This window comes from Ochlerotatus camptorhynchus, unplaced genomic scaffold (assembly GCF_037179485.1).
Source record: "Ochlerotatus camptorhynchus isolate MF236.1 unplaced genomic scaffold, CSIRO-AGI_Acam_v1.1 ptg000120l, whole genome shotgun sequence".
In the NCBI taxonomy this organism is placed as follows: Eukaryota; Metazoa; Arthropoda; class Insecta; order Diptera; family Culicidae; genus Ochlerotatus; species Ochlerotatus camptorhynchus.
In genome coordinates, this window is record NW_027040610.1 from 613434 (window position 1) to 685522 (window position 72089).

The 72089-nt window shown below is 39.0% G+C and overlaps 1 pseudogene; it reads right to left on the bottom strand.

Moving 5' to 3' along the window:
• Nucleotides 1–39040: 39040 nt before the first annotated feature.
• On the bottom strand, nucleotides 39041–40613 carry LOC135699859 (nucleolar protein 58-like; annotated as a pseudogene).
• Nucleotides 40614–72089: the final 31476 nt, after the last annotated feature.

Genomic DNA, 72089 nt, shown 5'->3' on the forward strand with positions numbered 1-72089 from the left:
GAAATGTGTAGCGGCAAACTTGTAATGTTTGAAAAATCATAGCTCAGCTATTTATTGACGAATTTCAAATCTATGGGCGCTACTTGAAATTTAAGACTTTAAAAATTTATTCAGAATGAATAGGTTTAAAATCTATTGATAAAATGCTGAGTAATGATTTTTCATACATTACCAATGGCGAATTGGAACCGGTTGCATCGTGTTCGGAGTGTTAAGAAGCATCCTAGGGAATATATTTTAGAAGCTTCTTTTAGATGCTTATTCTAAATGCTCGCCCATCGCTCCGCTCTTCTGACAGAAATAACACGGGTAGAATAGTAAAGCAGAGTAGCTACGCAGTAATGGGGCAATTTTCCAAGGTTAATGGAACAAGTTTAAAAAAATAGTGTACAAAACAAGAACAATATATGTCCAATTTATGGATCGTGCCGCAAGCTTGATTTTCTATGGATCACTTTCATTAGTTTAAGGATCATTGCTGAATGTTTTATGATCATGTGCAATATGTTTATGGGTAATTTGTGCAATTTCAATGCTCATTCTTTATAAATTTAGCGGTACATTTTTCCTATTGTGCTGCTAAATTTTACATAAATTATGGATCACATTGATATTTTTTAAGGATCATTCACACTTTTTAAGAGATTTCCTGCGGTGTTTTATGGATCATTTGGATGTTTTTTAAAGAACGTTTTTCAATATTTTATGGATCGTTTTATCAATTCTAAAGGTGCATACTTAGGGCTGCCGAAAATTGCAGAGCAAATTGTAAACAACAGCCCGAACCATGAATTTGACACGTTAGAACACCTATATGTACTCACCTTGATCCTGCCTGCCTACCATCAGCACCGTCTCATCTCAACAGACTCACGTTGAACGTCAATTGCTAGCTATTCCGATGTCTTCAACAGTGATGGAAAAATGAATGGGATAGCTTCATGTCGCTTTGTAAAGGATTGACAACGTACACAGTATATAGCACAAAGAAGAACGCTGACTTAAAAAAATGCAATAAAATGGAAAACAATAAATTACGGAATGATCTTTTACATACCACTCGTCGATGTGTTCGTCCTTCTGGACGTCGTCGTTGTCGTCGTCACCGTCCGGTCCCACGAGAAGATAGAGAGCCTGGTTTTGCAGTTGCGGAATGTTCCGAGGTTCCCTCCGTGCCCAAGAATGCGGTGCTCTATTGCTTGCCAGCAGCGCTCCGTGGCAGGAGTCCCATTAGCGTCGTCGTCGTCGTTGTCGTTCCCAGTTCTACATAAATACGGAGCACTCAATCCAGGCTGTCCCTACGTGACGGATAAACGAATGCATGCTGTCGACACTAACCAGTTTTCCCTCGGTGCTCCGGAGCTGTTCGGTATGGCGGTTCGTTGTTATGGATGCAAGGAAATGGAGGACCAACACCGTATGGCATACGGGCGGAACCGGATTTCGATTGCCGTGTCATTTGTTTGTTCCTTGGCTTTATGTTCGTCGGATACCGGGCGACGTTTACAAATTTATTACGCTAATGGAAGGTTGTGATTGCAAGTTTTATTGCAATTTGTTTTCGCGCGTAGTTTGTTTTACATTGCAAGGAAAGCTGAGAAAATCCGGTTCCAGTGTGTTGGGTAGATTTAGAATGTGTGAGGTATGTTTATGTCAATTTAAATGTCCCAGCCAATAAGCAATGTCAAATATGCATGTTTGTTTGGCAATTAATTATCACGTGAATAGTTACAAACGAAGATTTATTCGTATACATGAAATAGGGGATATCACATTTATTAGCAATTTGTTTGACGGTTTGATTTTCTACGGTTTGGTAGATGTATTCTGCCGGTAATCCCAAGTCAGTCCCATCTGCATTTTTATAAATTTTGAGTAAGCATCATTATTCAGTTTATCTTTCTGTTTTTTTTTTGAGACGTGCTATTGAAAAAAGGTAATTTGTTCAAGAAAAATTAAAAACAATACCAAGTCAAATTGTCCCACACCGAAAAGTAACCGCAAGTCAGTCTCATTAGAAAAAATACATTAGAAATGTTAGACAACACATTGCATCATGAAATTTGTCTGTCTTTCACTTTCCCTAGGGTATCAGGAACATGTCCGGATGTGGCCAATATAGTTCTTAAGATACTTAGTTTGACCGCCAATGGATATGGTTTTGAATTATCATGTGATTTGATGTATCGCTTGATGGATTTTGATTTAAAAAGGATTTACCACTTCCCCGGGGATACCCGGAACATGTCCGGGTGTGTCCAACATGGTGCTGGTCGCTCATCATGACTCTTATTGATCTTATTTTTGAATTCTCATGTAATTTGTTTTATCGCATGGTGGGTGTGGCACGTTTATGAAAAGCTCTGGTCTGATGAAGACCCATACTCACCGGAATATGTTCCGGCCATTGCTCTGGAACCAGCGGAACAAATCCAGAAACATTCAATAACGTTCTATGGGACCATGGTATCTTTCTACTGTTCAATACTGTGCTAAACTAATGCAGCATCGTCATGGAATTGTGACTGACTTGCGGTTATTTTTCTCATGGACGTTAAATGTAATCGCAAGTCAGTCCCATTCAGATTTTGGCCATAAAATAAAAATTTCACGATATCTTTTCAATATTTTATGGTAAACGTTCTATCACATTGTACGTTTATTTTAAAATTTATAACTCAAAAATAAGTGTCAAATCAGAAAACTTGTAAAATCTTTGAACGCCGTTTTCTCAGTTACAGTTTTTTACAGATGGGACTGACTTGCGATTATGGGCAGTATTGTTATGGATGTCATGATCCAACTGGAATTTCATGCTTGGCCTGATCTTCCTTTCTTTGAGACCTTCAACAATTGTTAAATAAACTCAACGGTCCGGGAAATGAACAGCTCTCATGAATTTGATTTGTAAGACCATATATTTCGTCATCTTCTTCTTCTTATTCCTTCGCATTTCAAGCTTATTGCATATCGTATATGGGTCATTCTAGCTCAAATGGGTACACCACCTGTGGTCGATGTCACCGATTTTAGCCAAACTTGACCAAAACGCTTATTGTGGCATTCTGAACAAACGCCTTTTTGATTTTGCTCTAAAGTGCCTAGATCCTTCTGGGCTACAACCCTGTATTTTAGAGATTTTTCAAAATTTAAACTTTCAGAAGAGATTACTCCACAACCAAATAAGCTATTCGTGATCTTAGAACGTCAATTTGAAGGTTTTTTAATGTTTTTTTCTTATAGGTGTACCCAAATTTTGTATTTGTTATAGTAACTACAGTAAATAGGCTGATCACCAGCAGGTATTAAAATTGTCAAAAAATGACCTTTTTTCACCATGGGCGGGATTTTTTGTTTCTTAATATTTTGGGCTCAAATTATAATAGCGAATAGCTTATTTGGTTGTGGAGTAATCTCTTCTGAAAGTTTAAATTTTGATTAATCTCGAAAATACAGGGTTGTAGAGCAGAAGGATCTAGGCACTTTAGAGCAAAATAAAAAAAGGCGTTTGTTCAGAATGCCACAATAAGCGTTTTGGCCAAGTCTGGCTCAAATCGGTGATATAGACCACAACTTTTTAAAATTCTGTACCCACTTGAGCTGGAATGACCCATATTAGCTTATTGCGTGCTCTCAACTTAGTGTTATAGATGCACTTCCACAGTTATTAATTGAGAGTTTTCGATGCCTGTACCATTCTTGCATTGGTATAATTGTGTGGCAAGTCTAATGATAGTCTATGCCCAGGGAAGCCGAGAAATTTTCCAACCCGAAAAATTCCTAGACCGGACCGGGAATTGAACCCAGCCACCTCCAGCATGGCTTGCTTTGAAAAAAATAAAATAAATTGTTTTATAAATCAGAAGAGAATCAAATAAAGCTGGGGGTGGGGGAAAATTTTCCACCGGGGTAAAATTGATTGGTGATAGATGATATCAAGAGAAATATACAAAGTATTTCATTATTATACTCCAATGGTAGTTTTGTCTAGTTTCTCTTTATAAAAAATTAGATTCTTCTGCACAATTTTCAATTTTATTTAATTAACGTTCAATAGCATTCAATATCAGTTTACAAACATACTAATCATAAAAACGAGTGTTATCCTTAACTTGTAAGTTAAAAATATCAATTGAGCTATTTAAGTGTCAATCAACCTATTTTTTTAAAATGGTTAAATGTTTCCCATGTTAGAAAACAATGATTACCAGCGATTAAAAAATGCCAACATTTAGGCACAACTGCATTTAAAAAAATATTTTCCGTGATACCTGCTGAAAACACAGTTTGAACAAGGATTTAGTAAACAAGTTTCATAGAAAGTCACTCGCAAGCCATTTGAGAGGTTTATCAATTTCACCCAATATCTATTATTTCAAATTTTAGGAGATCGAAGTAGGCCGCGCTGCGAATATGACGTGTTTTGCTGCGTTTTTTTCGTTCTTATAAAATGACAAACTTTTAAAATTTCGGTTTAAAAAAGTGGTGTTCAAAAGTAAAATAAGTGTCAATTATCAATTTATTTCCATTTCCGCTGCATTAGGTGTCGTTTGTTCCAAAAACGCGTGGCAACGCTCAGTTAAATTCATTTGCCTTTTCGTTGTACTATTGGACGTAATGACTTTTCATTACGATGACTACCAGTTTGTGCTGCAGCAGTAAATTTGCAGCAGAAGTAGGAAAATAGTGCACCGTTGAAGAACCGAGTGGAAGTTAGTGTAATTTTGCGATATTTGGCTGAAAAACCGATCACGAAAAAGTGCCACAGACAAATGTGATGAGAATTTCATTGTGTTTTGGTGCTCCACATCGGGGCTGGTGACTCTTATTTAGAAGCATCTAGTGGGGGAAATTTGTGGGGTTAGGAAGTTGGATATATTGTGGTGGCGAAACGACTTTTTTCTGAAGTGACTTGTCGGTTGTGTAGTGGGGATATTTACTCAGAAGACTGCAATAGTAGCTAGTTTGTGGTTGGGACTAGGTGTACCCACAGTTAGTGCTGGTACGCTTACGATTGAGGAAGAGGTGTTTTTGTTTTGTTTTGTTTCTGTTTCTCTTTGTTTTCGCAGTAGTAGTTTCTAATGAAAGAAATGATCTCCATCACATCACTAAACATAACCACGAGAAATGACTAGGAACTGCATCCCAAACCCCATGATAAACAAGGAGCGGATGCATCCAACGAAACATTTAAGCGCAAAAAAATCATTACCAACATAGGACAAAAATCGGTAAGATCCTTCCATTGCATTATTTTATGATTCTTCAATATTGTACAAATATTTACACATTACACACAACTACACATAGTAACTCGGAGCGTTCGGTACGGTATGTCCACGCATCCTTCCACCCCTGTAGATTCAAGAAATGTTCCCATTAATTTCCAATAATCATCTTTGCGGCAAATACAACGCAGTAAGCCTGGCCGTATTGATGTTTATATCATATCTCAGATATGCTGTAAACATCAATTAGACAAGAAAAATTATTAGACCTCATCTAACCTAATCATTTTCCAGGATGCTTTCTTGTACTGGCTGCGTTTATATCAGATTAGATAAGATAAGATTAGATTAGATATATATAATTTCCAATTTTAGATTTCAAAAATGTGATTTGTTAAATTCTTGGACATTTTACATATAAATAATGATAATAATATTATCGTGGAACGATAGCATCATCATATGTTATTGATTTTCATACTTTAAGTTTGAATTAATGTAAGAATTAATTCCCATCATTACATTTTATGTGATCAATTTACCACGATTTATGGTATTTAATTTAGAGTTGCGTTAATTCTCTTAGTTTCAATGGTACATAAAAACAATACAAATCAGTAAACATAATTGAAAACATTCATGAAGCATTTATGCCTACATTTAATAAAAAGAACTCATTCATCAGTTAGCAATGTCCTTCATTACTTTAATGTGCAATTAATCAAAGCTAATTAACTGAACGATCTTTTACTTCAACTCCACAATTGATGACCAACAAGCTCAGATATATTGGACGACAAACGTATAAAATTAAATCTGAAGTTGAGAGTTAAACTTTGTGATTGAAAGTAAAATGGAAATGATGTGCTCTAGAAGAAAAAAAAAAATGATACAGGGGCTACCATTACCGGGTGGCCCCGGATAATCTCCCCCTTTGCCCCCTCCTCTTAAATGCGGCTGTGATTTTTCCTAACTTGGCTGAGGCCTCCCTTTTAGCTTACCATTTCTTCTTCTTCTTCGTGGATTTTCAATATTTGTGCAAATGGTATGGACTTGAAGAGTACCTTATTTCTAACTTTAAAACGCAGAATCCATTGCTATCAAGAACAAGATATCATTCCTAGTTGAACACTCAGTCGGTTAACAACGTCCCGGTCTCAGTCGCGCGGCATCTAATTTTTTTCGGTGTTTTTTCCGCCCGAGCGGTTTTTTCACCCCCCCATTGGGTGCCCCAAGTGACCAGTGTCCAACAGAGGAAGTGGAATTCCATGGGCCGAGCCCCTTGGAGTTGCCATCCAGCTTTAATCCACCCCGGTAATCCATCCGGTCGTCAAGCCATTTTTTCATCATCGTGCCGACCCACCAACACCAATCATCACCACCAGCAGCAGCAAACGGACCATCTAGCTGCAACGGCTGATAGGTTGTTTACAACCGGCATAAGTATTAGACAATACATTTTGCAAGTCCATTGCCTCCCTATTGTAGTTTAATTTTGCCTCGTGGCGCGTGACTCTGTCTCTCACCCCTGGTAGGGGAGTATGGGTCATAGTGAGACAACTTTTTGCAAGTAGATATAAGTTTTTTTTTTGTTTCGATTTTTTTTTTTTTCTTTTTGATTTGTTCGTACGTCGGGCAAAAAATTTAATTAGTAGTAATTAAAATTAATTAATTATTGAAGGTTTTATTTTTTTTCCTTCTTAAGTGGTTGCGCACCGCCTTTGCGCAACACTTATGGCATCTTCCGATGCCTACGTTACGCGAACCAGATACTATGAACCGTCTTCGAAAGGACCATGGGTTGTCTTTTTTCGGCCCAAAAATAAACCTTTGAAAACTCTCGACATAACGAGAGATTTGCTGCGTAAGTATCCGGGAATCTTGGTACACAAAGAAAGATTCAACAAACTGCGTGTAGAAGCACCGACTTATGATGTGGCAAATAAAATTGCTGATCACGAGTTGTTTAGTGTTGAGTACAACATCTACATCCCTTCTCGAGATGTGGAGATAGAAGGCGTGGTCTCCGACGCGAGTCTGACTGTCGAGGACTTGAAACATGCCTCGGGAACTTTTAAAAACTCGACATTCGCTACCGCACTAGTGAAGATACTGGATGTAAGGCAACTGCATTCAGCATCTTTGCTAGACGGTAAAAAAGTTTATAAACATTCAGACTCGTTCCGGGTGACTTTCGCAGGTTCAGTTCTCCCAAACTTTGTTAAAATTGATGGTGCTTTTTTTCCGGTGCGGTTGTTTGTACAGAGGGTATATAATTGTACCAACTGTAAAAGGCTGGGACACTCGGCCAGCCATTGCGGCAACAAAACTCGTTGTGGCAAATGTGGTGAAAACCACAAAGAGGATTCTTGCCACAAAGAATCAGTAAAATGCGCTTACTGTGGCGAGAATCCTCACCCCTTGCAGGAGTGCCCGATGTACAAACAGCACTCCGATAAAGTGCAGCGTTCAATCTCTGGACGCTCCAAGCAGACATATGCTCAAATGTTGAAGGCTGCATCAGCCGTCCAAGATGCAAACCAATTTTCGGTTTTGTCAGTTGAAGAATCGGACTCTGACTCATCCGATGAAGGTGATTCTACGGTGGTACACGCACCTTCAAAAATAGACGGTTCCTCAAAAAGAAAATGCCCCTCCCCGAAAGTGCGCCGTAAGAAAACTAAAGTCACCTCCAGACGATTGCCAAATTCCCAGGGTAATGGGGATGAAAAAACAAAACCGAAGGCTCCTGTTGATCCAATCCCTGGATGCAGCAAGAATTTTCCGCCATTGCCCAACAAAGATAAAAAAAATAAAAAAGCTGCTCCTCAAACTTCTCAAAAGAAATCCAAGTCCGAACGAGGTTTGCTAGCTTTTTCGGACATTGTGGAATTCATATTAAACATGTTCAACATACAAGACCCTCTAAGAAGCTTAGTTTCTGCCTTGCTTCCAACGTTAGAATCATATCTTAAGCAATTGACTGTTTCATGGCCCCTCCTTGCATCAATCATATCTTTCGATGGATAATTCGTCGAACGAGGTTGAAGATATGATCACTGTGCTACAGTGGAACTGCCGTAGTCTAGTGCCTAAACTAGACTCGTTCAAATTTTTACTTCACAATTCTGATTGTGATATATTTGCTCTCTGTGAAACATGGCTTTCTTCCGATAAAGAACTCAACTTCCACGATTTTAACATTATACGCCTGGATAGAGACGATTCTTATGGAGGAGTACTTTTAGGGATCAAAAAGTGCTACCCTTTCTACAAAATTTCCCTTCCTGCTCTATCCGGCGTTGAAATCGTTGCTTGCCAAATAAATGTGAAGAACAAAGATCTTTGCATAGCTTCAGTATACGTTCCACCAAGAACCTCCATTAGCCGTAGTCAACTCTGGAATCTAGTTTCGATTCTTCCATCCCCAGTATTAATTCTGGGTGATATGAACTCCCATGGTACTGGGTGGGGCGATCTATATGACGACAATAGAGCGGCTATTTTTTACGATTTATGTGACGATTTCAATTTGACTATTTTGAACACTGGTGAAGCGACACGTATAGCAAAACCTCCGGCTCGAGAAAGCCGACTCGACCTATCTTTGTGTTCAAGATCGCTATCATTGGATTGTCAGTGGAAGGTTATCAATGATCCCCATGGTAGCGATCATTTGCCAATCATCATTTCAATAAAGTGTGGCCCTCACTCTGCAGAACCATCTCGGGTTCCATTTGATCTTACAAGGAACATCGACTGGCAGAAATATGCAACGGCGGTGACAATCGGTGTCGAATCAATAGATGCGCTTCCACCATTGGAAGAATATCGATTCCTAGCCGATTTGATTTACAAAAGCTCACTGGAAGCACAAAAAAGAAAAGTTCCGAGTGCACCCTTTAAAAGGAGACCAGCCACACCTGGTTGGGACGAAGAATGCACAAAATTGTATGTAGAAAAATCTGATGCTTTCAAAGCTTTTCGTAGACACAAAACCTCCACTTACTTCGAGGAATATTCAAAGCTTGAGACAAAGCTGAAACAATTAATCAAAGCAAAAAAACGCGGTTATTGGCGCAATTTCGTCGAGGGACTCTCACGAGAAACCTCAATGAACACCTTGTGGAGGGTGGCTCGCAACATGCGTAACCGCTCATCTTTCAATGAGAGTGAAGAATACTCCAACCGATGGATATTCGATTTCGCTAAAAAGGTCTGTCCGGACTCAGTTCCAGCACAAAATATTCTTCGAGAAGCGTCTCCTAGCGGCGGCTCTCTGGATAGACCATTCACAATGCTGGATTTCTCTATGGCTCTTCTTTCATCAAATAACTCCTCACCGGGAAGCGATATGATTAAATTCAATCTTCTGAAAAATCTCCCAGATATCGCTAAAAGACGCTTGCTAGATTTATTCAATTCCTTGCTAGAAAACAACATTGTACCGCCTGAATGGAGACAGGTCAAAGTAATAGCCATTAAAAAACCTGGCAAATCAGCGTCTGACCATAACTCATACCGTCCGATTGCTATGCTTTCGTGCATTAGGAAATTGTTGGAGAAAATGATCCTTCGGAGACTCGATCACTGGGTCGAATCAAATAACTTGCTATCAAATACACAATTTGGGTTCCGCAAGAGCAAAGGAACAAACGATTGTCTAGCGCTGCTTTCCACAGATATTCAACTGGCCTTTGCACACAAGGAGCAATTGGCTTCAGTATTCTTGGACATTAAGGGGGCTTTTGATTCAGTTTCCATTGAAATTCTGTCAGACAATCTGCACAGATGTGGACTTTCTGGAATTTTAAATAATTTCTTGTACAATTTGTTGTCAGAAAAGCAAATGAACTTTTCTCTTGGAAAACTGACAACTTCCAGAATTAGTTACATGGGCCTGCCCCAAGGCTCATGTCTCAGCCCTCTTCTTTATAACTTTTATGTCAAAGATATCGACAACTGTTTGGCAGAACAATGCACGCTAAGACAACTTGCAGATGACGGTGTGGTTTCCGTAAGAGGTCCACATGCCGTGGACTTGCAAGGACCATTGCAAAATTCCTTAGATAACTTGTCTTCTTGGGCTATGAATCTAGGGATCGAATTCTCGCCGCAGAAAACTGAACTGGTAGTGTTTACTCGAAAGCGGTACCCAGCCCAAATGCATCTTAATCTTTTGGGCAGAAACATTACTCAATCATTGTCTTTCAAGTACCTTGGGGTCTGGTTTGATTCAAAGTGCACTTGGAATGCCCATATTACGTATTTGAAGCAAAAATGTCAGCAGAGGATCAACTTTCTCCGTTCAATTTGCGGCACATGGTGGGGTGCTCATCCGGGAGACCTCATAACGCTTTATAAAACAACTATTCTCTCTGTTCTAGAGTACGGCTCTTTCTGCTTTCTCTCGGCAAGAAAAAGTCACCTAATAAAATTGGAACGAATTCAATATCGTTGTCTGCGTATTGCTCTAGGCTGTATGCACTCAACGCATAACATGAGTCTCGAGGTTCTGGCAGGAGTAACACCCCTCCAGAACCGTTTCTGGGAGCTCTCTCTCAGAATACTAATCAAATGCGGAGTGACGAACACACTTATAATTGCTAATTTTGAAGAAATTCTTGGGCTGAACACACAATCTCGATTTATGAGAATCTACCACCACTACATATCATCAGATATGTGTCTTCCTTGTTATACTCCAGACCGTGTTCACTTCACCAATCGCAGTTCCTCAATTGAATATGATCTGACCATGAAACAAGCAACTCATGGGATTCCCGATCAACTTCGACCTATTATTATCCCACGTATTTTTACTGAAAAGTACCAACAAGTCAATTGCATGAAAAGATATTTTACAGACGGGTCCCGTCTCAATGGATCCACTGGCTTCGGTGTCTTCAATGAAAACTCTAGCGCCTTCCGCAAACTTCAGGAACCTTGTTCCGTTTTTGTTGCTGAGCTGGCAGCAATCAACTTCGCATTGGGGATGATTTCCAACATGCCCGCAGACCATTACTTCATCTTCTCGGATAGTCTCAGTTCCATTGAGGCTATTCGGTCGATGAAACCAAGTAGGCACTCATCTTATTTCCTTTCAAAGGTAAGGGAGCAGATGTGTGTGCTGGTCGAAAGATCATATATGATTACCTTTGTATGGGTCCCCTCACATTGCTCAATCCCAGGCAATGAGAAGGCGGACTCTCTCGCAAAGGTGGGCGCGCAGGAAGGCGAATTGTATGACAGGCAAATTTCACACGATGAATTTTACCATTTAGTGCGTCAGAGTACCTTTTCGAGTTGGCAAACCGATTGGGACACTGGAAATCTTGGACGGTGGTTACATTCAATTATTCCTAATGTTTCTTCGAGAGCGTGGTTTAAAGGCTTGGGCTTAAGTCGTGACTTCATTCGCGTGATGAGTAGACTTATGTCCAACCACTACTCGCTAGATGCTCATCTCAATAGAATAAACCTCGTGGACAGCAACATCTGTCGGTGTGGAAACGGTTACGATGACATCGAACACGCAGTTTGGCAATGTACGGATAATGACGCCGCCAGAGAGCGACTTTTGAATACCCTCGAGGCCCAAGGAAGACAACCCTATGTTCCTATCAGAGACGTGTTGGCAACCCGTGATCTCTGCTATATGCAGTCCGTTTATGTTTTTCTTCAAATGTCTAGTATAAGAATTTAATTCCTTTTGTCTTTTGTCTCTCTTTATTAGTTTTTGTTTGTCTTGTCCCCCCGTCTCGATGAGTCTCATCGTCGCCCACTGGTCACCCACCATAGCCGGTCGAACTCCGGACGAAGCTAGAACAGCACTACCGTTCATACTGGCGACAACGCTCTGATGAGACAACGAAACCCTACCCCAAGCTCCTCCCCTGATCCTATCCTTCGAAAATGTACCCTTCTAACCTCGAGTAAGCCGCGAGTAATCGGCCCAACTCCTACTAGACATAGAATTAAGTGAATTTTGTTACACACAGTGAACAATGAATTATCGGCTCCGTAAAGCTAACGCGATTGAGCCTCCCAAATAAACGAACTAGATAAAAAAAAAGAACAAGATAGGGAAAGAATAACTGCTAACTTAATTTGACACTAAAAACATTGAACTTTGGTGACTCTCTCATTACATTGCAAACTGTTCGTGTCCATTAATAATTCGATTCCGCATCCTGAACTTCATCCAGTACAAACTCAAACAACGTAACAAACGTTTATATAAAAAAAAATCAATTTATCGAAATTAAAGCGCAAGATTATTGAATCCAAAGCAAACAATCATCCAACAAATAGAAGCTAGTTTGCCTTCATTTTATGGATCTGTTGCTCATCAGATCGGAGGAAGAAAGGGAAAAAAATCCAATCCACCAGATTTCCTCATCAACCGAATGAGAAGACGTTCCGAGAAAACTACCTTTTTACATTGCAAAAGCAAAAGCATCGTTCGTTCTCCATTCAATCAAACCGTTCCATCAGCGCCGCCGTGTTCGTATTCAGCTTGAAGCATGACTTGTTCCTGTGTAGCTGATTCGTTTTCCCGATTTTTACTACCCGGCTCTGCTCTTGGTTCTACATGGAAAACCAAGCTCCTCCCCGATGCGGCACGTATTCTGCCCTACCTTCTTCTTCCCATGTTTTTTTTTCGGTGCACAAAAGTTAAATTGAATTCTCCCATAAGAAGTTTTAACATAATTTTGCAAATTCAATCTCGAGGCTAAGCGCAGGAAAATTGCAGATGAAGCTTAACCGCATTTATTCTCCGGGACATCGGATTCGACTCGACTTTGTGACTGTGTGTGGCGGGGGGCAAAGGGGGAGCAGGGGTGCAAATCTCCATCGGGAAATGCGAAAATAAGATGGAATTTGGAATGGATAAAAGGGTTGTGTGTTACATTTTATCGTTTCGTTTGCGCTCGCTGCTTTGTGCCGGCAGCGTGCAGTTCTGGAGCAAATGGTGGGGTGTGGAATTCCCAAAAAAAAAAAAAGTTTCTGCCCAACCGATAACAGCATTATCATTGAATTTATGTCTGGCGTTTACCTCGAAAAAGATAACTAGCATTTCGGGACTTGTATGAATTCCGTTGGTGAAAGTTGTACCAAGCGGCGCAAAGATCGCCTTAAATGCAGTCAATTAGGCCGAGATAAGCTGCGACAAAAGTTTCACATAAAGTACATTAATGTTCGCGCGAGAATTAGCAGCGCGGCAGAAAGTTCTTAAAACCAAAAGTAATATCATACCGCCCAGGGTGTTTATGTTTCCATGTGCTTGCTTCTCTCATGTAACCTCTACCACTTGAACCGGGCGCGAAACTTTCACGAAAGTGCATTTCATATTCCCCTAACAATAATGCAAAGTTTTACGTCAGCTCGATGCGGGTCACTGACGGTGTAGTTTTCTCCACAGCATTGTTGGATCTTGGTGGGAAACTAGTATTATGCAGAGACCGGCTGAAACAGCAGATGCATTATACATTTTAAAGGACTAGATTACTCTAAGAATTTCCCGTATGTGCTTCATTTAGTATTGTTTGCATATTTTGATGATTTCAATATTTGATACCGTCTTATTGATACGTAGGAGACGCTAATGGTCACGAGTTCAAGTCACGAATGACTTAAATGTGTTAAAGTGACTATAACAATTTATTTATTCGCCATCAATCAAATGTAGACCAGTTTAAGTTACAAAAAACGCTTAACATCTATTTTAATTTTAATGAATATTAATTAATTAATCTCTGACTAACCTCAAAAAGAAACGTATTTTAAGAGCATTTTTGTTCATTGTCAAATCAGTAAAACATATTTCTGTTTCTTAAGGAACGAGTGGGAGCATACACATTTAGATGGAATTCACTCCTTGTGATACAACATTGTTTATAAAAGCTTTCATTGCAAACTGCCTTCACTTTTCAAGTACATCCAAATTGATCAACATACATCGAGACTCATAAGATGATAAGGGTAAACTCGTCCAGCCTAACTTTCTTAGAGCAAATAATAGAAACTGTTTTTGAACTGATTCCATGCGGTTTATTTATTTATTTATTTATTTATTTATTTATTTAATAAGTCATCTGACAAAGTTGCCTTAATGAATAAACTATTCGTCTTAAATAATGTTCAGTCTTCTTACTCAATTCACATATTGAGATGTGGACATACCAAAATCAAGCGCGGACTTGACGGATACAAACATACGAACCATTGCACAAATAGGCTGGTTGTAGCCATAGAGAGTACGATGAAAGCTCGGTTGCATCAGGGATTGCTTACGTAACATCCTACCTGAAGCACGGAAATCAAGCAGTGACAGAAGATAAGAGCAATCGACGTCACCGTTGAGTAATTTAGTTATAAACGTAGCCTGTTGTAGCTTACGTCTTCGATCAAACATTTCGAGGTCAAGCAGACGGCATCTATCGGGAAATGCTGGAAGGTTCAAAGGATCACGCCACGGTAGGTTTCTGAGCGCATGTTGTATGAATCTTTTTTGCACAAGCTCGATTCTAAGATTCCATGATACGTCGTTTGGAGCCCATACAACTGAAGCATTTTCTAGGATCGGCCTTACGAGTAAACAATACAATGCTTTTATACAGTGTGGATCCGTGAAATCCTTGGCAATGCTAGAGATGAAGCCAAGGTGACGATTAGGCTTGGAAATAATCGATGCATAATGGGAATGAAAGGAAATCTTTAAGCCCAATACGACACCAAGATCCGTCACTTGATCCACTGTGCTAAGAACAGTATCATCGATGTGGTATTGATAAATTAACGGATCTTTGGACCGACAGAAGGTATAGAATGAACATGTTGAGCAACATTTGCAGGTGAAAACAGTCCTCGATGCAGCGTACCACCACATATATTTTCAGATCACCAGCATATACGAGCCTGCACTTGTGGCCAAGTGTAGATGCAGCGTCATTGTAGAATAGCACAAAAAATAACGCTCCCAAATTACTTCCTTGCGGGACACCGGACGTTCTAGCAAATGGCGATGAAACATATGATCTGTGTTTAACGTACAGCGTTCTGCCAGTCAAGTACGATGACAACCACGAAACCAATCGATTGCTCCCAATTGCGATAGCTTGCAGAGCAACACTTTATGATCAATTTTGTCAAAAGCCGCCTTTAGGTCCGTATAGATTACGTTAACCTGCGCTTTATCTTCCATAGCCGAAAAACAGGTAGTAGTTAGTGGGGGAGAGGTAGCTCATCGATTCTTCCGGTTCGCCTCCTAGCATCGTGCTATAAGGTACCAGGCGATAACCAGGGTAGTTGATCGATAGCTCGATGACGTCATTTCGTTGGCGTCTGCAATGGGAAATTCTCATAGCAGGCGTTGACGATGGGACGTTGTCGAGCTGTTGAATAGCAACTATCGTGGTAACTCACCGATTACCTGTTGATCTGCCACATTTGGAAAGACGTCTGCATTGAATTGTCTCATATAATAATATTCCGCCCACTATATCACAAGAAATTGCGAGTAGCTGAGTGGAATGGAGATAAGTTAAGCATTGGGTACAGGACCAAGTCTCCCCTGGGTGGTGCCAAAAGATGAGCGCAATAGAATCATCAAGTTGCCATAAGGCACGGAATGAGACTATTGCATGGCTGGGTAGTCAAAGTCTTCCATTCGTTAGTCATTTCAGGTGGATTAGAACAGGTTTAGGTTTAGGGTGGGCGTTGGCCAGATTTGGATTTTCAGAAGTAATCCTGGATAGGACCCTGCCATTGAACGTCGCGTGAAAGTGGAACTTAATGAAGGCCTAAGTACTTTTTCGTAGTTTTTAGTTTTCGGATTTGAAAGATCGTCGGTTACAGTGGCCTGCTTACTGAGCAGAAAAACGCGGTCCCAGGTCCTTACATACCAAAGAGATTTATGGTAAAATCGCTTGTGTATCGTGTATTTTGCGAAACTCGTTGTTGTCGTTGGTTCCGAGTTTGAATGGTTACACAAATTTGAGCAACGGTATTATGTGATAGGAGGGGCTCGGTGGCCTTAGAGCAACCGTTTTTGCTTACTGAGCAGAACATCATGCGTCTAATCTCAGGCCCAGCCACATTCAAGATTCGTCAATCATTTTATTTGTTAATATGACTACATGGTAATAACAGCAACTCGATGATTAAAAAGGTGCTCGTCTGCCTAGTGGCAAACGTTTTTGCTTACTGAGCAGAAGACCGTGGGTTTAGTCCCAAGCTCCTTCACGTTTTATGATCGTTAGGACATCAATTCAGCTTATCGTTTACCAAAACGAACCCTGCTGCAAACCCAACCCGCTTATCCAACATCCCAGTGATTCCTCGTGGAAGTGCAGAGGTGTTCTCGGCTTCCATCAAAGCGAGTGTCATGTCAGCACAATCCTTCCCATTCCTTTCTTGACCTGTGTTCGGGCGCGGCTGGCGCTGGTATTGCCTAATTTAAGATCACCAGTTTTTACACATTGAGGATGATCGCTAGTCCCAAGCATCGTCTATTGGTTCTCTGTGTAATTACAGCTGATCTGGCAGTAACAGAGTAGCAACCGTGGGCGGTCAATCAAGCTCAGCTCAAGCTCATAGCCGAAAAACAGGTAGTAGTTAGATCCAGCAAGTTAGTAGCAACAGACCTACCGGGAATAGATCCATGTTGATCTGACGAAATGTGATTTTTTGTAGCGCGTAGAATTTGATCACTGACGATAGTCTCGAGAAGCTTCGATGCGGCAGAAAGGCTGGTTATCCCACGGTAGTTTTTAACATCTCGTCGGTTAACACTTTTGTGTACAGGAAACATGTACGATAGTTTCCATCTGATGGGAAATTCACCTAGCTCAAACGAACGGTTGAAAATGAAGGCTAGCGGCTCAGCTAATGCGCATGCGCAGCGACGGAAAACGGCTGAAGAAATACCATCCGGGCCAGGAGAAAATGAATTCTTTAACATTTTTGAAGCACCGATGATCATTGCAGATTAAATTTCGAACGTGTCTAAATCAACTGCATCCAGCGCGACATTTGACGCAGCCAGTTCAGCCTCGACGTCGGACGATGACACTGGTTCGAAGATGGATGCGAAATGCATCGCGAAAAAAATTGCATGCTTCTTCTTCACTATTGGACTCTTTGCCATCATGGATCACATTAGGCGGAACTGATGAGCTTTTTCTCTTGCTGTTTACGAAACCCCAAAACGATTTCGGATCCCGGCGTAAACCAAACTGCACCCTCAAAACGTGTGATTTCTGTAGTCGTCGCTCGCTCGTCTGAAGTTAGCTTTTGCAAATACGGATTTATGCACCCGGAAATAACGTTGCCACCGATTGCGTTCTTTCTTAGATTTCCGAAGAAGGGCGTACTCCAAGGAGGAGAGACAAGTTTTCTCTTGGTAGGAACGTTTAAGTTCAACCATTGGCGGATGATGGCACACCAATTTGAGGACATGTCATGGACATCCACACTGTCGTAGACACAATTCTAGTCGAGTCCTGACAGGCAAGCGAATAGCACATCAAAGTCGTTTTTGCGGTAATTGAATGCTCTTTCGAATTTATTTGCCACCGGAAGTGGCGTAGGACATTCAGCTGCAACATTAACGCAAATATTAGGTGGGGGTGGTGCAGATCTACTGGCAGCATTAGATCATCAGCAGAATATACTTCGGAAGAGCTACCCACGGGCGCGAAAACCAAATCGAGAGTGCGAAATATAAGTATCTTGATATGGAGCCCAGACTATACTACAGTACACAAGGAGAGAATTCCATAAACCATAATTGGAACACAGCATAATAGGAACATAGGGCCACACCCAAGCAACACGGTTTGTCATAAAGAAGTTGAAAATACTGCTTAATGACTTACGTAAAGAATCAATAATACTTTAATATACATCATTTAATACATTTATACAACCTTAAAAGTGCAAGACGTGGAGCTTATAAAACTAAATACTATTCTTATAACATGTTTTGGAAACATCATAAAAATTTTGAATTTTAATTGTTATGTAAACATTCATTCACGTAAACTTGTATTTCATTTCGCGCAACCGATCATCTTGTACACAATGTTGTTTACAACGATGGACGTTTGTATACAATATTTGATGCATCGCATGAAATGTGTCAGAACTTTACATGATATATATTTAAGTAAACTTATATGATATGTGACAATCCATTTATGTGCATCAAATTGAACAGAAATTTATACTTTTTTTTCGAACTGTGTCCTTATAAGACAACTTGCACATTTTCAGTGCGATGTCATAAAAAAGTGTTTTCAACTTTCTTTATAACAAACCTCCAAATACCTCATAAGAAACTGTGGATCACTGTGTGAAGAGACAGTCCGGCTCAATGGCGCCGTCAATGTTTACACGTCAATCTGGTAAATACAGAATCTCCTCAAGAACTTTATAAATTCAACTAAGATTGATTTTGTATAAGACATATTTTATAGTGGTATTTAAACAGTAAAATGCACGTTTAAATAACATTTACAGATAAAAGGAAAAGAAAAAGAAAACTATTTTGGGAAAATGCTGAATCTAGGAAATATGAAGAAAACATCTTTATATCTCATATATAACGTGGGATGTTTTCTGCATCACTTATAATACATTTATACAACAAGCCATTCTAATTTTCTTCAAAATGATGTTTTATGTGTTACTTGGGTTACTGCTGCATCTACCCTATGGATCATTGACATGGAACCTAAACCTTTTAATAAACCCTAGCATGTTACTTGTCTTGTAGATAATGTTATTATAATGTTCAACAAAGCTTAATTTTGAATCTAGTAAAACACCTAAATCTCTAACTTGATTGCACCTTTCAACTCTGTTTTATCATATTGTTACATGTTCTTGCCTAATAATTTGCTTTCTTGTAAATGAAATGGAATTACATTTCATCACATTAAGCTTCAATAAACTTTTTGTGCACCAAGAGTAAAAGTTATCAATTTCTTGCTGAAATACTACAAGATCAGACGCTTCACGAATTTCCAGGAAAAATGTCATGTCGTCTGCATATATTGAGACATTCAGGATATATGCAATATCATTAATAAATAGAATAAACAGTAATGGTCCAAGATGGAAACCTTGTGGCACACCAGATGTTACATTGACTACTGACGATAAATCTCCTTCAATTCTAACTCTTTGTGTCCTAGCGGTCAAGTATGACTGAATCCACTTTAATAACTGTTGACTAAAACCTAACTTAGATAATTTGAATAGCAAAAGAGGGATGTCAATTCTATCAAACGCTTTACTGACGTCAGTATACACGCTTAGATAAATTGATGTAAATTTAGGAGCTCTGAGACTGACATATATGAGCGTCAATTTTGACATAAAATTGAGTAATAACAGACGCGAAATTTAGCTCAATCGAACGTACTTTCGAACTTTTCAGTCTCGAAGCACTTAATTTTACATGACATGGTTGTTTACGTCTCATCCTTTATGCCAGAGATGGATTCCGTCACGTGTAAGATTAGGTATTTCTAAGTGTGTGTATAGTGCCTCAACATAATGTCCCTTATCCATTGCGTTAATAGAAAATGTTACAAAATTCAACAGATTAGTAGTCGTTGAACGTCCTTTAACAAAACCATGCTGTTTGTCTGTCATTGAGGGCTTGACTTGTGCGAAAATATTTTGATTAATTATAGATTCAAAGAGTTTAGGAATGCAGGACAATATAGCAACTCCACGGTAATTTTTTGCATCTGATTTTTTTCCACTTTTGAAAATTGAAATCAAAAACGATTCCTTCCAAATTGACAGGTAGAAAACAGGATTCGAGAGAAAAGTTGAACAGCCAAAACAAAGGTTTGACTATCTCCTGCGATACTGATTTCAATTCATTTGGTCCTGCACCCTTGATGCATCCAATGTCTTTAGAGAATGTAAGATTTCGTTGAGGGTAACATTATTAACTACAATATCTTTCATTGGCTCAGGAAGGTATGAGAAATGCGGGTAATCCCGGTCTTGGTCATCATGACTTGTGTAAAAATCCTGAAAAAACTCAGCAAATAAGTTACTGATCTCGCTAGTCGATTTTACTGTTTTGTTGTCTAGGTAAATTTTCGAAGGATAATTATTTGACTTCTGTTTGCCTCTAATACCCTGTTCTCATTATGCTCTATATCAAATGATATAGAGTGATTCGTGACATAGCAGCTATATCACGATCTTTATTACATGATATCCCATATAAACGAGCTGTCAATATGAATCATTAATAGTTCTTGATATAGCTCATATTATGTTGTTAAACATATAAAAAATCCGAACTGGCGGTTTCAAGCAACCATTCTAAATTTCCTAACCCACCTACCCGAGACGAAGTTCATATGACAATAAATGTAGCAAATCAAAGATTATCTCCGGTACCCAACCAAAACGTCCCGTCACCAGAACGGACGCCGTGTTGTGTCGACTGCCCAGTAGACTGATGCAAAATTTGAAATTTCCGCTCCACAGTGCTCAAACGGTTCCAAATTGGGCCCTGATTAGCCTCCCAAAATTTTAACTCATTTAGTAAGAAACTGACTTGGCACAAACCATTTGAAGTTTATATGGGAATTACTATGAAGAAATGTCGGTTCATATCTATCTCAAAATTCACCAGTTCACTCTACTTTAGAAAATAATAGCTGAGCTTATTGAAAATTTTCTGAGCTACAACTTTGCTCAAGACCATTTTTTGATCAAATGTAAGGAACTAAAGTTCTTAATGATTCAAGTCACTGATGTCTTATGATTATGCTCAATCAACTGTTCAGCAGGCAACATTGGTGTTTATGGCGTGTAGAATAGAGGACAAAAATCATGGCTACTATGTCACACTGCAGAATATAGTGTTGCCCACAATACAGTTGCTTAATCTTGCCATAAGATTATCAATCTCTTAAACAATTAATAACTATTTAATTTGACGTTTGGCTGAAAAATGATTTTCTGCAAAGATGTAGCTCATAAATATTTCCATAAGAATAGCAATAGAATTTGTTAACAGTACAATATGTAAAAAGGCTAAAAGGCAATGAACAAAAAGTTTTGTTTTCCCAAAGTAATTTCCATATAAACTTCAAATGGTTTGTGCCAAGTCAGCTTCTTATCAAATGAGTTTAAACATTCGGAGGCTAATCAGGAACCGATTTGAAACCGTATGAACACCGTGGAGCTAAAATTTCAAATTTTGCATCAGTCTACTGCCCAGGTACCGTAGGAGGAAATCAAAAAGCTCTCCCGATAGGAAGTCAACAACATCAAAGCGAAAGTCGGTGAACAAGAGATTTCTCGCGAGCGTGATCCAACTGTAATCAATGGTGCTGTGCACTGTGCATGTTGTTTCCGCCGCAGACGTTCGATGGTACTAAAAAGATCCCCATTTAAAGAATGTCCATGTGGGCTTTCTTTACCTTGCTCTGGCTGTCCTGTGTAGTCTGCAAAATCGACGCAATGTCCTGATTCAGGAAGCCATCGTTTTGAAAGTGAAAATGCAGCGTTGAATAGCTTACCAGCAGCAAATATTCCGACACTCATTGGTCAAAAGTATTCGAATCTCCTCGGTACTGGCTTCGTACGCTCTGAACGCTTCCACGCGATACCGCCGTTAGGATAACTCAACAGAAAACTCAAATCCCAGATGCTGCACATGCAAACAATGACAAAGTTGTCCTTTTTTTCACTGTCATAAATGACAAACTATCGATATCATCTCGTTATACCACGTGATATAGAGCATAATGAGAACGAGGTATAACAAAGTTAAAAAATGATTTTGGGTCTGAATTATTGTTGTCTTCAACCTGAGTGTTATACCGTTCGTATGCGTTTTTTATTTCACAGTTCAAATGATCACATATGTTCAAATACATTGTGAGGTAACTATTATCTTGTTTTCTTTAATAGGCTTTATGAGCCTTTTGTTTTCTATTTTCAGATTATTTATTTGCCACTGTACCATCCTGGAGTTTTAGATACGTTTGATTTTTTCCTAAGCTTTTTCGGTACTGTCGTCTCTATTATATCGTATACAATTTCATAGAACATATCTACAGCCTGTTCTGGGCTCGAATTTCTAATCAAACTTTGCCAGTCAATAGAATTTTAATTGTTTTTGATTAGCTCATCGTTTGCACGTCATAAGTCAAAATAGGTTTTCAACAAATCGCCATCCAACATTGTGGTGTTATCGTGTATAAATACGGAGAATTCTATTGTGGTATGAAGTATTTCAATTTTCCATAGTGGTGCAGGAGCCTCAATCACGCAGAAATCATCGATCATATTCGTAAATAATAAATCTAAATAACAATTTTTTTTGCCCCGTAACGTGGGTAGATCACCTTTTCGTGGTACGTTACGGGATGTTAGATCTACCACCGATTCCTAATCCTGACTACTTCAAACTAGGGGAACAGGATTTTTTAGTAATTCAAGGAACACATCTTAGTCCTTGATACTTTTTATGCCTTGTTTGATAGTGACAAGACTCGGCTTTGTCTACCGAGGATGATCTTGACACAAGGAAAAAAAATGAGTTAGTTGTCTTCATCTATGTGATTCCTAATCTTCTATTCGTTGTTCCCTAGTTTGAAGTGGTTAAGACTAGGGTTCTGATGCATGCTCATTATCGGTGTCATACCTTAATTTTGTTGCTAAGGAATCCAATTTTGACTGACAAAGGGGGGGCGCCTTTGGAGGGTGTTTCAACACTCCGAAGGGTATAAACCTTTCAATTAGAGTCGGATCCTTGCGATAAATGCAAGAGTGGCAACTGTAAAAAAATCGAATACTTCATCATTTCTCAATAGTGATGGAGTAATACGACATGCACTAAACTAAGGACACGGGATATACTACAATAGATCAATTTACTGGTCGCAGTAGTGTTAGGTCCCGAACAAAGGAAAAAAAAAATGACATGATTGACTTGATAAAGTCCAATCTCTGCATTTTTGTCAAATAAAGAATGACGAATCGACGATAACGTTGTCTTCCTCCAAGTGGTGCGTCAATTCCGTAGAAAACCCGAATGCTTGCAAGAACATGCCACGCACAATGCAGCTGAACGTCCTGGAGTCAACCTGTTGGGTGGGTGCGCTTGAGCTGGGCGCGGGAAAACATCACTCGGCGGGTAGGGGTTTAATATTTCAGCCCTTTGAAATTTGATCGTTGGTTAGTAATTATGTGGTGGCCTTGAAACCCGATCTTTCGCTGTCGCAAGAAGGTCTCTATCATCAGGAAGACGGTTGTTTTCATTCTGTCTGTTGATGTATTCTGTCTGGTGATGATCCATTCTGTAGTTGATGATATTGTGCTGATTTGTGTAATTATTGTGATTGTGAATGCGACTTCGACTATGATTGAAATGTGCGTCTGCTTTTCGTTGCTTCTTTCGCTTTTTTGCTAATTCAAGCGATGTAACTTCCGAGCATCATAGTCCGCCTAGTTCCACTTTCGTTTGTTACCCAGAAGTCGCCAGCCGATTGCAGGCTTGATTTCGATTTGCAGGCTGGGGCACGAACTAGCTGATGGAGTCAAAGGTACGTTATAAAACTGTGCTATATTAGCTTAAATGGACTTCAATTCATCAACAATATCCAACTGCAGAATTGGATTGCTGAGCATTGGCGTACTAGAATTCATGTCCATCGTGAGACTTGAGAGTTGCTTGATTTCTTCATTCAAACATTTCAAGTCAGTCTCTTTAGACGCTTGCATCGCTTTATCAAATAGCGATGTTATGTTGTTCTTTATGGCCGTTAGGTTACCAGAAGAATCAGTGCTTCAAATGCCCATAAGCTCTTTTTTTTTATTTCGCTGAGCTGGCCCTCGAGGCGATCAATGGCTTCATGCACAACTTCCATATTGTTTTGGAGTTATTCATTATTGGTGAATTCAATGTAAACTCCCACTCATGGAATCATATGCGTAGCCAGAGGGGCAGTTGCCCCCCCCCCCCCCCTAAACTCATCAACACAAAGGCTTTCGTTGAAATGGCATTCGGCCAAATTTACCATACTAAAATATTTTTTTCGCCCCTCTCTAGCTCGAAACCTGGCTACGCCCTTGCATGGAAAAGCTATACGGAGCTGACATTACCCTCTCAGATTTTAATGAAACTTTCTGGATTTGTGATTAAATAAGCCTAAATACAAAGTAAAATATAATGAAAAAATTACAACTCCTAGTTGGGCAAGGTCCCCATTTTGGAACAGCACCAGAAACATGAGATCATTCCTAACGTATTACATTTCAAGGTAATTTCTACCACTGCTATTCTGCCTTTAAGCCTACCTCAGTCCCAGATGGAAAGAGTAGGCTTTGAGAAAATGGCATTTCAAGAGCCACATGTGAAAAGGGCATACAAGCTTTTTGTAAACAAACCTTTGTAGGCCCTTTTATCGCCAACCGAGTGTCGCTCACGCAAACCAGCAATATCATCGGGAAAGGGAAAGTGTCCCCTACACGGTGATGTTAAAAATTGGTGTCATATATGTGGCGAGAAAAGGGCATAAGAAGGTTTGTTTACAAAAAGCTTGTATGCCCTTTTCACATGTTGTTCTGGATTTGAAGTTAAGAAGTGTGTAAATAAAAAACTTGACTTCTGGACGATTGAATTTCGCGATTACTTTGCTTGATGGAACAAACTGACTTGATGTTGTTTTCACATTTATCATGATCAATGTCCGTATACAACGTAATATGAAAGTAGATGCCAATTGATAGCGGAGAGCAAAAATGCACATGGGACGCCGGTAATATGCGATTATCGGCAGTATACATATTTAACTTGAGTCTCCTGAGCACCTTTAGTGGTGCAAAGGGCCAACGTGAAAGACTTTCATCCAGGGCTGGCGCTTGCTTCTGCATTACCCTGGACCCAGGATAAATTCATGTCAACTTGCTTTATTTTCTTGCTGAAAATCTGCCGTCATGAGCCCCTGACACAGTGGGCCAAACCGGTCAGATATTTTTTTTAATGAATTAATATTTCTTTAAAAAAATTTATCAAATTTTCAGATAGATTTTAGACTCAAATGCAAAATTTTAGTAGAATCCGGTGAGAATTTAATTTTGTGCACAGTGGTGACGATGAAAATTCGTTGAAAGATTGTAAATATTTATCCAAGGCATAATACATTGATCTATCACTAAATTCAATATATATGAATAGTTAATTTTTCCTCATTCTTAACAAGGAAAACTATCCCTTTATGAAATAAAGTATCTTAAATCCGTTTCAGCTCTGTTTACCTTAGCTATTATCTTACTAAATCCCTATTTTACATTGAAAATAACTTTTAGACATCTATAACTAAAATGTGCACAATTGCGTCAATTAGGGGTTGCTACTGTCTTAAAGACCTTTCTAAATATCTGAACCACAATTTGCTCAAGATTGTCCTTCTATGTTAAAACTGCTGGCGCAACGCTGACCGGGTTTGTTTCTTTATTTATTTTGACAGTTTCAGGTTCGCAGTATCCATAGGGTGGTTCGAAACAATTGTAAAAAGTGGCCTCATATCGGAAAATACAAAGGGTGTCGGTGTTACCCGAATTTTTCCTACTACGTATGCAAACGTATGACCGACGTCTTTTTCTCAATATGGCGATTATACAAATGGAACTTACATAAGGGTATCGGCAGCTTAGCTCAACATTAAACGAGGGGGAGATTTTACGCGATGATCAACATTTTACTGTGTATATTAGTCAAGACAATCCGTTTTTTCAAAATGGTTTGTTCTAATTAGCGAAATTCGAAAATTGGATGTAAACCTTAGGCGTCTTCTTCTTCTTTTTCGCATATCAAGCTTATTGCTTATCGTATATTAGCTTATTGCATCCTCTCAACTTAGTGTTCTAAATGCACTTCCACAGTTATTAATTGAGAGCGTTCGATGCCAATACCAATGCATGAATTTGTATATTGCGTGGCAAGCACAATGATACTCTATGCCCAGGGAAGTCGAGAAAATTTCCAACCCGAAAGATTCCCTTGACCAGGCCAGGAATCGAACCCGCCGCCTCCGGCTTGCTACCTTAGGCATCCCATAATCTACATCATGCAATCGAATCTTCTAGTAGACTAAGCTTTCCAATAGATCACTGAAATATGCGACGGTGATGCTGACAGCACACGTGTTTCTTTTCATCATGCATATTTCATCCAGCCCCCGTAGGTACAATCCATCAAAGAACGCTAAGTCGTCGCCTTGTGCCGGTCGCCATCGTCCTCGTAATTACAGCTAAGTCTCATTACTTAGTTACAAAAACAACACAATCAATCATAAGGCACAAGCTCGGTGGTAGAGAGAGAAAAAAAAATACATGATTAAATCTGCTGCCCTCTTTGTAGTGAGGCGGGGATTTACTGGAAGAGGGGCAGCTCCCCATGCTTGGTGTGGAATGATTCAACATTCAATATGGCACCTCATTTTCATGCACTCGAGGACAGACGGAACGGACACAGCAGCCTGATGAAGTCATTCAGTCACACAACCAAGTGGCGCTCGGTGGCGGGTGGTGGGCGCCGGTGCTCCAAACGAGGAAGCTTTGCCTGTTTTATGTTGTCCCATTCCGAGCGACCGGTCGTCGTTTGCGTTTTTTCCTGCAATTTTTCCAAAGGATTTGCATAACAATGCACTTCTGCAACTCTGTGCTTCGTTATATCTGGGATGGTGAGTGTGTCCCAACTACATGTTTCTTCTGAGCTGATCCTCACGCCGGCCGCCTCCTGATGCCTTTGGGAAAAAGCAACCCGAAAGAATGACGGAAAAAGCCCTAATAATCACGCTTACGGATAACAAAGGAGCAGTAATTATTCAAGAAATATGTGTATGATGTTCTGGGTTGCCTTTTCCCGTTGTCGACTGAAGCCGTTTTGTTGTTGTTGTTGTTGTTGTTGTTGTATGTGTGAACGTCCTTAGCCATTGTTTGTAGCATTCCCGGGAATGCTTGTTAGTCGGGATTGCACGTGATTTGCTGCAGCCTGTGTGGATGCTTTCGGAACGGACGCAGTCTGCCTGGTTCTGGTATTTGCCTGGTGGAGGTAGATTTCCATTTTTCTGTTTGAGGAGGAAATTTGTTGCTATTATCATTGGCAGCATTGGGTCGTGTTGCTAGATCGCTATCGAGAAGTATCCAATTTGGACTCATTCGTGTTTCCATAGCAAATCGTCATAAGGATGCGTGCCGCATGTCCTGACTCATGAAAGAATTTGACTTGAAAGGTAATCAATCAGTAGAAGTTGCTGCCAGAGGTGATAAATGTCATAGAAATAATATGGGGAAAAAATATCATCACATTTTTCCCCATACGTTTTCATACTGACATTTTGTTTGTAAAAATTGATTGGCAAAAACCAGCAAATTTGCACATAGATTCAATTTATTGAAGCTCGGGATGAGCTAACCATTCACAGTCTTCCCCTACTCGATGGGGATGTTGATTTGCGTGGGCGAGCCTTGACTTTCTAGAAATCATCGAGAGAAGTCATTGCTTACAAAAGCTGTTACACCCTAATTCCAGCTCTATCTAGAATGTATGTGATCACCAAAGGCATCGTCCACGTCCTAACGGTCAAGAAACTTAGTCTCCATGCCCCTGCGCTTTGGTTAGAGAGTGTAAAGGGCGTTGTGCCAATTTGGTCGTGGCACATTTCGAGTATGAGAGAGTGATTGCAGTTTGCTCAAAAGTGTAAGTACTGCAAAAATGCAAGTACTTTCGATGATTACCCGTAGTTGTTACAGTGAAGATATACACTCACATTCTCGGTACCATATGAATTATCAAAGGACCTGGACTGTAAATCACATTAATTCTGTGATAATAATATCACCAAATAGATAACTATGTAAGCTTGACTATATAAAGCACCATCTTAATCAGAATGTAAGTATTATTTACAACAATCTCAACTAAATGAAATAGGGGAATTTACGTATTCTCGGCAACCTAAGCAGCGACCTTCTTTCTATAGCCTTTTTCTCTAAGGAACGCACACATATGCAGTATTGGTTTGTTTACAATCTATTGCTGCCAGCTGCTCTAACAATTTCAGTCGAAAGAATTGTCGAAAACTGTTTTGAAACGCTTTTACAAAGCTCCAATCTTCTCTAGTGAGAGCGAGTATTGTCGGCAACCAGTTTTTCTTCGGCAACCGTTCCATTTGAGCTGCATGTAAATCTGCTGTTCTATTATCGGCAACTCGAAATCAGCTACAATTTGTAGTGCGTGTGTTTCATTTCAAGAAAACCTTGCTAGATTGCTTTTTCTCAGTGGTAAAAATATAGTCAAATAGAAGCTGAAAGCATAAAGAATCGTTTGCATGCATTCAGCGAAGTGTTTTCGTTAGAAAATCCAGTGAAAATAGTGTTTCAATTTGGGTTGCCGAAAATAGTCTGTCATGCCGAAGCCGTCATTTCCCCTACATGCATATTGAAATAAAAGGTTCTAGCTCTTTATTAGGGAAGGATTGTTAGTTTGACATCCGTTGTGACCAGAGTCCGAGTGCATCTCTGTTACTCCGTGACTCTCACGAGCAGGACACTTTTGTTAGTGTGGCCTCCGGTCAGAGGACTATCATATTCAAGATTGTGAATGTCCTCAGAGAAGGCAGACAGGAATCCAATATGGCGACTACCGGTAGGCGAAAATGGCTCGGGTATCTACGGAGCGAGCTCGACGAGTAGAAGCCAATATTCGATTTCCGGTGAAATTTTTAGATCCAAGATGGTGGACCGGAATCCACTATGGTGTCTTCTGGTATGCTGAAATACCTCGGAGACCCAACGGAGTTTAATTTTAGGATCCAATATAGGACCGGAAGCCAACATTGCGAATACATCTACGGAACGGGCTCAACGAGTAGAAGTCAAAAATTATACTTATACCACGGATACACTTCCCAACAAACAATTAGTGCTGATTAAGGGCCGAATAAGCCATATTTGAGTTGAAGAAGCATATTTTTGCATGAATAAGCTCTTATTCACATACCAATGTTTGTTGGGTTGTATGACAAACTATCTGCAAGAGCATTATTTGTACAAGTGTGACCATGCATGAGGATGAGTTTAATTGTACAAATGATGCACATGCTCATAGTTTGTCATACAAGTGTATCCGTGGCATTACTTACATAACACTTCACTGAATCATGGTATTTTATGACAGTTTGCGTGATTAATCTTGCAGTAAATTTCAAACACATTTTTCAGCTGGAATTCAAAAAGACCGCAAAAATAGATCGTGGAAAATGTTCTGCAATTTGGGTGATTAAGAAGTTTGACCGTTTAGCAGTCCCGATCGCAATCTGTTGGACTATGATGTGTGTGGTATCTTTGGATTGGATATGAATAGAGTTCCTTACAGTTGGGATACTCAAGGCTAAATGAACACTAAAACATATAACAGAAAATATTTTAAAGTTTAGGCACTTAAGAAGCTAAAGCTAAGCCAAAAGTGTCCTATTACCACACCGATAACCAAGTTCCCTTCTCGAGAAATGCATAGCGCAAGTGGCTATGGCAAGTCACTCGCGCTAGGGCACTCACTCTCTCTATGTTTACATTCTCTATATTTCCATCATCCCTTCTATGCACCATCCATCTAAATACTAACTTCTGATTGGTTAATATTTCACCGAACGCTAATACACGTTCCTCAATACATACTTGTTTTAAGATGCTCATTGAAACTGACATAAATCCTAAGGCGAAATAAATCAACCAGCTTTCTGCATCCATTATCAAAACCTGAAAGGAAGTTTATCGTAGCGAAACAAGTCTTCTCCGTACACGGGGAATAAGTGGCCAATTTATAACTTCTGTCAAAACCCATCATACAACACCTCAAATTACATGAGAATTAAAAAAAAACAAGTGCAATGGTGGTTATATCAAGTACCAAGGAACACAATGAACATATGCGGACACGTTCGGATACCCCAAGGGAAGTGGCCAGTTTCTAATCTAATCTAATCTAACACTAACACAGCCAATTCTTGAAAGCATCCTGGAAAATGATACATATATATATATATATATATATATATATATATATATATATATATACCTCATTTTACTAGTCTATTTGATATATGTTTCACATCGAAGATGCGTCACTCATATCAAAACGGCCAGGCCTACTGGCATTTAAGGGGCAAGATAATTCAGAAAACATCGGGTCTGTTTTAATCGAAGATTTAAACACGATGCTTCAGAATCCAATAAATGGAGGAAACGTGGACATCTCGTACCGTCCGTTCCAATTTTGGTAATTATATGATTGGTTGGTTGTTGGAAGCATCAAAGCTAGAAAGGTGGAACGAACTCACCAATTTTAGCAAATTGAACCTGAAGGCTGCCTGACATGTCTTGATGTTGAAGTCCAAATTGTAGACGAAGCTTGACGAAGATAAACATTAACTAGTCCGGTTTATGGTAGTTGCGCGGAATGTCTTCCGTCGATTTGAGATAAACAAATGTTCGGATGTAGGGTAGAGAACTACTTCGGCCTAATCGCCCGTTTTGGGCCTATCCAGCAGAAAACTTCAAATAAATCCATGATTTCAGAGTTAACAAGTCAATTATGCGTTTGGTACGATACTTTAGTTAATAAGCTACCGAACGAAGTCAACGAGAACGCGTGATATAAAGGTTTGCGTCTTTTATTCCCAAAAATAAAAGAAGCGCTCCGACCTAATCAATTTTTATCTTCATAGGCCGAAGTGAATTCATTGGCGTTTCAATGGCGTTTCAATGCGATAGGCCGAGTTTAAAATCCGTAGGCCGAGTTTGGCGTCAAGAAGCAGTGTTGGAATTTTAAAAATATCTCAACGATTGGTTTCTCTTTATCAAATCTTATGGTACGTACGGAAAGGTAAATAAATTTGGAAGCCATCAGTAATAATAACATAACTGCGCTAGATTAAGGAAGACTAAGTGCGGGTTGTGCTTAATAGGCCGGAAATGGGGTAGTTAACCCTATGTAGTCAATTTTTGATGTGCATTGGCAAGCCTTTTCGTGGCCAATAGTCAGGTTCAACGCTGCGACTCAACGAATGATAGAACTAATTATGGGACGCCTCGTGGAGGTTCTACTTGGCTTCGGAACAGCTTCTCAGCGGCAAATAATAGGGACTGAGGAACTAGAAAATTGTCTCCTTAGCCTGGTTTTGGCCAGATCAGCAACCGATTATAGATTAAAAGAAAACTTCACGGAAAAAAGAAACGTCCGGGGAAGTGGCCAGTCTCAGACTTGGAACAAAACTCATCACCCGATCTGTGTGGATCGGTTTGCTCTTTTGCTGAAGGAAGTGTTTATAATACCTAAAGCTACCTCAAATTTAAACAGCACTCCTCAGTGCTAAATGTTACCTTTTTTTCTTTAAATACATTTCCTGTACCTACCTTTTAAGATTCTAACTCCTCTTCGATCCTTGTTTGGACCCTAATCCTGCATGGATATCGATTTGGAGAATTCCTCTTCGATCCTTCGGATTCTTATAGTAATCTGCTTGGAAGTCGATTTGGAGAAACTTTCTTCTGTGCCATGGCGCCTACACGCAAAAGAAAAGGGAAATATCTTGATCCCCCTTCTAATGAAATTTATTTGAGCAATCGATTTGATATCCTCACGGAAAATGAGAATGATCCATCATCTTGGCAAATTTTTTTTAAAATTTCCGGCTTAATGCTAACAAGGAAAGGTTCCCCTTATTGTGATAACCACTTCCGATTTCCATGCTCTTCACACGGAACTTTGCTGGCCGTCGGGGTGAATGCCGTGTATTTGCTGAAACCTTGGATGGATTCAAACTTAGAACTTAAGTATTTTACTGAGAAGCGTTACAATCTTTTAACTTACGACACCAAAACTGATCCTCCTTTCAAGGTTGTCATGAAAGGTCTGCCAGTGGTGAATCCCTGGATCAGATCAAAGAAGTAATCATAATGAAAATGAAATCCCGTCCTGGCGATTCACAGGAATTCTAAGGAATTTTATTTATTTCACTTCAAGTCTAGTGAACTAAATAACCATAAGGCCTTAGAAAAATCTCACTTTATGCTCAAGTTGGAACACTTCAGGAAGATAGGAGGAAATTTCCAAAACATCACCTAGTACCGTAAGTCCATCCCTGGCACTGAATCAAAAATTGCTACAAGCCAGCTAAATGCATGAACTGTGGTGATTCCTCTCACGCAAAGGACGACTGTCCTATTAAGGAAGATCCTAAGAAATTTAATTGTTCAAATTGTGGTGAAAACCACATATTCAATTTTTGGGAATTTAAAACTCCCAAAGCGATCCTTCTATCTTGATCTAAGTGACAGGTAGAAAACACTCCACTTTCCCGACCAGCTACTATTTCTGCTGTTAACAGCTGTCAGACCCACATATCAGAAACTATTTCCTTTTTTCCCTGAATGCAGACTCGAGCAATTGTTCCAGAAATAAACTATGTAAGAAGGGTCATATCTCACCTTAGGTGCATGAATGCGTTTTTTTTTTCATGTAAGTTGCTGCAACCAAAGTCATTATAAATTTGTCAAATATAGTATTTACCGGCCAATTTCAAATAATTAAAAGTTAATGATAGGATCTAATATTATATTTTTTCACTCTAACGTTAATTATTTTACATGCTCGGTTGATATTGCGAGGCAAATCACAACATGTTAAATTGTAGATGAAAGTTGACTCGACAGAAAAACCCACATCGTTTTCTTAGCAAGAGAATGAATAGTTTGCTATCTCTCTTTACTCTTCACCGATGGCAGACACGATTTAATTGTTGCCAGCCGTGATAGAAGTTTCGGGTCGGGTTCGGGTGTAAAGCAAAAACATTGAAACTCGAACTCACCACAGCTTGTAATATCATCCACAGTTGTTTGCTTGTAGATTTTTGTCTACGAAAATCAAGCATGAACATGATCATTGGTGCGATATGATTTTTTGATGTTTTCCCAAAACTGAAAAGTAGTGACGACCTTTATTTTACTGAACTTTTGTTTTTTTTAGATAAGATCTATTTTGTAGCTAAACGTCAAACAAAACATTAATTGATTGTAGGGCAGTGGAAGAAAAATTTTCGCCTTATAGGGTGAATTCCAGTACGAGCCTCATATCTTATTGGTCCAATACACACTGAAATCTCGTTGGACAACCGCTATGGTTCTACTATACAACGCATGGTTGTACCGTACGGTATATGATAAAAATATAGCGGTTGATTGCAGAGTGTATTGGCCCATTATGGATCATATTGCAACTTCTAAACTTCATGAGCACATACAGAGTGGTTGGCTATCTTTACTTCAGAGAATTTCAGCCAACCCAATCTCAATGTCCTTACAACGTATGCCTTTGTAACAATGTAAAATTAAATATTTCTTTGCAAGTAATCAAAGACCATAACACATAATGCAAATTTCCATCGAAGTTGAGAACAATACAATCTCCAACTCAGTAGAGCATGTTCCTCCAATGAATGAAAGTTGATCTGCCATCCCCAGACCAGTGCATTGAACATATACTTCTTCGGATAGCAAATCCCCATAACATCACTATAGCACCTCATATAGGGTAGGTATTCAGCCAGTTCTGAAATAACATGTTTCCTTATCGAGATTTAAAATAAAAGGTCATCAGTTTTCACCCTCTTTTATATTCGAAATCAATGAAAATGCAAACCACCGATAAGAACCTACCTCCCTTTTTGATGATAGCAATTCCATTTCAGCGCTTCAGGTTACTCTTTTGCCCCCAAATAACGATACGGTTCAATAGCGATGAACGGTGAAATAGGGGCCTGCGGTTGATCGGAATAGATCAATATCCAAAATAATCAGAATAATGAACTTGATTCATGCTCAATTTGAAGTGGCATAAAAAGTGTGAAACATGCAATTTTAGATTAAATTTCGCGTGCTCGCTCATTTGCCTGCTAGCAATTACCGAGGATTTACTGCTTCCCATTCCAAGCTCGAACTTCGACTTAATCCCACCCGACGACTACATATTCCCTGCAAAAATTATTCGAGAAAGGATAAAAAAGCTCTGTTCCTTCGGTATCGGCTCCGCTCACGTGACAATCATTAAACCGTCGTCGTACGTGTGACCTGCCACAACAATACCTATATGAGAGAATGGTGATGATGACAGCAGCACAGGGAAACGGTGCCGATGATGATGCCGGTTCTGATTCCGGGGCACTAATCCGTTCCATTGTGATGAGAAGCAGTTTTGCTCGTTTTCACTTGTCTTCCACTGCTGGGGCTGGATAAGGTGGAATTTTTTCCCCGGTATTTTTCTACTGGTGATCCAAACAAACCGACGCCATGACACCAAACAGCAAACAGACACGGAACAGGAAACCTTGCTGCTGGAACCGGCAACACAAAAACAAAATAGGATTAGTGAGCATTGTTACATTCATAATCTCTACTCTATCTCGTAGTTGTGATTTTTTTTTTTTCATTCGGTCTTTTCTGTTTCTGATGACACTAGTATGCTCCGGTGGCTGATGTTGTGAGTGCTGCTGTCGCGATGGGTATCAACTATATTTTTTTCCCACAACAAAGACTTTGAACAGTGTTTTTTTTTTGAGTGCTAATGAGGCCTTTTTTTGCATCTGTTGGGGGCATAAATCCGCTGTGACCGGTGGTTTGATCAATTGTAACATATCCGGTGTCTTTAGTTTAGTGCATGTTGTATTACTGCATCACTATTGAGAAATTTGGTAGACAGAGTCTTCCCAGAAGTTCAAGGACCTTCTTATAAGTCAAAAGCAGTTCGTAAAACTTAAGAGCATCATTTTATTTTTGAGAACTTCGTACACAGCAAAACATTAATTTTAATATCACATCAAAGTGGATGCACTTCAATCGTGTCAAATATATGGTGTAATATTACTTGTCAAAAAGGACAACATTATCATTAATACAGTGCATGAACTGACATTACGCTGCTTTGACTGCATTTGTTTATTTTTGTGGCCATTAAAATTACATGAGCTTTTCGACATGATTGAAGTGCATCCTCTTGGATGTAATATTAAAATTTATTTTTTGCTGTGTAGAAGCTCGAAGAACTTCTTGAAAGTCAAAGGAACGTTGTAGAGCTTTCGAATACTTTGAGACACTCATTAAACTGTGTAGAAGGTCAGAATACTTTCTAAAAGTGCATCAAATGTTATTGAAGTTCAGCTATCTTTGTGAAAGCTCAGCAAACTTTGTACACCGGAAAAATTTCTGAATTTTATCTATCGCATAAAATTTCCCTTCGTTTAATTTTAAGCTATATTTGGCATAAACAGCGTTAGTAGGTTTTAAAGCATTTTTCAAGCTTAAGATAATTTTCAAAAAGCTCAGATCTTTCATGCCTACGATAATCTTTAAAGGCATTGGATTTCTCAAGATACAACCCCTAGATGGAATGACGAACCATCCAGGGGTGGTGGGTCTTCTTTTGAAGGATGCACTTGGAACACGTCGTTTCCTAGCTTCTAATGCGCTTTTGTAGGTCAGTTCGGTAAAGAAACTATACTCTTCCAATGGTGGCAGAGGATCGGTAGAGTCAATACCAAGAGCTATCGCCGGTGCAATTTTTTTCCAATCAATTTTCCTCGTGAGATCAAAAGGAACTTGAATTGGCTGATCTGATTTTTGACGACCACATTTGATTGAAATAATAATTGGTAAGTGATCACTACCATGGGGATCATTGATTACCTTCAACAGACAATCTAATGATAGTGAGTTAGAGCACAAATATATATCAAGACGGCTCTCCAGGAGGTTTTGCTAATCGTGTTGCTTCACCAGTGTTCAAGATAGTCAAGTTGAAATCGTCACACAAATCATAGAAAATACCCGCTCTATGGTCATCGTATGATTCGCCCCAGCCCGTACCGTGTGAGTTCATATCGCCCAGTATTAGAACTGGAGATGGTAGAATAGTAACTGAACTCGAAAGCTGACGGCGGTTTATGGAATTCCTTGGAGGGACATTTACAGAAGCTATGCAAAGATCTTTGTTCTTCACATTTATTTGGCAAGCGACAATTTCAATGCCTGAAATTATTGGGATTGAGATTTTATAGAAGGAGTAACACTTTTTGATCCCCAAAAGTACGCCACCATATGAATCATCTCGGTCCAGGCGGATAATGTTAAAATTGTGGAAGTTTAGTTCATCTTCAGATGAAAGCCAAGTTTCACAGAGTGCAAATACATACCACAATCAGAATTGTGAATCAAATACATGAACGAGTCTAATTTAGGTATTAAACTACGATATTTCCATTGTAATAAAGCGATCATATCTTGATCCGTTTGCTGAACTTCTCCAAATATTGTTGGAAATTAGCAAACATTGATAAATTTAATGGAATTCACAGAATTTCTGGAAATTACAAAAGATTTTTTTACATTTAGGGACTTTGTTGGTATGGGGCAATTAATAATCCACAAAGGCCAAAATTTTATACTTTTAAACCCCTCCTTCACCCCTCATAGACTAAAGAAGATTTTTATGAAACCCCTTGTTGTTTTGTCTTATTATATATTGAATTCATAATTTTAAATAGACTTTTGTGAACTTTTGTTGGTGACTTGTTTGCTGGCTCCACAAACCTACGTTCAGATCAGTCATATTTTTGGTTTACAGTATTTTCGTGAAAACATAAAATCTTGATACGATGGAGGTTAAATACGATAAAAAATCGACTTATTTGATATATTTCAACAAAACAGCTTTTAAATTATTTATTTATTTCAAACATGAAAATATAATGCATTTACTATGATTTTTCAAATATTTACATGAGAATTGCACTTCGTTACTTACACTGCCATTTTCTCAATGCCTGCTTTTCCATATGGAACTAATATGCAATTATAGGCAGTATAGTATAGTAGTAGTAGTATTTGTAATTCGACTCCTGAGAGTGACATTTGCATGCCTGAAGCATCAATTTTGGATGCACTATGAATCAATCTATAAGTCTATTTTACAAATTCATTCAATGCATGAAAGTGTTTCAAAAGATCCTCTAAAATGCAAAGCGCTTTACGAAGGGACACATCCGCGCTGCTTGCAATGTCTTTATCCGAAAGCTTAAGTTTGTACGATCAGTACGTCTGTTGCCCAAATATCAACTGTACTGTTTGAATCAGGGCTGGCAAATGTCATTTTCAATGAAAGATCTCACGCGATATTTACAGAGATGCTTCTGTCACTATCAGACAGAGATTTTCTTCAAAACTTCATCGATTTTTTTGTCAAGACAGAACGTGACAGTGTTGTGATCATCGTGATTACTAGTTCATTTATTGCTTTTACAATTACTTGTACAGAGAAAATCTTATAAATCAGTCTACCAATTACATACGGTTGCTTGCATCTAAATCAATTAAAAATGTTGATGTCAAAACCGCATATGAATTATTCTCATGAGTGCTTGATCATTGAAAAATGACAAGAAAGCTAATGATAGGTAGTTTCGTCTCGTGATAGTGAGAGGACCTATTTTCACATTGTTCATGACAGCCGTGATATATAACAGCTCTGGTTTGAATACATGAAAGAACAAAACACAATCCAGATCTCAGCGGCGCCGGTGGTGTAGTGGTAAGCGTGATTACCTCTCACCCCCGCAGTCGGCGCCGCCGGGATGTTCTGAGGCATAACATCTCTGGTCACGCCATCCTTTGGAAGGGAAGCAATGCCGTTGGTCCCCGGTCCATGAGTTGATGGGTCGATAGGTAGGGGAGCTGCCTCGCAGGCGTCGTTAGCATTGCTACTCAGTACGGAAAACAACATCGAAGGAAAACAAATCAAGGAAAAAAAAAAAACAATACTGACCTGAATGACCTTAGGAATCATGTATTAATTGAGTTGAGTTGCTGGTTGAGGAAAAAACTACCACCCTCACCGCTTTTATCATGTTTTTTTTTCTAAACTTAATGCATTGACTGTCACAAAATCTTTCATCCCTCTTCCCCCGTAGAGTGTGACATAATATGTGAATAGCCCCTCAGGGTTAAGGATTTAATAATTCAAATTAAATAAATAAACAAAATACAACAAATCAAACCAACAAATTTATTTATTGTAAAGAGCAAAATATTGTGAATTTGCTTTGTGAACAAAAGCCTTTGATATATAAAAAAAATATATCGATTTGTTGTTTATTTATGAGGAATCAGATGTTGTGGAAAACAAATTTAAGCTACGTAGGCTATGACAACTATCTCCTCTCTCCCCTCGAAGACAAGCGTAGACTTTTGTATAACCCCTCCCTCCCTCTAGAAAGTCTACGTGGCTAATGAATGACCCCTATTCAGAGGACACCAAACAAACTCAGTAAATTTAATATACATTCAGGTATCTTCGTAGAGACTCAGTGTGCGATCTAAAAATTCGAGAAAACTATAAATAGAATTGGAAACCTTATACAATTTTTTGAAATTTCGTTTAGATGATGGGAACTTCTGTAAATGTTTAGAAACTTCATAAAAGTTCTTATTTTAGCTTCAAAAACAACTTTTTAGGACTTTTTAAGCTCTTAAGACTTTCATGATATTTTGGGCGAATTTAAAGAACTTGGGTAAAAACATTATCGAACTTGGAAGAAGTAGATGAAATTTCGTAGAAGATTTGAAAATTTTCAAGAAGTAAACATTAGGTAACCTTATAGATAATCAAAGAATATTAGAGCATTTTTTAATGATTGTAACTGTATGAAATTTTATTCCTTATATTTCTACTTCTTCTTTTTCTTTTCCGATTTTGGCGTCTTAGTGATTTCTTCCTGGGAGACTGCCTCGTGCATTAATGTTTTTTCTGCTTCTTGCGGGTTTTTTTTCGGTGTGTACAATTTCTTCGTCTTCAGTTTTTACTGTCATCAAAGCTTGAGCACTTTCAAAGTCCTTCTGCTTCTTTTCCTTTTTCGTCTTAGATGACTCTCTAGCAATCGATTTGTCTGAAGGTTCATCCTCGACTTCGTCACCAATTTCAATACCTTCTGAAAGCTTGCGTTTCTTACCGATGGGAAGAGTGCTGTCTTCCCCCAGTTTTTATACCTTTACCTCGCTTTTAGAGTGGTCCTTTTCTAGCTTAGACTTAGCTTTGCCGGTACCAGAAAGTCGCGACAGATTGCCTTCCTCCAGCATTTCCAGTTTTGCACGGTGTTCAGTACCTAACTCCATAGTCAGATCTTAATCGAAGACATCGGCACGTGTTGCTAGAGAAGCTTTGGCCTTTATTTTTGGCACTAGCTGAACCAATCAAACTAGCATGAAAAATGATACCGTACTTGGGAGTGTCTTTCTTAGTTTTAAGTGCTCGGAATAGAGCCTTTTCGGCACCTAAAATCTGCACAGTCGACGTAGGATGTTTAGTCAGATTTACCAGCGACCCGGCATGTGCGATGAGACGTGCTCCAATGGTTTCTCCAACCAACACTGTCAAATTTGAAGCCATGGCCATCATTCGTGTCTTCTGGTAATCGTATAAATGTGTACGATACTCATTGATGGATAGGATTTCATCGCACAAGTTTTGCATATTTACAATATCTTTTTCAGAAATTTTTGTTCCCATGGAAATTTCCGCTGTTTCTCTAACCTTTTCTTCCAACTCATCGGGCAAGATATCAGACAGATCCGTGGTGGCCATGTTGTCACGAGTTCCAACTAGTTTAGTCCGTCAGAATTTTTCCTAGTTCCGCAAAATGCCAACCATACCATTCTCTAGCGCGCATGATGTAATTATTCAGTTCCTTATCTAGATCATCTAGGAGGCATTGAGCCTGCACAATCATGGTGTCAATCTTATCCGGTGAGAATTTTAGCTTATACCGAGACAATGAATGAGCCAAACCCAAAGCCATTGCAGCCATCTCGTTTTTGGGCAATCCAGAAAGCAAACTTTCCGAATGATAACGAATGCAGCGCATTAGCTCTTGAACAGCGGTATTGGATACACATGGCAAGGCCAGTTTATGCTTGATGGCACTTCCTAATTTTGCATCGGCTACAAGCAACTGATTTTAAACGTCATCAGATACAAGCTTTTTAAGGGTTTTCTTGAGCGGTTTAGAAAGTTTCTCTTCAACCGCAGCCGTGGCAGCAGATAGTGCTTCAGTTGTATCAGCAAATTTTTCAAAATGCTTCAACTTGACTACCTTGTTGGTCTTTTCTGGAGATTCTAATTCCAAATAGAGGTTATCAATTTCTTCGAGTTTAGTTTTCATCCAGAAGCTTGAATATAGCATATCTAGCTGGAGTTTCATATAAAACAAACATGGTTCACTGGAATCAGCAGCTTTCAGCAAACTGTGTATACGTCTGCCACACATGGGCTACCGAACATTAAATAAAACAAATATATTTCATTAATTACAATTTACTGAAATAAAAACCTGCAAAACGCGTGTCACCAGCAACACCTTTAGTTTTAAGCATCTAAGGAATTTTATGGTGTAAAATGCCACCTTCGTCACCTGCTGAGTACGGTGCTGCTTGCTTTTGATTAACCACCTTTCAATCGGTCCATCAGCTTTGGCTCTTCTCAATTATTTGTTTTAATACAATCGACAACACATGTCCCTCACTTATGTAACCCACAGAAGGAATGCAGTGATTGTTCTCATCTCCATTGCTGTTGAGTGATTGGTTTGCATTTGTATTGCCATTTTTTTTAAATTTTGACTGAAGTTGTATTCCCATTTAAAGTTTGTGTTGGGATTTGAAGTTCAGGACGACGAGTTACCATTTAGAGTAACTGCCGTTGTTGCCTGATAATGCGGAGTACCCCAATCTGGTATGATTCTTAGAATGAATTCAACCCCCATTTTGGGATATTTTAACCAAATCTCAGAAGGACTTAGTATGCTTTTGTTGAAATATTGTCTTCTGCGCACGAATACTGCCGAACATTCGCAGATCAAATGTTGAGAGGTCTCTGTCTCACAGTCACAAAACCTACAGATATCTATTTGATTTCGATTTATCTTTTTCAAATGATATCTATTGGGACACTGTCCGGTAAGTAGCCCAATAAATTTGTTTAGTGATTTTTTATTTAAATTTATTATTTTTCCATAATTCCATTGTTTGGAGTAATAAACAATTTGGATTGCCTTGAAGTATTCGTAGCAGTTCAATTTCCATTTCCATTTGATTTACACATTTAGATACCCTATAGAAAGGTTCTGATCCTATAAATTGGACACTTGAGCCTTGTCTAGCGAGTAAATCGGGTTTTTCGTTTCCTTCGATTCCGCAATGGCCTAGTACCCAGTACAGATAAACCTGGTTTTTGACTGCCAGTTGCTTCAGAAGTATTATGCATTCCAACACCAGTTTTGATTGGCATGTGAAAGATTGTAGTGCATTCAATGCTGCCTGGATAAATGAAAATATGCTCATTCGCGTGTGTCAATAATTCTTTTTTCGACAAATATATGCACACTTTAGGACAGCGTATATTTCTGCAAGAAAAACAGTTGTCCATCTTCCAATTGGTATTGAAACGTTAAGTCCCGGGTCTGTGATTCCAGCTCCAGTGCTATCATTCATTTTTGAACCATCTGTGTGGAAAATTATTGATCCTTGTGGAATTATTGGCCCTCCGAATTCCCATATTTTACGGTTAGCTTTAACTACTTTAATCGGTGTATCTAGGTTTAACCTTTTCTCCATTCACTCTTCGTTTATCACTACAAATGGATTAATGAGAAAATCTTTCAGTATACTAAAAGAAAAAAAAAGTAGAAAGATTGCCTTCAAGAAGACGTTTGTTCTGCATAGCCTTAAGGCACTCTTTCCAGCTTCTATTTGCACGTATTGATGCAGTGGGAGCATATTGAGAGCTGGCTCCATGGTCTTTGATGGTGTGAAATGTTGAAATTATTCTAGCTTTTTCTGAGTCACCCTTTGCTTTGTTTTAGGCCACCAAACCAATGGTGCGTATACTATTCTAAGTCTTACATTAACCGTGTAGATCCAATGAATCATTTAAGGTTTAAGTCCCCAGTTTTTCCAAATGATTTTTTACTAACCCAGAGAGCATTTGTGGCTTTTCTTATTACCTGCTCTAAGTTTAAGTTCCAATTAAGTTTATCATCTAGAATGACTCCCAGACAGAGCTGGTAAATATCACGGCCGTCATGTGACGATGAGAAAACAGGTTCTCTCACTATCACGAGACGGAACTACCTATCATTAGCTTTCTTGTCATTTTTCAATGATCAAGCACTCATGAGAATAATTCTTATGTGGTTTTGACATCAACATTTCTAACTGATTCAGATGAATTTAAGCAAAAAACCGTATGCAATCGGTAGAGTGAATATATTATTTAGATTTCGTCGGTACAAGTAACTTTAATAGCATTAAATGAGCTAGTAATTACGATGATCACAACACTGTCACGTTCTGTCTTGACAAAAAAATCGATCGTTTTCTCATTCAATGATAGTGACAGAAGTATATCTGTAAATATCGCGTGAGATCTTTCATTGAAACTGACATTTGCCAGCCCTGCTCCCAGATACTTTAAGTTTGACGAGTATTTTATAATAGATCCATTAATTGACACACTTTTGAGTGTTACTTGTCTTCTGCGAGTGAACGGAACCAAAACTGTTTTGGATGGGTTAATATTTAACCCTTTTTCATTCTATCTGCGATGATGTGATCAAATTTTCCACGAACTATTATGACCACGTCATCAGCAAACCCAATAACTTCGTTAAGCTTTCGAAGGATACTGTTCTTTTGATTTTTGGCACTTGGATTTACTTTAGTCATAAATCATTTCTAGGAATATGTCTATTCTTTTCAACATGAGCAGTTCTTCCGACGGATATTGTTCTTCTAATTTTTGGCACTTACTAAGCGTTTTTCTCTCTTATAATCATGAGCAATTCTCTAGAATCATAATATATACATATACATTAGGGTGCTTCATTCTGAAAAAAGTGATGAATTTCTGATGGGCCACCCTCCAGTTCGATTCATAGCCCCAAAATATGAACCTGTGCAAAAATTGGTAAAGATTGATGAAGGTTTAGAGGTCGCGCCAATGATTTGAAATTTGTATGGGAATTACTATGGAAGAATTTAAAAAATCGCTTATATCGCTATAACTTTGCTTCTACTTGTCCAAATGTCGAAAAAATTTAGTATGTTATTGCTATGGCAATAAACAAAAAGCCTACAGTTGCTACGCTCAGTTTTGCAGCGTATCAAGAATTATAAAAATGTGAAAAAATGGCAAAATAGGGTAAATTGACAGATGAATATGTACAAGGCAACAACGCCAATTTCATCGCAACAACAACAGGCTTGTTGATCATTGTCATGACAACCACATATTTTTTTTTTTTTCAACGTTTGGACAACTACAACCAAAGTTAGAGCAATGTAAACGAAAATCAATAATTTCCCATACTAATTCACCAAAATCTCCATACAAAATCCAAATCATTGGCGCGACCTCTAAACCTTCATCAATCTTTACCATTTTTTGCACAGGTTCATATTTTGGGGCTATGAATCGAACTGGAGAGTGGCCTATCAAAAATTCATCACTTTTTTCAAAATGAAACACCCTAATATACATATACATTAGAACCACTCATTTAATAACCTGTTTATTTCGCTGTTTATGGGATTCTATTCAACTGCCACAAATCCAAACTGATACGCACATCATAATCAATTATGGTTAATTCGAAAATCCATTCTTTGAAACAAGCTTGATATGACTATCATCAACAATCTATGCATAACACTACCCACCCCGTAAACTGCACCAAGAAAAGCTTCCGTAATGGCACAGTACAACAGTTGCTAATAACCATTCGAGAAGGATCTTCTTGCATTAAGCCCAACACCACACGACGACGACGACGACGACACATGAAAGAAGACTTGAGTTTTACTGACTCTGTGCCCAATCTGATTCTGCCAGTTATTATATCTTCCAGGGTACTCACTACTCTGTGGAAGAAACACTTATTCTTGGCTCTTCAACGAATGCATCCAGTCCCAGTCCGGGCTCTGCATGCAACCATTTGCTCGTTTTTCGTTGGTCCTCCGGTTCGAGCGCCGTCGGTTGCAATCCTACTTACACACACAGAACCAGGATTTCATCCGAAGACCGCGTGTCCGGAAAAAGGGCTCATTCTTTCACGCTTCATCCTTTTCCTCGTTGTGGCTTGCCAAGTTGAGCTAGCTCTTGCGGCAGAGGACACAAAGAAACTGAATTAGTTATTAATAGAGATCAGGGTGACTTTTCTTTGCTATTGCTCTACGTGCTGTTCTGCCACCTCCCATCGGGCTTCTTTTTTGGCTCCTAAGCTTTTGGTTGCGTCTATCTTTCGTTTGGGGCTTGAGCTGCCACTTCCTGCTCAAAATTGCACAGCACCTCACAAAGACGTGATTATGAGAGGATTTAACACCACATTTAAAAAAGCCCTTTTTTTTGCTGGATGCTGGGAAGATTTTTCCGAAGGAGATGCTAGATTTTGCCTCGATGTCGGTTACTACACTAGAGCATAGAAGCTGAAAATTATGGGAAATGGGGATGCGTTGGTTGGTCGTCATCGGGTCCACTGCCCTGCTATAACTACGGACGGGTCGCCAGCCGAGCGAGTAAGTGTCATTGTAAAAGTCAATTTAGTTTGATCGAAGCGAAATTGAAATTTGATGTTTCTTGTGCCCATCCAGCACACAGTGAGATGGCATCGTCCTTCCCTCAAGGATTACCATTAAACAGTCTATTACTGGCGGAAAGCGGAAGCTCTTTCTTTTCTTGAAAGTGGACTCTTCAGTCGGTCGGTCCGTATCTGCAGGAGGAAGCTTTTGTGTTTTAATGGAGCATGATTTAGTTAACGTTGGATGGATTTCCCAAAACCGTGACCACGCTGTGGGTGAGGGATTTGAAGATGTTTTCCTGATTTCCAAGTCATGAACCATAACGAGTGGGACCAATTTGCTTGGGGGACATCTAATTGACCCGTCAATAAATTGGATAGCATTGAGCCTTGGTGACTGAATCATCATAGATGCTAATTTGATGGAATACTTTTTCATGAAGGAATCGAACTATAAGCATGAGAATTACATGTTATTATTAGCAAACCCGAAAACTATAAAAGTGTAACCCAGAGACGAACCAGTCTCTTAAATAAAGTAATCTAACCGAACTTTAAAAGTGTAACCACCATTGTATGATAAAAAGTATATTGATAGCAAATGATTCGGAGGATGGTTTATTTCGTGGAAAGTACTACATTTAGCGTCTTTCCTCGTAATTCATTGCATCATTAAAATATAAAGTATTTAGATCTTGGAAAACCATTTATATCACGAATCGTTAATAACATTGTTTTTATAAAACTGTAACAGATTTTATGAGCTTTAAAATTAAGGTAATATTTTGAATTTGGATTCTCGAAAGATTTCCAATGCCTCATTAGGACTTAAAAAGTTTTCCGATCTTCAAAATCACGGACATTATCCGAAGGCTGTTACGCTGAACGCCATGGTTTAGCATGGTTGAATTTTGTAAAGTGTAAAACGAGTAAGAAATTATTTTAGAAACCTTGAGCTTGTTAAAACTAGGGATGTATCATGAACTTGGATGAATTTATAGGAAAAAAAATTGAATATCGACGAGAATTGCCATTATCCAAAAGTTATTCCAAAGGGGAGTTATGGAAAGTATTCTTGTGAAATTTTGAGGAGACAAGAAAGTGAATCTGAAAAGAAATTGAAAGCTTTAGAAAAATACTTGGCCAATTTGAAGGTATATATAAGAAGAACTACATGGGGATTCTGAAGAGAATTCCAAGGTCAGTGTGAGGAAATGACAAGCAGAATTTCAAAGAATCTTATCGACTTCCCAGGTAGACTTCGCTTACCTCTATCGAAAGTTTCTACTGGCTTCCTTTCAAATATTTTGCCAACTTCTTCCGAAAATTTCTTCAGGCCTCCCTAATTCGGAATTTTGAACAAATTTCCCACAGTTCTTTTTGCAGGATATCCTTGGAAGTATTGTGTTGGAGTGTTCGACTGCGAGTTTCTGCAATAATCAGTTTCGGCTTGGCAGTCTGGCAATCACTCATCAGAACAAATTAATTTTGTAATTTGTCCCTACGTTTCGGCTCTGATTAGGGCCTTCTTCAGGGGAAACTGAGGGGAATTTTGTTTTAAGAATTAATTGTTTCACATTTTATAAATATTTTGCACTCACAATTGTTGGATTTGTTCATTTGTTTGTGGATTTGTTTGTTTGAAGTCTAACGTCTGTTTTTTTTTATGGTAATCTTTATAGATAGCGGTTTTTTGTAGAATTATTCAATTGTATTTTTTTGTAATTTGTGTTGGGTATAATATTTACGGTTGTGCACTGTTCGAGTGTTATGGTGGTTATGGTGAAATGGTGGAAACGGGTATTATAGTTGAGCTTTTTAGTTGGATTCAGGTGGGCATAATTGGCATTGCTGTTGGGCATTTATGGATTTGGCTTTTAGTGAGATTAAGATCCCTGTGTAAGCTGTGTTCAAATTGTCTACGTCTGTTAGTCTATTGACTGTATCGGGTGTACTATATATATATATATATATATATATGGCACACTTCAAGGAAGATGGATGATGTAAAAGTATCATATTCTTTTCATCACCGCTGGCCATTGGCCAGCGGGGCAAACGACTGGGTAATGCGTACCACCAGTACCGCGAGTACTTGAAGGATAAAATAGACCCCATTAGTGGTCCATTAGCCTCTTACCCAGTAACTCCTATCCCTACCTCCTCGTGGTGTCTCCTGGGATATGAGCAACCTTAGCGAAGATCGGGTAACCAACCCCGGTGGGAGCTTTGGTCATATGCTGACAGGGAAGGGGGCCCCTAGCGGGTTCGGCCTACACGGCCTGAGCGTCTGTTCACCATGGAGGTGCGGCTCAAACAGCGTCTGACTGGCATCCAGCGGCTGAATAAGAAATGCTGTATTGTGTCAGCTAAATCTAAGATGGCAGCCCCATCTACACAATAACTGAGCGTCTGTCCACCATGGAGGTGCGGCTCAAACAGCGTCTGCCTGGCATCCAGCGGCTGAAACAAGAAATGCTTATCCCCGAAAGCTATACCCAAGATGGCAGCCCCATCACGGCGGATAGGAGACCTTAGGCTAACTACCTACTGTCCCCGAAACTTTACAACTGTTACAGAAACCAATAGAGAAAGATCACGGACTGATATTACGGCAACGAATTTTAGCGCAAAACAACGGACAAGAATTGGAACATGGAATGTACTAACGCTAGCCCAACAGGGGAAGCTGGCACAACTCGCCAGCGAGGCTCGACGCATGAAGCTCGAAATCCTGGGACTAAGCGAAGTCCGTTGGCCAAACTTTGGAGAACACAAGCTGCCGTCGGGACAGGTACTACTCTATTCTGGTATTCGAGGTGAAAACGCTCCCCGCCACCGTGGAGTTGGTTTCCTGCTTAGCGCCCAAGCAAATGCGGCGCTCATCAAGTGGGAACCTATCAATGAGAGGATAATCGTTGCCAGATTCAGAACGCGGGTTCGTAACCTAACCATAATCCAATGTTATGCGCCAACCGATGCTGCCGAGTTACAGGACAAAGAGAACTTTTACAGTCAACTGAATGCAGTCGTGGATAAAATTCCGAGAGGTGACATCAAGATCTACATCGGCGACTTCAATGCGAAGATCGGCTCCGACAACACGGATTATGAGCGTGTCATGGGGCGCCATGGTCTTGGCGAAATGAGCGAAAACGGTGAGCTGTTGGCAGAGTTTTGTGGCAATAACGACATGGTGATCGGGGGTTCGCTCTTCCCCCATCGACCAGTGCACAAAGTCACGTGGGTTTCCCGTGATGGACATACCGAAAATCAAATCGACCACATCTGCATCAGCCGAAAATGGAGAAGGAGCCTTCTTGACGTTCGGAACAAACGCAGTGCCGACATCGCGTCTGACCACCATCTCCTCGTTGGAGAGATCCGCCTTCGTATCGCGCGGGTCCAGCGGCGGGAGGAGCGGCTCGGACGGCGATTCAACACACGCCGATTGGAAGATCCAGCAGTAAAAAGGTCATTCGTCGAGGAACTGGAGACCAGAGCTGCGGATATTCCTGATGGTGGCAGCGTAGAAGAGCAATGGACGGCGATCAAGGATGCCTTTACTGAAACGAGTGAAAACAACCTGGGCGAGCTGCGCGCTCAGAGAAAGGAGTGGATCACGGATGACACCTGGAGGAAGATAGAGGAGCGGAGAAATGCAAAAGCCGCGATAGAGCGGGCGAGAACCAGAGGAGCGAAGAACCAGGCCCGCCAACTGTATTCGGCTCTCGAGAAGGAAGTGAAGCGCTCGTGTAGGCGGGATAAGCGAGCGTGGGTGGACTCCCTAGCCGATGAAGGTGAGAAAGCCGCAGCAACAGGCGATATCCGTCTCCTCTACGATATCTCACGACGCCTGAGTGGAGCAAGGATGAATCCTAGGATGCCAGTGAAGGACGCGACTGGTCAGTTGCTCACCGACCCCACTGATCAGCTGAAACGCTGGTTTGAACACTTCGAACAGCTTCTACAAGTTTCGTCGGTCAACCAGCCATCAACATCTCGGCACGAACCGCCAAGAGTGCGACGCATCACTCGCGTCAATTCTGAGGCGCCATCCCTACCGGAGATCGAAGCTGCTATCCGAACCATGAAATCCAACAAGGCTCCCGGGGTCGATCGCATATCAGCAGAGATGCTCAAAGCTGACCCCATGCTATCTGCACAAATGTTGCATCAACTATTCTGCAATATCTGGGACACCGCGACTTTTCCGGCTGACTGGATGCAGGGCGTCTTAGTGAAGGTCCCAAAGAAGGGGGACCCAACTGTATGCGATAACTGGCGTGGCATTATGTTACTGTGTTGTGTTCTCAAAGTTCTATGCAAAGTTATCCTCAACCGGATACAGGAGAAGATCGACGCGACTCTCCGACGGCAGCAGGCGGGATTCCGTGCTGGAAGATCCTGTGTGGACCATATTGTCTCGCTCCGCATAATCTTGGAGCAGGTCAACGAATTCCAAGAGTCCCTTTACTTGGTTTTCATTGACTACGAAAAAGCTTTCGACCGACTCAACCACGAAAACCTGTGGGGCGCCCTAAGGCGCAAGGGAGTTCCGGATAAAATCGTCAACCTCATCGAAGCTCAGTATGAGGCTATCACGTGCAGGGTGCTGCACAACGGAGCCCTATCTGACCCTATTCGGGTAGTCGCTGGAGTGAGGCAAGGATGTATTCTATCACCGCTACTGTTCCTCATCGTAATCGACGAGATAATGGTTGGTGCGATCGACCGTGTGCCGAACCGTGGGTTGCTCTGGCAGCCTATTACAATGGAGCATCTAAACGACCTAGATTTGGCGGATGACGTTGCTTTAGTATCACAACGGCGTTCTGACATGCAGAGTAAGCTCGACGATCTCGCCGAACGCTCCTCAGCGGCAGGTCTCAACATCAACGTCAGCAAGACTAAATCGTTGGATATCAACACGGGAAATCCATCCAATTTTACGGTAGCTGGTCAGGAAGTGGAGAAGGTTGAAAGTTTCCAATATCTTGGCAGCCAGATAGCGTCGGACGGCGGAACCAAGAGTGACATAGGTGCACGGATCAAGAAGGCAAGGGCTGCTTTTGCGAGTTTACGAAACATCTGGAAGTCAAATCAGATTAGTCTCCGCACGAAGATCCGAATTTTCAACTCTAACGTGAAATCTGTACTGCTGTACGCTAGCGAAACATGGTGCGTATCAGCGGAGATCACACAGAAGCTGCAGGTGTTCATCAACCGATGCCTGCGGTATACAATTCGTGCTTGGTGGCCTCACAACTGGATTTCGAATGCCGAGCTCCATCGACGGTGTCACCAGAAGCCGATATCGACAGAAATTCGGGAACGTAAGTGGAGGTGGGTTGGCCACACTCTACGGAAGAGCGGAAATGAAATCTGCAAACAAGCGCTGGATTTGAATCCAGCCGGACATCGCAGCAGAGGCAGACCCAGGGGCTCATGGCGGCGAAGCCTAAACAAGGAGATTAAGCAAGTCGACCGGAATTTGACCTGGGCCCAGGTCAAGGCGAAAGCAAACAATCGCCCAGGATGGAGATCTTTCACGTTGGCCCTTTGCGCCAGGGATGGCGCTCAGGACACTTAAGTAAGTAAGTAACACTTCAAGGAATGCAAGTGTATTATTGTTGTTGCTTCGATCAACTATTGCTGTTTTCTCCAAATTGAATCTGTGTTGGTGGGTTATACAGTGTTCGATCATAGATGTTTTATTTGTTAGATCAGCTGTGTTTCATCAGCGCCGGATGATAGTATTGTTTCTAGTTTGCTTACAAGTGATTGGTGTCCCGAACAACCCAATTACCCAATAGGTAACTGCGCCAACACCAAACCTGCAAACAACAACAACACCACAACTGGAATTCACCTACAGATCTTTCCCGTATGTATCTGGTCTCACCGAACGCATCAGCAAACTGCTCAAAAAAGACTACCCACAGGTAAAAAAAAAAAAAGACTTGAAACAGACAAAGAACAAATCCAACAATTGTGAGTGCGAAATATTTATAAAATGTTAAAATTCCACTCAGTTTCCCCTGAAGAAGGCCCTAATCAGAGCCGAAACGTAGAGACAAATTACAAAATTAATTTGTTCTGATGAGTGACAAACTGCCAAGCCGAAACTGAGTATTGTTATCCTTGGAAGATCCGTTTGACTTTGCCTGAAAAATTCTTCCGTGTTCTCTCTGAAATTTCATAAACCTTCTTTCGGAAGATCTTGCCAAGTTCTTCTGAAAAATTCTACCGATTACCAACAAAATTTTCTTCTAGCGTCCCTGAAAAGTTTTTCGGGTTTCATGATTCTTACGAATAACTCCCAACAATTTCATCCATCATTCCCAGAGAATTATACCAACTTCCAACGAAAGTATCTTTCTAGCTATCCCATAAGTTTATTTCAACTCCCATAAGGACATACTTCCCCCAGGAGATTCTTCCGGCTCCTAATGGACATTATTCCAAGGTTCTTCTGAATTCCCCTCGAATTGACCTGGAATTTAGTAATAATGGACATTCAGCATGGGGCCTCATAGCCTAGTCAGCAAAGGCACGGTATTATCAAGCCGGAGGTGGTGGGTTCGATTTCCGGTCCGTTCGAGGGAATCTTTCGGGTTGGAAATTTTCTCGACTTCCCTGGGCATAGAGTATCATTGTGCTTGCCACACAATATACAAATTCATGCATTGGCATTGGCATCGAAAGCTCTCAATTAATAACTGTGGAAGTGCATTTAGAACACTAAGTTGAGAGCACGCAATGAGCTAATATGCGCTAAGCAATAAGCTTGAAATGCGAATAAGAAGAAGAAGAAGGACATTCAGCATGCCTTTTGTAAACAAATAGCTATTTCCCGGGAAACTTAACCAGATTCCCGGCGTTCGGTAAATGAGATCTATGGCAAATTTTCCCTGGAATGGATGTCCCAAGTTAGAACCACTACTCTCGGATCTGCGACAACTTTTCAATTCTAGTGACACTCTGAACTTCTTGGAAGTTTTTCGAATACTATTGATTTTAGGATTACCAGAACTTTGAGAACATGTTAAACTTGCACGAGCTTTGGGAAATCTCAGTACTGCGACATTTTCTGGATTCTCATTCGATCGTTTACTCTTCCAAGTTCAATCGATTTAAAATCAGGTTCTGATATTTCTCTCAAAATTTGAGCTTATTTGGATGCGAACACACACTGCACTGGCCCTTTGGGAATTACTCTGGGAAAAATAAACTTTTTGCTATCATCATTCTAGTCCTTCGCTGTTGATTAATACAAAACTAACCAACGATTATTTTCTTGAAACATATTATTTAGAACGTTATGATTGATGTCTTCGAGCCTGGGGCGCCCTCCGAATAGGGGGCCCTGGCTTAGCCCACCATCGACATACATTTTTATTATTATTATTATTATTATTATTATTATTATTATTATTATTATTATTATTATTATTATTATTATTATTATTATGGTCATTTTAACACGTTTGAATCATTTGTGACTTGCCCGTGGATGAGCTTTTAACTCGTGACTTTGGCGTTAGAGGTATGGATGTTAACCACTACGCCGGGGCCGACCCCACAGGTCTACCATAAATACGGCACTGTTAAAAGGGATCATTGCGAAAGCGTAGTTTTCTCACAAGCTGGAAAACGTCAGTCATGTTCCCCGTGTTTAAAAAAGGGGATCGACAGAACATCGAGAATTACAGAGGAATAACTTCGTTATGTGCTTGTTCATAGATTTTCGAAATCATAATAAATAATGTACACACTTAGAAATAACTAATTTTACACGAGACGTAATCCATATTGGACGTAAATCATGGAACAAAAACAAACAATTCATGTGAAATTAAGTGTTCTCAAACCGAAACATAAGCAAGTCGACGAAGGGAACGCTTGATTGAATTGATTTTCTCGTTTCATTCAACTGATTATAATGTCAAAAGGGGCCGCTTACATGTGTCGGTCTCAGGGAACCGAAATTTACATGATCATTTCGTAGTGTGTACTTTCGACTCCTGCAAGAGTTACTACGGATCAAAATCTACAAATCTCGTTCAATTTTATTCGTTTTGCATACGCAACATTGATGCTGGTGCTCAGATCGACACCGCATACACTGATTTGAAATCGTCTTTCGAAAGAGTTAACCACGGAACATAACTGAAATGTCTAGGAAGAATTGGTGACCCTGATGATCTTGTTAGCTGGTTTTGGAGCATACCTTACGGATCGTAACCTCGCTGTTAATATCGGATTTGAAACTTCGGAACAATTTCCAAACTTATCTGGCGTACCAAAAGGGAGCAAGCTGGGTCCTTTGTTATTCATCAACGAGCTTTCTCGATTACTACCATCTGGTTGCCGTGTGTTTTACGCTGATGACGTCAAAATAAACATGATCATAAAAGGTATTGAGGACTGCTATGCTCTAGAACTACCGTGCCGATTCAAATTTCGGACACTTAAACTCGAATTTCGGACACTTTTAAAAGTTGATTATCTCGGTCGAATATGATCCACATGTCTTGTAAATTTTAAATTTTTTTGATTAGTGCCCTCCACGATCATCTAACATTATTACTTTGTTTCTAACTGGATGTAATATTTAATTAAAAATGAAAGTGTCCGAAATTTGAATCGTCCGAAATTTGAATCGGAACGGTACTGCTGAATAGTTTTGCTGATTGGTGCACCCGGAACATGCTGACGTTGAGCACCCACAAATGTAACATTATATCGTTTCATCGTAAGCTCAACTCGATTACGTACGGTTATTCAATTAATAGATCAATCAGTTGACATCGACTTTCACAACTGGGTAGACGAAAAGGGTTTCTCCAAGGCAGCTACCTCAGAGTAAATTGAAAAAATCGACGCTGAACGGACTCAACTCTTTCAGCACCACTGCTATAGCTTGGGTTCCTTACTGCAGAGCAATATTCCAGGGTGGACCGCATTGGACATTATTGGCATTTTAAGGTAATTCTGAAAATAGTTCACAGTTAAGTGTGAGGCGAATTCTTTGTGAAATCAAAGGAGAATTTCAAGCTTCTTCTGAGTAGAATTACATCCATCTTTGTGGGCTTCGGGGTCGTGTGGCGTCACCCATCATTTAGGTGTATTGTGAGTTCCACGAAGTGAGGATTCGATTTCCGCTCCAGCCGGTGCATATTTTGGCAATCTGAAAATTTCAAAACTGGTCTAACTGGACACCATAATGGGTGTGGTGTGTTGTCCGTTGTCTAGTGTTAAATATTCAGTCTGTGCAACCTCTGGTTGAAGACGGTGTCAATTGTCTTGTCAACTCTAATGACAATTGCATGGAGATTTTGTCAATAAAGGAAATACTATCAGGAAGAGAAATCATTGTAAATTTTTATTATGAAACTTAAGGAGTATGCTGATACGAATTGTTTGGAGATTAATTATAATAAAATTTTAAGCGCAATTTCTGGGACACTTTCAAAACCATTTTGAGAATCATCGGATAAGTCTGAGAAGAGTGTGACGGTCATTCTTAAGAGTGTACCAAGGAAATTGTTAAGAATATTTTAAGAATTTCATAGAGAAAAATGGACACAAAATTGAGCCGATTCCTGCCAGTTTGATGGAGTTGTGGAATTGGAGAGTATTTTGTAAGAGATTACAATACGTAATGCTAAGAACTCTTAGAATGCTACTGGAAAAGTAAAGATATTTTCAAGATTATTTTAGGGGAATATAGAAAAGAAATATGATGGAATTCTAGGAGGATTCAAATTGAACTAAAAAAAAAATGGCAAAAATATCCAAGTAAATTTAGACTAACAAAAAAAAAATCATGATCTGGGACGCAGGAAAAATATAAATTCCGGAATTTAGAATCATTGCAAGATCCTGATACTTCAAAAATGAAGCTATCAGACTTCCATTTAAGTAATACAATAAAATTATTCTTTGGCATAAAATTATTCGTAATGGTCATGCGAATAGTGGAGTAACCCGTAGTTTAGGTAAACTGAGTGTGAGTTCCACGATGTTAGGCTTTGATTCCCACTTCAGCCCGGTGAATTTTGCTTCCAAATAAAATTGCTTACTGGTCTTCTGGGTGTTGTGTGTTGTATGAGGTCAAGAATTAAACTGTTAATCTGATCAACCTCAGAGTAATATTAGAATTATTTAGAACTAATACAATCTTTGAATTCTGGTACTGCATCAAAAAATAAGGACTACATCGACTATTAGTTCAAAAAATTCATCCCATCAGGAAATTTGATTTTTTGCTTCTCATTTTTTTTTAAAGTTACAGTTTTTGGATGATTTTAGAAATGCTTTCAAGTTATTTGTTTTATATAATTTATTTAAACATGTAATTTTTAACTTTAAATGAATTCCAGGTGATCATACTGACCTATGTTCACGGGAAATTTGCACATCACTTTGATTTCAATAGCATAATGTAAAAAAGAGGATTTTTGGAGCATTCCAGATTTTTCCAGATTTTATATTTTACCTGGTTCAGATTTTTATGAAAATGACCTGGCAACGCTGCCCATGAGTATGTTCTTCAATTTCGTGATCTTGCACACTTAGAAATAACTATTTTTACACGAGACGTAATCCATTTTTGACGTAAATTATGGAACGTAAACAAACATGTCATGTACAATTAAGTGTTCCTGAACCAAAGCATACGCAACTCGACGAAAAGTACGCTTGATTGAATTGATTTTCTCGTTTCTTTCAACTGATTCTTATGTCATTTGGGCCACTTGCATGTGTCGGTCTCAGGGCACGGAAATTTACATGACTTTTTCGTAGTGTTTGGCGTCATCCTTAATTCAGCACCGGCCTTCCGATTGCACTACAGCGATTTTATCTGTAGAGGCAACCGGCAGCTGGGTTTTATTTTGTAACGTCGTGTGTTTATTTCGTTTAAATTTTAAGTTTAGTTTAGAATAACTATGGTTAGTAATTTAATCCCGTAATTAATTAAGAATTTAAATGCAATAAAAAAAAGGAGTGATTCGTTTCCAAATTCAAAATAGCACAAGTGTCTTGGCTACGTACACTTGTCGTGATTGCATAGCATGATTCGGTTCCAATGCAATGTAGCAAAAAGCTTCATGATACGTACATTAAATGTATATTCAGCATGTCTATTGTAAACAAATAGCTATTTCCCGGGAAACTTAACCAGATTTCCGGGAATCGTTAAATGAGATCTATGGAGTTTTCCCTGGAATGACTTCCCAGGATGTTCCAGGTAGGAACCACTGCTCTCGGGGCTGCGACAACTTTTCAATTCTAGTGACATTCTGAACTTCTTGTAAGTTCTTCGAATACTATTCAAAATTTTGTCGGGATTTTTATGATAAGATAAAAATTAGCTTTGAAGATATGAAGTTTTTATAGAAAGCTAGTAGATGTAGCTTTCCTTTATAGCTTGGCAAATACGTGAAAGAGATAGGTTTCAAATGAACACCTGAGTAAAATGGCAAAGCCGAATATTGAATTTTCGCACCAGATCCGATTCTTTTATCTTTAAGAAATTCCGTGATTTCTTGGGAAAAATTAATTCTCGTCTCAAGTTCGTCAGTCAAGTTTGAACTCAGTGAAACTCGATTAAAAAGATTAAGGTGATTAATTTCAAAGAAGTGTTCCAGTCAAATAATTAGTTCAATAGCTCTTTTGTGCATTTAGATTTTTTCTTGCCTAAAGCAAGTAGTTCGCGTTTTAAACCGCTATGTAAATAGTGTTTCTAATTACAAAAAGGTAATTTTTGATTAATTTTGTAAATTTAAAATTAAGGTAATATTTTGAATTTGGATTCTCGAAAGATTTCCAATGCCTCATTAGGACTTAAAAAGTTTTCCGATCTTCAAAATCACGAACATTATCCGAAGGCTCTTACGCTGAACGCCATGGGTTAGCATGGTTGAATTTTGGAAAGAGAAAAACTAGCAAGAAATTATTTTAGAAACCTTGAGCTTGTTAAACACTGGGGATGTATCATGAACTTGGATGAATTTATAGGAAAAAAATTGAATATCGACGAGATTTGCCATTATCCAAAAGTTATTCCAAAGAGTATTTCTAGGGAGATATGGAAAGTATTCTTGAGAAATTTTGAGGAGACAAGAAAGTGAATCTGAAAAGAAATTGAAAGGCTTTGTGAGGAAAGCTTTAGAAAAATACTTGGCCAATTTGAAGGTAGTTATAAGAAGGACTACATGGGAATTCTGAAGGGAATTCCAAGGGCAGTGTGAGGAAATGTCAAGCAGAATTTCAAAGAATCTTATCGACTTCCCAGGTAGACTTCACTTACCTCTATCGAAAGTTTCTACTGGCTTCCTTTCGAAGATTTTGCCGACTTCTTCCGAAAGTTTATTCAGGCCTCCCTAATTCGGAATTTTCAATAAATTTTCCACAGTTTTTTTTTTGCAGGATATCATTGGAAGTATTGTGTTGAAGTGTTCGACTGTGAGTTTCTGCAATACACTAGTTTACAGCATTTTTGAACTCGGTAAAGTGATGATCATTTCCAATGCAAAATCCTACGCTGAATTCAATGCCGTGGTCAGAAAAAATTAAAGTATAGCCATTTTTGAGATATACAAAAATTTTGATTTTTTGAATTTTGGACAAAAGTACGATTACTAAAATGTCAATATCTTTGGAACTAGTGCACCAATTTTTAATCTTTTTTTATGAAAATGAAGCTAAAAAAAATTGGCTATCGTTCATTAGAATATTATGTCTTAATTTAAAATTTTATTTTGAAGTCATTTAAAAATTTACAGCATTTTTTTTTTTTTATTTTTCCTGCGAATTTTCCATAAAAATCTTGCTTTAAACAACATTTTTAATGGGACAAAAAGATTCAAAAAATCATTCCATAATTTATTCTTAAAGTCCATTCAAACCCGGAGAAAATGAGCCTTTAATGTATGAAATCGGTTCGAAATTGTCGAAGTTATGAGCATTTTTGTAAAACACTTAAAAATGTTGCTGAAATACAACAGCTTTAGAGTTCGTTTTCTAGGTGTCGTTGTAAGCATCCAAATCGCATGTAAAGTTTTCATGGGAAATTCTTTTCTCTACATATCAATTTGATTAAGGCATATCAGGATTTAAAACCGAGTTGATACAAAAGAAATTTATTTAGGTTTTATTAAAAATGATTGAGAATCGAATGACGTGTCTTCGATGTTTTGAACTTGTTTCTCGAATCAGAAACCAACAATAGTCACCCATCATTGCTTCATCCCAAAACCCTTGGTAACGACGTTCCATCATCTTCATTTGTTGGTGGAAACGTTCGCCGTGCTCATCATTCTCGTCACCAAGATTTTCCGGGAAAAAATCCATGTGAGAATGTAGGAAATGTATCTTCAAAGACATATTCACACCTGTGTTCAGTGAAATAAAAGGATTTGAAATTAATTATATGTAACAAACACAATATTTTTGATTTATACCTATTTTCTCATAATTTTTGAGCAATTCATCGACGGCTTCCTCATAATCTGGGCTTCTGAAATTTCCTAAAAAGGTTGTGACAACACGCTGGAACGATTTCCACGCTTCTTCCTCATCTGGTGTCAAAACTGTATTGAATGCGGAATCATTGAGCAGTTTTTTGATCTGTGGGCCGACAAATACACCTTCCTTTATCTTTGCGTCAGATAAATTTGGAAATTTTTGAATAGCCCAAGTTTTATATGTAGTGGTGGAAGTATTATGCGTTCTTTTACCACAAGAGGATCATTTTTAACGTTGTCTTTACCAATTGTGAAATTATCCCGTTTTGGCCAATCTTTTCGGACGTAGTGTTCCTTACGTCCATTTACACAAAAAACACAAATATTTTGTGTATCCCTGTTGCAATCCAGTCAACATGGCAACCACTTTAAGATCGGAACAAATTTTCCAATTGTGTTGATTGTAATTTATCAAATTGAGCAATAGAGCCATTGATTCATACGTTTCCTTCATATTAACGGCATGAGCTAATGGAATAATAGGTTTCTCATTCCCTTGATGCAGTAAAACGGCTTTCAAGCTCAACTTGCTGCTATCGATGAATAAACGCCATTCAGCTGGATCATATGGCTCACCAAACTCTTCAAACAAGCCGTTTACGTCATGGCAAAAACATGCCTTGTCCTTTGTAGAATAATATATGTCAAATTTCTTGTGACGATTCCTGTGACAAGAAATTTTGACCTCCTTGCTCAGCATGTTGTGTTCTTTCAAGCGTGATGCCAGCAATTCGGAATTCTCCTTCGATAAGTCAAGATTTCGCACCAAATCATTAAATTCGGATTGTGTAAACAGTTTTGGGTTTCTTTCCAATTCCACCTCGAAGTCTTCCTCGCATTCCTCCTTGAATTCCTCCTCACTTTTTGTAACGGTCGATTCAACAGAGGGCGCTCGTTTCCGCTTTGGATAAACAGGATACGGGACCGAACTTGAATGTGGAACAGGTTTTGTCATAGAAGCCACTTGTGGATACTCAACTGTTTTGTGACGTCCTTGTTGCTTAACTTTTGTCAAGCAAGCCATAAATAACAATCCGTTGCATGACAAAACGGTCGACGCCATATGGTGGGCATGTCAAAGGACAAATAGCGACTGACAGATAACAAATAAGTGAGTTAGTAAGTAAGACATTAACACTTATCAAAAATAGATGAAGTAAGATAATGTCGATCAGGAAAGAACAAAGCACTACCATGCTGTACATAAATTGTTTATATGAAAGTTATTCAAAAAATCAATTTACCTTGCGCCTGACATCCACCTAGCCAAGCACGTTTTGCACGAACTACATAATACTTTTGGAATCCACGGTTCGTCAAAGTCTCCAGGATCAATTTTAAAATAAAGCCTGTATGCAGTTTGCAACGAAACAGTGAAATTGACCGATTTTGTAAATATATAGTTGCCACACGCGTAACAAAACTTTTGAGGATCATTTTTACACTTGAATTCACGTTTTGTCGTATACATCGTTAAGCAATGTTAAAGAAAGAAAGCTGTCAAATTGAGTTGGTTGCGTTAGGTTCTCGCCGAGCGGTCTCACAAACACTAGCGTAAATTATATTGTTGAAAATATCCCATTTAATTTTGCGTGACAGCTGGTAGTGTTAGTGAAATGCACCGTATGCGTACACGTCCGCAGAAAGGCTTACTGGAAGTGGTGCATGAACCTAGGAGCGGGACAACGACCAATCTTGGAACATTCAATTTCCATGATTTTACAAAAAAAATCATAACTTCGACAATTTCCAACCGATTTCATCTATTAAAGGCTCATTTTCTCCAGTTTTTAATGGACTTTGATTTTTTGAATCTTTTTATCCCATTAAAAATGTTGATTAAAACAAGATTTTTATGGAAAATTCGCAGGAAAAATAAAAAAAATGCTGTAAATTTTTAAATTACTTCAAAATTAAATTTTTAATTAGGACATAATATTCTAGTGAACGATAGCAAATTTATTTAGCTTCACTTTCATAAAAAAAAAGATTTAAAATTGGTGCACTAGTTTCAAAGATATTTACATTTTAGTAATCGTACTTTTGTCCAAAATTCAAAAAATCAAATTTTTTGTTTATCTCAAAAATGGCTCTACTTTAATTTTTTCTGACCACGGCATTGAATTCAGCGTAGAATTTTGCATTAGAAACAATGGTCAACCACTAAAGTTCACACTTTTTATGTTGTTTTGTAAACTAGTGTAATCAGTTTCGGCTTGGCAGTCTGGCAATCACTTATCAGATTAAATTAATTTTGTAATTTGTCCCTTCGTTTCAGCTCTGATTAGGGCCTTCTTCAGGGGAAACTGAGGGGAATTTTGTTTTAAGAATTGATTGTTTCACATTTTATAAATATTTTGCACTCACAATTGTTGGATTTGTTCATTTGTTTGTGGATTTGTTTGTTTGTAGTCTAACGTCTGTTTGTTTTATGGTTATTTTTTATAGATAGCGGTTTTTTGTTGAATTATTCTATTATTATATTAGATGAGTAATTTTGTGGAAATAATTATAGTATTATTATATTAGATGAGTAATTTTGTGGTTTCGTGTTTGACAGCTAGTTCAACGAGGGTTTTTTTTTTGTACGGGATGGAATTTTTCGGCGAATTCGGCATCCATTGTTGCCGGACCGTCTGGTTTCTCGTGGCGTCAACTTGGCCGCCATTTCCGTCCGTTAGATTCGGACATTGTGTGCATTCAAAGGCCCGCCTCTTGTAGATAGTTAAACGGAGTGTCGTTTGATTAATCGAAATTTTTCCCGACGGTCGCCAAAAGCCGTTGGTAGAGTCCCCATTACGCTACAACCCCGGGGACCGTGACACTCGAGAGCTCGGACCACAGATGTACGAAGCCAATTGCGTACCTCGGTTCGGATTTTAACCAAAGAGGGGCGAGATTTCAATTTCATCTCTGGCGGTCATAGCGGAAACATTGTACGCGAAGCCGTGCGACGGTACGTTGGTCTCTCTCCTCCGCGGAGCGAATCTCCCGGGAAAAGCTCGACTCCGTCGATGCTCAGCTCTCTCGAAAATTAATCGGAAGCCTTCCGTCCAGCCGCCGCTACCTCCGCACCTCTAATTTCGGCCATACCGCACGTGGGTCACCTTTCGTCGTTGCACCGTTTCGTCCGTCGCCATCATCTCATCGCATCACACCAACAAAACCTGCGCAGGTATGTTCGTACTTTTTGTTCATGGCCATGAATAATTTGCTTTTTTGAACCGAGTTCAGTCCAACCCGAATGAATGTAAAAGAATGATGTGAATATAGATTGAAATTTGAAGTTTTTCGTTGTTACTTAATTTTCCGTCACGGTTTTTTAGCTGGCTCGCTCGTCATGGAGATCTTGGGCTCGTCTTGGATTCGCATTCATTTTAGACACATTCGCAGACACATTCATTCTAGCTTGGTTCGTTAGGTTTAATGATAATTGGGACTATAATTTGTAGACTTCTTTGAGATTGCAGGTTTCCCTGATGGTAAGTGGATCGGATAAAGGTATTCTTTCGATTAATAATAGTTTCCGTCATATGTTTCGAATTACATTGAGGAAGGTTTTTAAATAATACCGTTCGAGTGGTCCTCTGGTTAAGTCTGTAAGTCGGACAAAGCAAACACGACCGATGGTTACTCTTAAAGAGAGTGGCGCTTAAGCCACTGAGTTTCACTTGAACCTCAAGCATTCTTCGCGAACGGTTAAAATGTTAAAAATATCCTCCAAATTTAACGATCCTCTCTGCATCCGGTCTCTGTACTGCGCTCTGATGAGATTGATTATGGAATCAAATTCTGTAGTATGGTGCCCTGGACTGGTAGGATCGAAGCAATTCAGAGAAAATGTGTGACTTCCGTGGCGAGATCCATTGAATTTACCACAATATGGAGATCGATGCAGATTATTGGGACTGCAGACACTTGAGCAGAGACGGAATGATGCTCAAGCCGTGTTTGTTGCTAAAATTCTCACAAGAGAAACTAACGCACCGGAGTGCAACTAAACTGTGGCAACATTTAAGCGTAGTCTGACTGAATTGCATTAATGGATCGAGTAAGATTCGTTGTTGTGAAAGGGTGAGCAATATTCCATTGCACCTAAATTGTAACGATTATGCTACCTATATTTTTTTTTTCTCGATTCACCACTGGTGACGAGGATTGCTTCGGATGATGGATGTCCAATGGAGCTGATTGAATTGAGTTGTTAAGAGATATTGCTGTAAAGAAATTTGTACTTTAAATTGAAAATGGAACCGGAATCCAAAATTTCATCAACTTTGGTACACTGGAACTATTTTAAATAAGTGCGATTACATTAGCAAAAATCACCATCTTAGTGTCAACAATTATATATAAAAAATATGGGATCGATAAAAATATCGTTGTGCTCAGAAAACGAAGGTCTTTCAGATGATATATACAAAACCAGTATGTTTTTCGAAATTAATCAACCCAAGTATTAGGTTTTATGTTTTGACTTGATATTTGAAGCCATGTTTATTCTATGTTATGTTCAAGGATGTGCTTGTTTTGTAATGTTTGTACTGTTTTATGAAAATATATGGGACTTTTACGCCAGTTAAATTGGTTTTTCCTATCACACTCGTTAGGACGACTAAAAATCAGATAAAAATAAAAAAAAAAAATAAAAAAATAAAAAAATAAACGAAACTTCTTCAATTTGTTTGATAGGGAAACGTCATCAATTTTCATTTCAGCGTTGATCCAAACACCTCAGAATATGAGGCTCAGATAAATGACTATGATATCGATTTCTTTTTCAGGATTTCAAAATTTCGGTATTGATAGAAAATCTAGCTTTTCCTCTGCCATGCCAAACCGTTCGGCTAGGGCAATATTTTTCCCTCCATTCACGCTTAGATTCACACATGTACCCATTCCCATTCCCATCTCCCCTGCCAATACGATCCACTGTAGTAAATAATGCTCATTTTCTGCCCGTACTAATCCCGTTTTGTGACATTTACGATACCGAAGCTATAAATCATTTCTCCGTTTCATTTCGCATCACAAATGACAAAGTATGTGTTAATGCTACACAAACCTCGATTTCTACGCTTGAAACAGCAGCAGCAGCAGCAGCAAGGAAGGCGACTTCGCTCGGTTAGATCCTTCTTTCCATTTCAGTACGTTTGTTTAGGATGCTTATCAGCCTAGTTTTGATACTTTGTTCTTTTGAGCCTCAGAGTTTCCCACACCCCCCACTTTCACCTACGACGATGACAACAACCATGGAATCAGGCATTTTTAGGTTTTCAACTCAAAGAAACGGGTTTTGCGTTTTCGGTTGAATTTCGTACATACGAGTGGTGATGTATGTATGTATGCAAAGGTACATTCCCATGACAGAATTTTGAGTTCATAATGTTTCCCCCCCAAGGCTTAGCGACAACGTACCGCAAACCGAGTGCGGCAAAGTTATGGGGAATGGAACAAGAGGAGGAGGAGGAGGAGGCGTGCGCTGCAGTAGAGAACAGCGACTTCAAAGGGGGAAATTTGTGCTTATCTTCTTAGTAGGTTGTTCTGGAAGCCCAGAAGTGTGCAAAAAATATGGAGAACAACCTTTGGAGCCTCTCAAGTGAGTATGTGTGTACGTTGAGAGCGTCTGCCTTGGTTAGGACGACGTACCCTTTGTCTGAGGCTGTAAGGTCAGAATGCAGAGGTCTTAGCGTGTTGTACCTACTAGGTACGGTAGAGGGGAAAGAGCAATAAAAACGAAAACAACAACAAGGGGATTTAAAAGCTCAGTCAGACGTCAGGATCCTACATGGATTCTTTGAGAAACCGGAGAAGTTTGCCGAGTGTGCTGCTAGAATACACGAACATGCTTAACAAAACAGAATGTAAACTCTCATATCAAAGGGTTTGTTTGTGGACGACTATACGGAACATCGTTGTGTACAATAGGGCTTTCTTGTGTTGTCGGATGATTAAAGTAGCAATTATGGCTTGATTTAATGCTTTGTTCTTATCTGATTTAGCTTTGATGGAGCACTCTCTTGTCAAATTACGCCTGTCGTCGTTGTTTGTGCGTGCTGCAAAAATACAAAAGTGGACATTGCAGAATGGTACGCATGAGTTCAAGGAGGTGGATGCTGCTCATTGATGGGATGTGTGTTACTGCTTTGTTTCAGGTAGGGTAGAGAACTACGTCTGCAAAAGCGCACATTTCCGTCTTATCGAACAGAAACATCAAATATATTAATGATTTCGACGTGAACGAATCAATCGACAATTTGGTACGATGGTTTAGTTCAAAAGATTTACATCCATTCTAATCGGAAACAAAATAAGCGGTCCTTGCGGTTTCCTTTTTATTCCCTTCATTTGTATGCCGAAGTGATTTCAATGTGTTTTGACGGAATTGATATTCGTATGACGTAAACAATGACTTTGAATGTCAGTCACTTTCTCTTGAATGACCACACACCCACGAAATCTGACTACACCAGCTCATAGAACAAACATTTATCTGTCAGATGATTTAGTTAGTTTGAGTGGGTGTGTTGTCATTCGTAAGAAACCGACGATCCAAGTCATTGTTTACGTTTCGAGTTAGACCCTTCTGACATGTTTCCCCTGAGATTGTCATTAATATCAGATGACAAGAAGGTAAATAAATTTAGCTGTCGGCTTTGATAAAAAAAAAATCCATTATTTGTACAAACCCTTCCGTAATAGAGGGGTTAAGTGCGGGTTGTGCTTAGTATGATGGAAATTATACCTTAACCCAACTATACTTTTAAAATCTAAAATTCAGACAATAGTATTTATTTGCAGCCATTTCACAGCAAAACGATATAGTGGTTCTCAGAATTTGTTGTTTTGTTTCTTATCGAAAAATATTAGACCAATACTTTTTTTTATTTTATCATAAGCGTGACCATTTCCATGGTCCAAAATTCAAATCTTTTCAACAATGGCTTTTTTCAAAACCTTTGAACCACTGGTCAAAAATCAAAATATCAAATGAAAGGTTATTAAAAATACAAAACTTTTATCATATATAATATAAAAACATATGGGATTTTGTATTGAAAATCATTTGTATTTATTTTCTATGGTTTTCATGGTTTGTAGACAGAGCGCGCGACAAGTCTATATATTTTTTTTTCTTGAAAAATTAGGCTTTTTTACACAACATATAAAAAAAAATCAACGATGTGTTTTTTTGGGTTTTTGAGCTATATTTTTTGAAGTTATCAAGATTTGGATTTTCACCCAATACTCTTATGAGGTTACATTAAATTTGTTTACATTTTCACATAACCTTTACTCTATATTGCCGAATAGAGATTCCTAAATATATTCCATTTCCTACTAACACACATGTTCCCTCTCGTGGCATCTATAAAGGTAGTATGGGTTCCCTGCACCTTCTTAAGTAGATGTTGAACTAATTTTCCTTCCTATCCCTTGCGATTGTAAGGATGTGGCCAGGTGTATAATGCGATGCTTGATTTGTAGATTTTAATGCGTGGGAAAAACCACTAGTCCCAAGTGTTTTTCACGGCAACACACGATATTTAATACTCTTATGAGGTTATACTACCATGCGACTCTATTTATTTATAGCGACTGTAACATGGTAACATTATCAAAAAAAATTTAAATTTCGGAGTATTGCGCGAAAACCCAAAACTTGATATCTTCAAAAGTATATAACTCAAAAACAAGCAAAAAAATCCATCAATGATTTTTTGATATGTTGTTTAAAAACGGTGATACCGGGTGATTTTCGGGTACCGAAATACCGGCACTAGTAATCCTATATAAAGAGATAAGCGGAAATATTATCAGACGATTTAGCAACGTGATTTATTGTGTTTACAAAAGCTGCAAACTCTTGCCGCGGAACAAACTGTGTCAGCTTTCTGCGTGACTTTATCATTGTCTTCGTTACGAGTTTTTTTATGTTGTTAGAATTCCCAGTGAACTGGTGCACTATGTTTCCTTAAATTTCAAATAACATTTATGGAATATAAAGTGCATTGCCATGTTTTTCCCTAATCGTGGTCGTGGGAGTGCAACGAAGTTTACCAATTTTTTTTTGTATTATAGTCATTTTAACGCTCCTGGGTCATTCGTGACTTGTCTGGGGGTGAGATTTGAACTCGTGACTTTGGCGTGAGAGGTATGGATTCTAACCATGACGCCGGGGTTGCCCCCTTAGCAAAGTTTCCGAAAAACGCTGTGCTTCGAAAAATGGCTCGAGTTTTGCGGACTACCGTCAGATTTTTCCCTAGTTAATTCTATGCGTTTGTGCAGTTAAAATGTACTGCTTCGAGCACACGCAATTGTACTTTACTACTTCTGAAGCTGCCTGGAGCGATCCCGGTTCATCAGCACCAAATGCATGTTGTGCGAAAACCATTCCGTTATTTGACATTGCAATGCTTTTGACCAACAATATCAAAAACTCTTTTTACCACTATACATTTTTGTTTTCTATTTTCTGTTTGAATTACAAAACTCTTCAACTGAAGCATTCAGGAAAACGATAAACATGCTCGTTTGGCTCACATGTTGACAGTTCTCGCTGCTCGATTGGCTCAAAATGACCGCTTGCGCGAATATCTTTATATAGGATAACTAGTACGAACTAGAAATATTTAGAGGGAGATATAGGCGGAGAAAACAATTAAAATACAATTCGGCAGCAGAGATTTGTACCTAAATTATCTTGCAACCCTTGCTAGAAACATGACTTTTATTTTTAATTCTATTTAGGTGCAAAATAATAATTAATTGCATCGCAATATTTTGCACATTTCTTGGTGTCAATGATTAACCAACTAAGATCAATTAATCAAAAGAGTTAGAATATTGTTTTTGATTCCAAAAATTAGTTGAATTTGAAAAGCACACGAAACATAAAGGTGATTGAGTTTCTGTTCGATTCCAATACTCTCTAATATAATCTAGTAAAAATAAGAAATCCTCGGACAAATTCTAATGGGAATTTTCAATTGGCTCAGTTTTTGGCAGTTCATTTGGCTCGAAACATTCTCTTCGCCCATCTCTCCCTCTGAGTATTTCTAGTACTGGTATGAGAAAATACCGATATTTTCGATACTGCTCATTTAAAAATTGATACATTTTCGATGCCTATTATATTTTTAAGTCTTTTGTTGGCATTTTCAACGAGTAATATTTATTTTATATTTTATAAAAGGTCGTAAAAAACCAAGCTTGAAATATTTTATAAAACAACGTGAACCAACTACTTTGAAACTGGAGAATTGAAAGTTGAGTGTATATACAATGGTTGCTATGATGAGTTTTCACCGTTTGCTCTCCAGTTTTCAAAATGACGTCCAAGCAAGAGGAGCAGCGTGTCTAAATTTTGCTCGCGCAGCAAGAGAATCCGACGTTATCACCCACCAAGTTGGCAAAATTGCTGGATGTGGCCAGATCGACCATGACAAACGTTTTGGGGGAGCGTCTGTCGACCGCCAGGAAGCCTGAAAGCGGTGGCAATCGTAATCCGGACGTGGCAGCGACGACGAAGAAGGTGGCGGTGAATTATAAGAAGAATCCAACCTCTCCATCCGAAACGTCGCTGGCAAGCTCAATGTCTTCCATACTACTGTGCAGCGGGCCAACAAACGATCCGAGTTGTCGACGTTTAAGAAGGTGAAGGTTTCGAACCGAGATTACAAACAAAACACGTCGGCAAAGCAGCGGTCCTGAAAGCTGTATACGAATTTTTCCACAATGTTCGACTGCGTCATCATGGACGACGAAACTTATGTGAAGGCGGATTTTAAGCAGTTTCCGAGACAGGAGTTTTATACCACATCAGGAAAAGGGAAGGTGGCTGAAATTTTCAAAACCATCAAACTATCGAAGTTCCCGAAAAATATCTCGTCTGGCAGGCCATATGCACGTGTGGTCTAAAAAGCGGCATTTTCATTACTACAGGAACCATCAATCAAGAGATCTACGTCCAGGAGTGCCTGGAAATGCGGCTGCTACCATTCCTAAAGCAACATAATAGACCTGTGCTGTTCTGGCCGATATTGGCGAGCTGCCACTATGGGAAAAAGGCAATCGAGTGGTACGATGCGAACAACGTGGTTGTGGTACCCAAAGACCACAACCCTCCCAACAGCCCAGAACTCCGCCCTATCGAACGGTATTGGGCCTTGGTCAAACGGAATCTTGGATTTGGCAAACCAAAAGAATATACAAACATTTTGTCCTTTAAATATAAGAATTGAACTACCAAAAGAAAAATATGATATGTGATTTTGATTTTGACTGAAAGAAACGATTTTTTTGTCGACCAATTTTTGCGTGTTCCAGTCTTTAGCTCAAGGATATTCTAAGTAAGGATACATGTCAAAACATATTTTGATATATTGACCCAATTTGTCTCATGTCACTGAAGTTATCCAGTACCATACCATCCAGCATGTACTAATTTGTAGTACAGGAAGCCATCCAGTACCATACCATCCAGAATGCATCATAAATCAACTATTGCATACTTCACGGCGTAAATGGAGCAATTGTGCTAAATTAACTTTTAAATCAAAATTTACAACCATTAATGATATTACATATAATTTAACCATGTATGGTGGGAAAACCAGTGACAAACCATTCCAGTTCTTCATCTAGAATATTCTAGAATATCTAAACAAGACATTTAAACATTAAGACATCTTGGCTAATTGTTTTGAAATTGTTTGAGTGATTTTTTTACTTCAAAGAGGAGTTCTTCAAAGAAATTTGAAATTTTTTCTACAAATACTTGCTGGATGGGAATACTGAGTCAAATATAATTAAAGTGATTTATTCAGAGTATTCAGTAATATCTTAAGATGACATTTGCATACTTAAACATCATGGCTAATTGTTTTGAAATTGTTTGATTGATTTATTTTTACTTCAAAGAGGAGTTCTTCAAGGAAATTTGAAATTTTTTCAACAAATACTTGCTGGATGGGAATACTGAGTCAAATATAAGTAAAGTGATTTATTCAGAGTATTCAGTAATATCTTAAGAAGACATTTGCAGACCTAAACATCATGGCTAATTGTTTACTTCAAAGAGGAGTTCTTCAAGGAAATTTAAGAAATTTTCTACAAATACTTGCTGGATGGGAATACTGAATCAAATATAATTAAAGTGATTTATTCAGAGTATTCAGTAATATCTTAAGAAGACATTTGCATACTTAAACATCCTGGCTTATTGTTTTTAAATTGTTTGATTGATTTTTTTACTTCAAAGAGGAGTTCTTCAAAGAAATTTGAAATTTTTTCTACAAATACATGCTGGATGGGAATACTGAGTCAAATATAAGTAAAGTGATTTATTCAGAGTATTCAGTAATAGCTTAAGAAGACATTTGCATACTTAAACATCATGGCTAATTGTTTTGAAATTGTTTGATTGATTTTTTTACTTCAAAGAGGAGTTTTTCAAAGAAATTTGAAATTTTTTCTACAAATACTTGCTGGATGGGAATACTCCAACAACCCCGAAAAACACCTGCAAAAGATATCTGCAGTTTGCTTCATGGACAAAAACTTTACGACTCATTGGTGGAATGGGTGCTTATTCAAATGTTTGCCGAAAATCCCAAATACTACATCGCAGATTCGATACTCACCAATATTTTATTCGAAAGTGAATGTAACGATTGGACTCTGGAAAGATTGGAATTGCTAGAAAGCTACATGAGTACACTGACAAACCATGTGCATCAAATTTTGATAATGCCTCTATGCGATGGTCGGCATTATTACCTTATATCATTGGATATAAATGGCAAAAAATTGACCGTTCTCGATTCACTGCGCAGAGCATCATCCAAAACTGCGAAACAGTTTGTTAACCGACTACTGGATGTAGTAGCGCTTTTGAAAACTGGTGGATTTGGCGATACAGAAGAGTGGCAGGCTTATGATATTCCCTGCACACAACAAAACGACGATCATAGCTGCGGAGTATTTCTTCCGACTTTTGCGGGGAAACTCAAGTCAGGAGTGTCACCATATACGGACCCAGAATACGGAACGAAAAAAAGATGCGGGATATATTTTTTATGAATGTTGCGAAACAATGCAGCATTCAAAAAATATGCATGATTTGTGGGCACTTGATAATCAGGAATGATGAAGAATCCGTACAGTGCGCCAAATGTAAGTTGCACATTGAAGGACGTTGTCAGCTTTACGCAAGCGATATGTGCGAAGTGTGCGAAGAAGGAAGTCATTGAAACTATTGAAAAAAAATATCATCAAAGAGTGAACGTTTATCAACCAACCGACAATCACCAACCACAAAGAAAAAAATAAAACAAATTAAAAAGAAATAGGTTACTAAGGTTACATGTATTGGTACTTACTTCATTTGGATATATACTAGTCCCACTGAGAATGCAAATTTAAGAAAGGCACAAACTATTCGGTAAGATATCAATATTCAGTAAAATCAAGTGTAAGTAACTTCTATATCCTCCATCCTAGACGCTCGTTAGAGAGAAAGTCGCTTCCACACATCATGGCAGACATAAACTCCGATGCCCCATCATGATTGAACCGGATTTGAATAGTGGTATTCTGTGACAGTGCCAACACTGCACTGCACTTCTATGCCTCCTATATCTTCGCCCAGAATAGACCACGATAAACACGATACAAAGAACGTACCAAAAATTAAGATGATCTCACCCAACTAGGTCCTATACTGCGGGAAGCCAAAACTAAGTAAGTAATTTCTATGAAGAACTCCTCTTTGAAGTAAAAAAAATCAATCAAAAAATGTCAAAATAATTAGCCATGATGTTTAAGTATGCAAATGTCTTATTAAGATATTACTGAATACTCTGAATAAATCACTTTATTTATATTTGACTCAGTATTCCCATCCAGCATGTATTTGTAGAATTTTTTTTAAATTTCTTTGAAGAACTCCTGTTTGAAGTAAAAAAAAAATCAATCAAACAATTTCAAAACAATTAGCCAATTGGATGTCTTAATGTTTAAATGTCTTGTTTAGATATTCTAGAATATTCTAGGTGAAGAACTGGAATGGTTTGTCACTGGTTTTCCCACCATACATGGTTAAATTATATGTAATATCATTAATGGTTGTAAATTTTGATTTAAAAGTTAATTTAGCACAATTGCTCCATTTACGCCGTGAAGTATGCAATAGTTGATTTATGATGCATTCTGGATGGTATGGTACTGGATGGCTTCCTGTACTACAAATTAGTACATGCTGGATGGTATGGTACTGGATAACTTCAGTGACCTATTTGTCTCGCCCCTAGGATTCACCATATTTCAGTAGAATCAGAGGGAGCATTTATATGTGGCAGAAACTTTCGCGGCAAAAATTAGTTATCGCATGGGAGGCGATACATTGAATCTACAAACTTTAGGGTCCGGTAATGACAACCCTAATTGGAGGCACATCATTTTAATGGATTTGGATTGTAGTGCTAGCACTTCTTCCACTGTATCACCAGTCGCAAAATCTTCGCTTACCATGTGGGACCAATATCCTTAATTACCTTTGTTGCTCCGACGACCGTCAGGATTTGGCCTTCCTCTTC